A 72,089-nucleotide genomic window follows, 5' to 3' on the forward strand; every position below is an offset into this window, starting at 1 on the left:
ATCAACCCTGAGCCTCCATTTGAGTGATTCTTGAGCATTTTGGTGATTTGGTGAGTTTTTGGTGCATATTGTGGAAGAAGGAGTTCCTTGAGGAAGCATTGCTTGGCTTAGAGCTTGTGGATCCAATCCCTAATCATGTTGATCTAGCTCCAGAAAACATAAGGTTTGAATCTTGGTGGCTTTCTCATGTGGATCTAGTGGGGTGATCACTTGTTGTGTTTGGCTTTTGAAGAAGAAGTAGCTTTGAAAGAGAATGGCTTGAGCACCTAGCTTTTGGATCTATGTTCTTCTCTTGTTGGTGCACCCTCTAGAGGTATCAAGTTTTGAACTTGCTTATTATTGTGCTAGTTTTTGTTTTGGGTCCATTTTAGGGTTTCTGGTCCCAAAGCTTGAAGCATTATGAGTGGTTCAGCTCCACAGCCTAATATACGTCCCTTTAAGTGTTTCTAGTGGAAAGGATTCATAAAAATGAGTCCTTGGATGTTGGAATCAAACCATGCATGAGATATGAGAATTTTGGGTAGTAAAGAGTGAGAGTTTTTGTGTTTGGGACTTGATCAGCCATGCAAAGGCTTAAAGTCACGAGCTTTATTGAGTATGAGCCTTTATGGAATCCAGATCTAAGAGTATAGCTATGGTCTTAACTGATTAAGACCAAAAGAGTTGAAAAAGTAAATATGGGCGTACGCTGAGCGTAAATCTAGTACGCCCCGCATACTAGGTTGGTGTCCCCGATTAGGATCCGTGTACGATGGAGTACGCTGAGCGTACCAAGGGAGGTACACCCCGTGTAACCCCACTGTGGACTTTTTGGGCTAAGTCTTATATTGGGCCTTAAGTGTTGGGCATGGAGTTTGGGCTTGTTGTGCTAGAGATTTGGACCAGAAGAATATGTATATGTGCCTTGGGCCCTTGAGTTGGGCTTGCCTCTTGGACTTGAGAGTTGGGCCTCAGTAGAGTCCATTTATTATTGGGCCTTGGTGGGCCCAATGGGTTTTGGGGTTATTTATGGACTAGTTAGTGGACTACCTTTAGACCTAGAGAATGAGGGTTGGGACTTAGATCCTAATTTGAGATCATTGTAGATATGGCTCAGAGGTAGAGGCTGGTGCGCAACGGCGACATTCTAGGAGCCGTTCATCATTCGAGGTGAGTCTTCTCACTATACTTTACCTAGAGTGGTAATTAGAGTTATGTGACAAAGTATTTTGTATGCCATTTATAAGATGTGATACACTGCATTATTTCTTTGTGATTTATGCTATGTTTGTTACAGAGTTTACAGAATTAGGATCGGAAGGTCCACAGAGTTAGGACCAGAGGGTCCACAGAGTTATGGGACTGGAGGTTCCCACTGAGACACATTGACCAGAGGGTCAAACAGTGTTATAGCCTCGTGTGGCTAATATGTGTTGTATGTGGTATTTTGGGGAACTCACTAAGCTTCGTGCTTACCGTGTTATGTGTTATGTGTTTCAGGTTCTTATCAGGATTGTGGGAAGGCGGCGGCTCGATTGTACACACCAGAGAAAAGAGTCACGAATGGGGATCCTGGATTTTTATAATGTTTTGAAAACTTTGTTGACTATTAAATGGTGTTTAATTAAAATGACATGTGTTTTATGAAATTAAAAATGAAAAAATTTGTTTGAAAATTTATGGTGTTACACTATCTTCTTAAAATCTCTCTTAGTGAAATCATTTCCTCACAGTCATTTTCATGAAGGAGGGAATCTTATGACACCTAGATTTTATGGTGTATGTGTTCTTATCCATGTGAATTTGCCAAAACCAAAGTTTGCAACAAATCCAAATTCATGTAGACCGAACTCTCCTAATCTTGATTTCTTGCCTTATGGTAACACGAGTGCCCACCATGTCTTCCAAGTAGTTTAGCAACTTACCCTTACATATCAATGTACTTTCCATCGATCAAGGTGCTTTGTCTTTATGCATTCAAATGAGAACTCATAGAACTCAAATGCATAATTAACTCAATTAGAATGACACAGAAAGAAAACAATGTCAACACGATAGGTTATAAACCTCAAGTTGTGTGCTAGTGATGATTAATTAGGTTTATTCTTCATTTGTCATTGAAACTTTTCAAGACCATTATTAAGACTCCCACTGACTCCTTGACATATAAGGTTCTCTTGTCAAGAAACCTTTTCTTGATAAGCAAATATTCAAGAGTTAGTGTGGCTTTTATCAAGACAAAACACTTCACAAGATTAGTCCTAGTTGGTCTTTGTCTTATCCAAGACATCACAACTTACCAATTTCAAATGTGCGAGAATAAGAAAACCTTTTTTCCAAATTTCATATTTGATGAATGTTATAAACCTTCTTTAGACTTGTCACCCAATGTCACAATCTAAACTCTAAGACTTGATTTTGGAACGAAGTATGATTGACTTCTTGATTCAACCACTTCTTCAATTCTCAATTCCTCTTCTTAGACATACAATTGCACTAAGACTCACTTAGAGGATCAATTGAGATATGGTTCTTAATCATTAAGACTTATCATAAAACATAATAAAAGGTACTCTTCCTTCTTAGAATAGAGAACCTTTTATCTTTCTGCCTACTTGATTCTTCATATTCGTTCTGCTGTGTGATTGAAACTCTTTCAATCAACTCAGAATTATACTCAATCTTATAAGTATAACCATATTCACTAGACTTTAGTAATCATGTCGAATTGCTTTGTCACTCTTGTGGTAGACTTGATCAACGTACGACCTAGTGTACTCGATCTCCTAGTCCTTCAATTGACACTTTGCCAAAGAATTAGTCCAAATCTCCCAAATGTGAAAGTTTTTATTCATCATACAACACTCGTTGCGTGATTCCAAGTTTCTATCCACTTGAAACTTGGGCGATGAGAAACTCTCCCTATTTGGTAAATTCTCGACATTTCCATACATAACATGATTAAGAATCAAATCCATTATTGCTAATAATAGAAACATTCAAACATCAATTTTTCATACATGCCATTGCAAGGATAAATAAATAATATAAAATCAAAATTTATTTTATTGCGGAAAAATTTGTCCTTACAATGCAATTCAACTGAAAAACTATGTTGTTACATATTCCTAAGCAATCTATTCTAACTCCAAGTAGTAGCTCAAGAATCTAGTTTTCAAGCAATGTGATCGAAATCCATTTCTTCATAATTAGATTCAGCTTACTTCTTCCCTAAAGCTTCCTCTATTTTCTTTGATCCTGCAAAACATCAAAATGTAATCTTATCACATCATGTATTAAGAATCTAGAATAGGAACTTAAAAGAGTTAGTTAATGGATCTTACCTGAAGTAGAGCCATACTTCTTGACTCTCCCATCTCTTAGATCTCTCAGTTAGTTAGGGCAGTTTCGTCTCCAATGCCCCTTCTTTTGGCAATAAAAGCAAATGGACTCCTTTGGCACAGCACATCGGATAATCATAAACTTAATTCTTTCTAGAATTCCGATGTTGCCAGTGTCCATTACAGTTTAGGAGTTTGACTCACCAGACAAATTTGCTTGACTAGCACACCAAATCATTTCTAATTCAACAGTTATAAGCAAATAGGTGAGATCAATCAGAGTCATGTCACGATCCATCATATAGTACTCTCTAACGAACTCACTATATGATTCAGGAAGTGACTGAAGAATGCAATCAACAACCAACTCACTTGAAATCTTGACACCCAACATCCTTAACCTATCAATGTGACTTCATCTCTAAGACGTGTGCACACACAGATTTCCCATCTTTGTGTTTACTTGCCAAAAGGGCTTGAGTGAGCTTGAACTTTTCAAACCTTCGAACTTGTGGGTTAGGGAGAATAATTGGAGGAGGTGGAGGTAGTGAAGCATGATCTCTTGTTCCTTGATCATATCGTGGAATACATTTTCATGTGGAAAGCTTGTTCCACGGGATTTGGGAAGACCATAGTTGTCATACTTTGACACCTACAAAACGGGAGAAAATTCAAGTTAAGTTGATTAGAATCCTTGAAGTGACACCCAAAAGAAACATCGAGGCTAGGATCCAACACAATACTCTACAACCTAGAAGAGGGATGCCGTAATCTAGTTGCAGAATATTTGAAGGTAGGTAAATGACGATTTACCAATTTCCACCATGAAAAACGAAAAAGAAATTTAAGTTTCAAATGTATTAAAAACTCCTAGATCTTTTGAGATTCATTGAACTTTTCAATGGCATGTTTAAATCTCGATATGCCCTTCGATTTGTGACTGGGATGCCGAGGACCGCGAAACAGGGTGTGAATAACCATGCAAACTTACATGGTACCCCCATATGTTACAGTCACCTATTTGATGTGCCGGTTAACCACACACGGTCCACCGAACTATGAAAAACATTGAGTCACCCTTTGCTACCATTGCTTAGAACCATTTAGTGTGCCGGTTAACCACACACGCTCCACTAACGTTTTCGCAAGGGCACAAAGTGTAATTTCATGGAATTGCATCAATTCACTTTTTTCTAAAGTAACTAAGAATGGGAATTTTGTAAAAGCATTTAATTACTTTTGTACTTCATTATACTTTTTAATGGAAGGTTTGTGTCCTATCCTACCCGTTCGACTAAAGACCCTCCACTAGTCAAGAGTGCGGTGGGTAAGAGTGGATACCCATTCAATCGTCATTTTATAGGCAATTTCCTTAAACACCCCTTATAGACCAACTTCGTGAATGAGGCCTACTAACAGTAAGACTGACTTTTACTCATACATATATATATAATATTAGAATTTTAATGTTGTATATAGTATAGGGTGTATTTTACACTTTTGCAATACTAGGTGGTTCAATTTAGTAAATTATACTTTTAATTTAATTAAATGTAAACCATAAATTTATGGGTTTATTAAATCACTTTTAATTATACACTTTAATTAATTAATAAAACCATAAGGGTGTGATTTGAACCTTTTTCAAATTACTAGGGTTTTAGAATTTAACATTTCAAAATTAAACTATTAATTCAACTTTTAAATTCCAAAACTTGAGGGCAAGTTTTGAAACATTTCAAAACATTAGGGTTTAACTTATTTAAATTTCAAAACAAAACTTTTAAGTTCAAATTTAAACTATAAAACCTAAAGGGAGTAATTTGAAACTTTTCCAAACTTTATCAAGAATATTCTAGATCACAAAATTCAAATAAGGCAATTAACAATTAATTGGCGTTTATCTGATTTGACCTAGTCCAAATTCTTGCAAGATAATTCACCAAATAATCCAAATAATTAAATCTAATCATATAAGGAAATAATTATCTAACTAATATGAAGTTATCTTTTATTTTGGCAAAGATAATCACCCAATATCATAAAAATCTGATTTATATCAATAAAAAACGATTTGGTAACTATCTCACAGCCAAATAAGCACAAAATCCCAATTTTCCCTCTTTCTGACGAGTTGACTTGTCGAGTCAGGCATGGACTCGGCTAGTTTAGCCATGGACTCGGCGAGTCCAACCACAGAAAACCTAATTTTTTTTTATTTTTAAGCAAGGATAATCCATAATAGCATCAAATACATCAAACAAACAACCATGGCTCTGATACCACTGATGGGTTTTGAGCAAAACAGCATTCCTATGGTGTACATGCAAACCCTAAAAGCTTTGGATCTAGTTTGTCTAATAAACATGCAATTTATTATCCAAAGCCATAAACCCTAGATCTAATATGTAATAAACTGAATTAGGGTTTAAAGAAGTACCTTTGATTATTATATAGCAATAACAATCAATCCTTGGCTTTAGAAAGCTTAGTGCCTCAAGTGTTGCACCTTTAATGGAGTCACAAACACCATATGCAACTTGGATGAGGAGGGAGGAGAGGGAAGACACCCAAAAAACGGCTAGAAACTCTTAGGGTTTTGACCTTAGGAAACCCTAATCTGACTGCTTATGCCCTAAGCAGTCCATGAACCCTTTTAGAACATCCCTTAGACGATTTCTAATGGGTTTCCCATAGAATTCGTCCAACCTATTATTCCACGGTGATCCATAGTCCAAATGCAATTATCTTATAATTACAGTTCCAGTCCCCTAAGTTTAATTAATCTCTTTTAGCCACAAAATTAATTTCCTAATTAATTCTTGACCAATATTAATTAAACATTATGATTTCTCCTTTAATATATTATTCTTGTAATATATTAATAAATCATAATTAAACCTTTCTCTCCTTAATTCGTCCTACATATTGCTATCGTGAAGGCAACCCAAAAGGACCATGCTCAAAATCGGTAGTACATACCAAAATAGTTATGGACTTAGACACTAATCCAACAGTATTTGTCCCAAGCTTCTATGCTTGACCTTATCTGCAGCCTGGGTGACATTCCTGAAGGGTCTTTTGGAAATACTTGTGGTAAGGTTTCGGAAGGTATATTACTCCTTTGGTGAGTAGTTTGGGGTTTCACAGCGAGAGATGACCCGGAGGTCCGTGTTGGATGTGTTCATAGGACATGAAGGTTTCGATATTCGGTGGGTTAGGTGAAGGGTCCTTTTTCATAGCCGTTTAATCAGGAAGGTGAGGACTATACCAATTGAGATCGAATAATGACAACAGTATATTTTTAGGTACAACATGTGTTAATCTATATTCATACGAAGTGTTCATTAGGGTGATAGAGTATCTCGTGTTTCTTTTCAGTGTGTTTCGTTTTGTTTGAGGTTATTATTACTGCAGATGATTCATACCACAGTGTCTAGCACTAGTAGTGAGTGTGTTTTGAAAGCTAGCAACGATACTTGACATCACGATCCCTGACATGTCACTCTATGGTCGAGCGATATATGTACGTCGCATATAAATTGATATTGGTGAAATCGTCAAGTGGGTGGCTCCACCCTAATCCTACTACTAGGCATGGAACAGGAGTCGGGATGGAATTATTTGCTTTAAGTCTTTAGTATTTTGATTATAATTAACCCAGATGTAGGTACAATGTCATTACAGCTTACAGGTAATGATTCTAAGGTCATATATAAGTGTCTTTGATTTGATTTAAACGAGAGAGTATTTTAACTACTTTTTGATGGACGGAATTTTAGCAAGCATACCAAATTCATTTCAAACATATGGTACTTAAACGTTTTGTCGTTGGGAACATTACAAAAGTCATAATAGGGTTCCCTTGTTGCTTCTGCTGGTTTGTTCATCACACTCCTCCTGCTCCCCCGTCATTCTTCTCAGTTGGACATTCTCTCTTGAAGTGTCCCGTTTTGCCACATAGGAAGCACACTGGACTTACATTGGTATTGGTGGTGGAAGTGATGTGCTGAGTCGGGGTCCTGCAAGAACGGATGGTATGTCCTTTCCTGTTGCAGTTGTTATAGTGTAAAATCCGGCAAGCTCCTGTGTGATGGTAGCCACACTAGTTACACCTTGGGAGTGATCCCTTATATGGTCTGGCCGGTTTTTGGATGACAGACCTTGTGGCTAGTGCCGAGGCGTGTGTTGTGACTACTGTTGTAGCGGCAAGGGTGGCCATGGGTTGTTGTCTTTTAGCGAGTCCTTGAGATTGGTTGCGTTCCTTTTTGTTCCAAAACTTTCGCTTCTTGTTCGTAGGTTTGTGTCCTGAGGCGCCTTCATGGGAAGACACCCGTTGGTGCTCCCGATTGTTACAACAATTTGTATTTTCGGTACCATTTCCATCTCTGCTGGTGTTGTTAGCATTGAGTTGCGCTATGATGGCTGTCACGGTTGCCGTGACTGCAGCTTGAAAATTAGCAGAGTCTATATGCAGGGTTGGCGCCTTGCTAGTTGGTTGGTTGCCTCTTGGTGAAGACATAGCTCTGTTTCATGATGAAAAACGACTTCGCGAGTAGGGATAATTATATCAAGTGCATTCTTACGATTTATACTCACATATATAAATTTTGCACATTGTTGCACTATTCTTAGTGTTTTTTTTTGCTAACGTTCCTGAGACGGAGTTATTGTAGTGGGTAGAAGTAGGTTTCGTACAGGCATTAAGCTTTACTTACCTTAGGATCATGTTTCACCAAACACAATTAGTTGAGGAGTTTTGATGGGATCCGGTGCATTAGTGCTGGTATGATCGCACCCTATAGGTCTACGAAGAAGGTACCTTTCCACCAAAATGTTTAAAGGTGAGACGATAATGAGTTTTTAGAATGACTATACGTCACGAGTTTTCTAACTAAGTTTATCTTAGTTCAATTTGTAACGTATTTTGGTTATTTATAGTGTTCTAAAAACAGTTCATAACGAGAGTCTATATATGATAGACTTATATATTTTAGTAGTTCTATATCCAAGTGAAACCTTGTAATTTGATCCAAGCTAGGTCCTTCTTATGACCAATTAATGTATGCTTAGTTATATAATTAAGACTATATAGACCTTCAAGTCTGTTAGGTATGTCGTAAGCCCATCTCGTTAATGTGATTCTAGTAATTATGGTTTCAGAGAAAATTTTGACCTCAATGCAGGTCTACCTCACATCCATGCAAGGAAAAATTTTGATAGCAAATAGATCTCTTGATTAGTATAATCGTTTAAATCGCAGTGTTGTGCTTACACATAGAATAGCATCAACGCATAATCATGAACCTAATTTACAAGGTATTGTGAGCGGTATGAAATCTACTCACGATGATCCGTCCATTGCGATGCCTGAGGCAAAGTCGACGCGCCTTGCAGCTCTGCCAAGAGACGCTTGGCTGCAACCATTCTCTCTCCGAATGTCGTGTGCCTACCTTGCTACCCTTTTTCCTCAGCTCGAGCGGTGATAAGGTCTTAAAAAGAAATTTGGTCTCTGAAGTAGTAGTCTCTTTCTGAGTCTCGGGTGCGTGAGACGGTAGGGTCTGTAGTAGCGCGTAGTTTTCGAACTCGGTTTGCAGTTTCCCTGTTTTAATCCCTGATGTTTACGATCTGCCGGGTCTTTGTCGGGAGGGCTCTGTCAGTCGGTCCCCCATGGTTGAGGTCGTAGCACCCTCGTTGGTCTCCACATGGTGATTGTTGTTATTGCCATCGACTCCAACCCTCGATCACGGTTGCCCAACGAGGCATAGGTTCGATGTAGTCAAAACGATTCATGGAAACCCTGGCTATACATGGATGGTTCATTACCTTCGGTTCCACTTTTGATTCTTCTCATAACCATCCACCATTTCCCTGGTTGGGAAAGTAGGGTCGCCCGGTAAGTAGGATCTTGCTATGTTATACGTGCGAGAATAGGAGTGGAAGAGATAATTAATAGGCATCTAACTCTATAATTAATTACTTATAAGGGTGATCCTTATCAGTCATGTCTATAATCACATAGTGCATACCAGTTACACATAATCCGGGATAGAATAGACCTTAGAATAAATGACTCTACTCTAAATCCACAACCAAACAAGGAAAATGAAGTTGAGCAATAGTCATAGATTCTGAGTCTATAATATCTTCAATTATGTATAACCTTGGCGTATGCACTCAGTCATTATAGACCTACTAATAGGGCTCTTTAGTTTTCACATAAGTTGTTATAGTATCACAAAATACTCCTTTAGTATTTTAATGTTTGTCTTATGCTTTTCAATGTTTGTTTGTAGATAGAATTGGTAAGTTTTTAGATTTGTTGCAACGTCACAACCATTCCCGGGCATATGCTAATCACTTCTGGGTTAGGCATAGTTGTTTAGGCTATGTCATTCCCAGACCTGACTATACATCCCCAAACCTACTTGTGTCATTCAACAATCATTACTTTTGTTTTGTTTTAGAATGATGCTGACCTTAGTACGTATGCATGCATGTATAGTTTTAGAATGATGTTGACCTTAGTCCCAATGCATTTATAGTTTGTATATCCTATGTGGTTTGATATACTTAGTTCACCATAAACAATGCTTTGATACCAATCTGTCACACCTCCAAACCAAGGATGGCGGAAACGTCCGGGGGTGGAGGACTTCATGTATAGTATCACAACAACGAGTATAATAGTGCTCAAAGTAAATACAACCATGATAAATATAATTGAAAAAGTTACACCAAAGTATATGTTTACATGTTTCAAATCAATTACATTATGATGACAAAATGAACTATTCGGCGATTTAACGTCCCATCCTCAAAACGTTGTTGATTTCCTGTTTCACTGAATTCCTGAGAATATAAGTAGTTTTGAAAAAGTGTCAACAATTAAGTTGGTGATTCCATAAGAGTTTGGTTTGAGAATGAAACCGTTTTCTTTGTAAAAGCGTCAAAGTATGTTTCCAGAAAATCCAATATTTTCTTTGTTAAGTGTGAAATGAATGCTTCTATGTTGTGTGATAATGAACCCTAGAAGGACCCGTAGATTCCTTCTATAATCACCTAGTGTATATAAGTTATATAAAATGTAAGTTAGATAAACCGTTGAATATAATGGGTCTGTTCTAGGTCCACAACCAAACAAGGAACAGGAGATGAGGCGGACCCACAAATTTTATGTCGATTGTGACTAGATTCTTATATAACCCTAGCATATACACTTAGCGATTATAGTTGAAGTCTAACAATTCTAGCTTGATGTAATTTTAGTAGAAATATGTTCCAAAGAAAATCCAATATTTTCCTTATGAAGGTTAGGTAGTCCTAAATCCCAGGACCGAGAATAAACAAGTATTTTACCATACTTAAAGATATAAATGTGATTTTAAATCGGCATAAAATCCTTTTTGATAGAAAAGTGTACAAGTATCTTTCCATACTTAAAGATATGAAAGTGATTTTAAATCGGCATAAAATCCTTTTTGATATAAAAGTGTACAAGTATCTTTCCATACTTAAAGATATGAAAAAGATTTTAAATCGGCAAAAAATCCTTTTTGATATAAAAGTGTACAAGTATCTTCCCATACTTAAAGTAATTTATGTGAGTTAAATCGACATAACTCGTTAATTTGAAAGTAGAACCCGTAAATTTTATGATTTGTTAATACCACATGTGAGCTATTATAACCATGCTAAGACTCAGACGGCCTCGTAATACGACGTTCTTCAGGCGTCGCATGTTAAATGACACTTGTCACCTCAGACCCGCCGGTCTAGCTGTTGCAAGCAGCTTAGGTGCAGGCTTGTCAGACCCCAATATAAGTCTATACACAACTGTCACGCTCTCCCTACAAGAGACTCTTTACAGGACTTTTGACTTTGTTACCATGAGGGTAACATGAAGCAAATGACTCACAAATTTATTCATTAACAAATTTACGTGAACTAAACTGAAAACCTTTGGTAAATAAGTTTGAATTGTAAATGATACATAAACTATACCTATTATAGTTTATCCCAAATCGTTTGTAATGTAAAAGAACTCTTTTATGAAAATACATTGATGTTATGAGTCCATAAACTATTACTATTATGTAGTATATGAAAAACCCATTTGTTTTGTGAGTAAAACCTTTCACATGTAGTACAAATCCATAAACTATGCTTACTATAGCTTATTATATGTGTTCGAATGAATGAGGAATCTTTATCATGAATTCCTAAATTTCAGTCTATAATGATAAACTAACAACAAAACACATTCAATATTTAGAAATTATTGTTATACACTTTGCTCAACATAATACAAAGTGTTATGAAGGTTATAAGCTGTTAACTAGTTTTTAACCTTTCTGCACTGATTAGGAAAATCATAGAAAAATCATACAAAGTCGAAAACCGAATCCGTACATTCTGAGAGTTCATAAAATGTGTCTAGTTTATTCATATTTTTTATTATGATTTTTGGAAGTCTTTAACTTGTGTTAAAATGTTCATATTCACGAACTGGTCCAAATTCGTTTCTGAAATGTTATGCAGTTTTGTAAAAATCACCATAAATTGTAGAAAATTTGTATGGAGATGTGCAAGTAGTCATATTAAATCTAAGAACCTGAACTATTTGCAACTAATACATTTTTGAAAAATATAATGTTTAAGTTGCCCAAAACAGTCCGTGAATGGAGTCCAACTTTTCGGATGAAAGCTGTTAGAAAATTTTAGTTGTGTTCTTGGTGTTTTAACTTGTATTCCCCCCCCCCCCCCCTTAAAACTTAAGAAAACACGAAAAGATAGGGGTATGAACTCACCTTGAGTGATTTCAGTAGATGGATGATGAAGTAAAGGAGTGTTCAACTCAAGAACACTTAAATGATGCTTGAAGACTTCGAAGATCTAACAACAAATATGACGATATTTGTGTAAGGAACTCATGATTTGAGTGAAGAATTGTAATAATCATATGAAAGATGATGATACTTACCAAATGGAGAAGAAAAAGTCTTGGAAAAAGCCTTGGAAAAATCGGAACTGAAAGAGAGAAGTTGAGAGAAAAGTGTTTGCTCTTTGGGTGGAAATGAGAGAAATGAGTGAGAATGACAAGAGAGGATCGATGTTCCAGCTCTAAGAACATCAGAAATGGCTGGGAATGATGAGAGAGGACATTGACATGACTAGGGATGGTGGGGAGGGGTGTGGGTTGGTCTTGGAGTGGGTATGGGTGGTTGCTTGTGTCATAAAACAAAGAAAGGTCAACACTCCATCTCTTGTACTTCACCAACTCTTCTTGGATAAGATTTATCCCCAAAACATGATTAATTAATAAATATGGGGCTTTATATGTTAAAATATGTTGTTGGGTGAAAACCCCACGCTAAAATAATTAAAATCGGGCTTAGAACGCAAAACTAGTCGAAAACCGGGTGGAAAAAGGTTTCCTGCGAAACCTCTTGGTCATGGGCCGAGGTTTGGTCCTTATGCTGCTGGGCCCGAAGGCGAAATGGAGCGAAATAGCGTGAAGGCGAAGGAAGGAAGCGAAGGCTTTGGGTTCGGTCCGTCCGAGGTTTGGGCCCGAGAGGGAGGGTTCGGTCCGAAGGTAAGTTCGGTTCATGGCAGCTTCGGTCCTTCAGGAGTTCGGCTCGCAGCAGGTTCGGTCCCTATAGGGACCTTTGGTTCTAAGTACTTTCGGTCCAAGAGGGTTCGCCCCTTAAAGAGGGGTTTCGGTTCCTTAAGGTTATTTTACTCGTTTTTACTCCGTTTTAAGCGGTTTTTGACCCTGTTAAGGGTCAGGATGACCCAAAAGACTATAAAAAGTTAAAGGAACTTTTGAGAGAGATTTGGGAGAGATTTCATATAAAAAGAGATAGAGTGAAAGAGATTGGGAGAGGCTTCTTTTGTGACCTTTTTGAGTGCTTGGTTTCACAACGCAAGGTCCATAAGCCCCGTTAAGCCATGCTTAAGGATCTTACACACTCCCGATGAGTATGCAACATTGTTTTATCGATTTGGTTCATTACTTACCACAGTTTTAGGTTAAGGAAATCTAGATATACGAACTTTTCAATTGATGATTTCTCATTAGAATAGCGAGTTGTATAGTAATTACCTAACGTAAGCCCTAGTTCACAAGGGTTAAGTGCGTCGACCAGTTTGACTTTTTGACTTTAGGTGACTTTGATTTGACCGGAAATTGACAGTTGTCACATACTCTTAGCACATCCTAAATAAATCTTAGCCTAATCCATATATATGTAAGAGTTCATATTTAATTAGCCTCATTTGATCACTAAATTAATTCCAAATTAATTCTTGATCAATACTAATTAAACAATATGATTTGATACTAATATATTATAACCTATAATATATTAATACATCATAAATAAATTATTCTAAAAAAATATATCCATAAAAATTGTTCGGTGAAGTGCAACCTAAATGGACTGTGCCTGGTCGGGTCAAGTTCATACCAAATATAGTTACGGACTTAGACACCTTATCCAACAGGTGTTTGAGAATCAGATATTGAAAAGGCATCGCTGATGACTCAATGTGGAAGCAAGAATAAGGAAGGAGCATCATTGGGGTGTTGCTATTGACACCCGATTTATGGGTCAAAACCACTATTTTTAAAAGTCAAAATCATCATTAGTTAAAACCCAATTTGACATGACAGCTATATATTATTAAAAGCAATTTTAATTTACCTTTTCTTTTTCTTTTTTCTTTTTTTCCTTTTTCTCTTTTTACTATCTGAATAAAAAAAATTTATTTTACATACGTTATTTTACTTTTTCGTTTATATATATACTTATAAAGGAAGTCTATATCATACATACTTATAAAGCTAGCATTTTTCCTTTAATCTCATTCATTTGAAACCCCCATAAAAATTTGCCAACACCTCATGCATTTGAAACCCCCACACCCTTTCACCTTCAAAGTAATAAATCTCATTCATTTGAAACTTCCCAGACTATTCAACTTATAGGATTTAATTTGACTTTTGAAATTCCTTTCACACAAATGTAGTTAACCTATAAATACTTACTTCTATAGAAACAAATATCCTAAAAGAAAACAAAATACTTCTTTTGTCTAATTAGTGATCATTTGTTCTCTGTTTTGGTGTAAATGAAAGTCTTATATTGTCAATATAATATTGAAGTTCAATAATCTATAATAACCAAGGTATGCATTTTTATTGTTTTTAATCAAAACAATTGGTTTTTTTGTTGGTTTGTTCACATATTGTGTTTTTAATCGTGAATAAAAGTAGCTATTAGGTTTGAGAACTTTCTAATATCTATTTTAAAAATTGACACATGTAATATTTTATTGAGCATACAGGTACGAACAATTATTTTTTGAAAGGCAAGGCTCTACACCATCCATTTCTTATAAGTTTATATTATTAGGAGTAAAATTGAATTTGTGAATGGAGCAATCAAGGATGAGGATTTAACTTCAAGTTTTATGATTCTAACTCTGCTTGAAATGTGATATGCATAATTTATTGTACTTATTTATAAACACTATGAGATTTAATGAATATTTAAGTTGAAGATTACCTCACATTTTGAACAATATGCAAGTTTTTTTGTTGAAGTTCATATTGAGATGTAGAAATTCACTTTAATTAGCTTATGAGTTTATCGCTTTATGAGGAAAGTTGTAGTTTTTAATGAGATGATGAATTAATGTTTTTAAAGATGATGCTAGAAACTTTTCCCTTTACCATTGTTAATTGTTGTAGGTTTGTTGTACAAGTTGTATATCCTGGTTTTAATTCTATTGTTGTTATCCATTCACATGTTTCATATTCTTGAAAATGATCAATGTAGTGATTTTCTTAAATCAACATTAACAGAGTAAGGAGGCAAACACATTAATTACAATAAATGATAATTGGACTTTTATGAAGAAACACATAGCTTGAACAAGCTACCTCTACAACTTAAACCTACAAAAAATTCTTAATAATTAATAATAGAAATGATAATAAATGTTGAAACTATACAACAGACACCTAATAAGAAATATCAATGTCAAGATTGTTAAAATGTGTATTTTTTTATAATAAATGTCATATTAATGCAAAATATTCATTTGAAAGTTACACAAACTCTTGATATTTTAAGTAATTAACCAAACATACTCGGTTTTTTTAACTTAATTAAATCATTCGCTTTAACCTCCTTAATTTGATTTATTTAATATATTAAAATCAATTATTAGTCTAAGTTCAAACCAACTCTTCATTTTTCAACCTAATATATACATATAACTTATTGGTTAAAATAAAAATGGTTTTAAATCACAACCATAAATCAAAATATCATAAGACTATTTTTCTAATAGTTAAAAATTATATATATTTTTAAATATAAAACCTAAAGTGAAATGTATATTTAATTAAACGTCAATGTGAGACTAACACACTTAGTACATGTTTTTCTTTTAGATTGAAGGTATTGTGCTTTAATCACGATGAATTTTATTAACTTGGTCATAGTAACTTCTAACAACTAAACACTCATTATAAAAACCAAGATTTTAAACAATATAATTGCACACTGCGCAATGCGCGGGAATTTGTCCACTATACTTATAAAGGAAGCATTTTTCCTTTCACCACATTCATTTGAAACTCTCATGACTTTTCAACTTCTTTCTAATAATGATTATAAGTTGGTTAATAACGTTAAATAAATATCAAACTTAAAGTATAATCATATATAAACTAAATTTCAATATTAAAAGAATATATTTACTTCTACTTACAATGTTATATTTTTAACTTTTAACATATTATAGTTAGCCTATTAGTTTTAATATGATGTTGTATGTAACCCTTTATAATTTTAAAGCTATAACTTCTGAATAATTTGTATAAAATACTTAAATTGTTAATTTAAATATAACATTATAAGTCAACTTAAATAACCCAAAAAATATTTTGTAAATATTTAAAAATGATAAATTGTAGCGTCTTTCTAATAATGTTAAATAAATATCAAACATAAAGTGTAATCATAAATAAACTAAATTTTAATATTAAAATAATATCTTTACTGCTACTTATAAAGTTATGTCTTTAACTTTTAAAATATTATACTTAATTTATTAGATTTAATATGCTGTTGTATGTTAACCATTATCAGTTTAAAGCTACAACTTTTGAACAGTTTGGACAAAATACTTAAATTTTTAATTTAAATATAACGTTATAGTGTCAACTTAAATATAAATTTCAGTTTCACTTAAAAAAACCCAAAAAATATTTTCAGAATAGTTAAAAGTGATAAACTGTAGTGCTAAATGCAAAAACTAAATTGTAATATCATTTTAACTAAAATATTTCCTAACGATATTTTTATAATCTATATCATATTATACTATACTTATAAATGAGACATTTTTCCTATCACATCATGCATTTGAAACCCCCACACAAATTTCCAAGCACCTCATGCATTTGAAACCCCCACACATTTTCACCTTCAAAGTAATTAATCACATATCATGAAAGGTTTTATAACTTATATAATATGTTTAATTAGCAATTAATGGATGGTCTATTATAAAAATGTCATTCTCTTTGAGTAGACACACAAATACAAATCACATACAAAATTCACAAAGAAAACAAGTTTAAATGCGTTGTGTTGGTTTGAGGGCTTTGGACCATTTTTCGAACCATGTTATTATGTTAAAGTTTTAATTTGTAAGTTTGTTATATACTAATTCTTTTCTTATATTTTTCTTGGTTTAATTATTCTTTTAAAACAATCATTGTATGTTGTGGTTGAAACTTTAATGTAAATTAGATTAGATTCATATTATCGATCATATGTTATGGAAAGTGATATAGATAATATTTAATTATATATATATATATATATATATATATATATATATATATATATATATATGTTTGTATGTTTGTGTTACTTCAAAGTAATAATTAATAAAAAGTCATGGATATGCAATATTATACATAATATCCATGTAAGTCTCTTTAAAATGTAAATTGTCTATCTTATCACTTTATATTTTAGTATGTGTTTAACATTTTAATTATAAAAAAATGTCTTTTAAAAGTTTTCTGTCATTTATTAATAATAATAAGTGGTTTTAAAACTAATGAACCATAATTATAAATAATAAAATCAAATTATAAAAATCATGGATATGTCATATTATCCATGCAATTCTTTTTTGAAATGCAAATTGTCTATCTTATCAGTTTATTATTTAGTGTATGTTTCACTTTTTAATAGTAGTATTAAGAGTTTCTTAAAAGTATTCTTTAAATTATTAATAATAATAAGTGGTTTAAAACTAAAGAACAATAACTTTAAATGATAATAACATCAATTTATAAATTACATAACGTTAACAACAAATAAATTGTATTTTAAATGACCATCATTATTGAAATTAGAAAATAATCGTATAAGTAAAAAATTTAAATTAATCAATCATCAAAATTGTTAAAAATAATATTAAATAGATAATTATATTTAATTTTATTAATGAGGAATGTTGATTGATGTCAATAAATCATATTGTTCAAAATATTATGTCAATGTTAATGTCAATAACATAACCATTTTAAACATATATTTTTCAACGTTTTAACAATATATTTTTAACCTACGCTGCGCAACGCGCGAGAATTCGTCTAGTATACTTATAAAGGAAGCATTTTTCCTTTCACCACATCCATTTGAAACCCCTATGCATTTTTCTTTCACCATATTCATTTGAAACTCCCATGACTTTTTCAATTTCTTTCTAATAATGATTATAAGTTAAATAAATATCAATCCTAAAGTGTAATCATATATAAACTAAATTTTAATATTAAAAAAATATATATTTACTACTACTTATAAAGCTATGTTTCTTAACTTTTAACATATTATACTTAATTTACTAGTTTTAATATATTGTTGGATGTAAACCATTATCATTTTAAAGCTACAACTTTTGAACAATTTGTATAAAATACTTCAATTATTAATTCATATATAATATTAGAGGGTCAACTTAAATATAAATTTTAGTTTAACTAACAACCCAAAGAATATTTTATAAATAGTTTAAAGTGATAAATTGTCGTGCCTTTATAATAATAGTTATAAGTTCGTTAATAAGGTTAAATAAGTATCAAACCTAAAGTGTAATCATAAATAAACTAAATATCAATATTAAAATAATATTTTTACTTCTACTTATAAAGCTATGTCTTTAAGATTTAACATATTACACTTAATTTATTAGATTTAATATGTTGTAGTATGTAAACCATAATCATTTTAAACCTACAACTTTTGAATAGTTTGGACAAAATACTTAAATTGTTAATTTAAATATGACATTACAGGGTCAACTTCAATATAAATTTCAGTTCCACTTAAAAAAACCCAAAGAATATTTTGTGAATAGTTAAAAATAATAAATTATAGTGCTAAATGCAAAAACTAAATTATAATATCAATTTAACTAAAATATTTCCTAAAGATATTTTTATAATCCTTAAAAACTTTCAAATAAGTAGCTTAAAATAACTTACAATAACAATAGTTAAAATAAATCTATATAAATGATTATATTGTTACCTTTAAAATAAAAAAAAAATTAGTTTGATGTTTTAATTAATTACAATGATAGAAATTAAAACGTTAACCAAATAAATTTTAAAAAATAAATTAACAATAACAACAACTATAGATAACATTAAACCATATATTATATTTAATTTTATTCATGAGTAACCCGCGGGTAAAGGTCATTCAAAAGATTAAGATTATGTAATTTTAATAGATGTATATATTATCATATAATTCAAAATAATCAATATATTATATCAACTTACTATACGAATTATTATATCAAATTTAACAACATTATTGTTGTATTTAAAAAAACATTTATTTATAAAGATTTCAGCTATATAAATGCTTTTGCGCAACGCGCGGGCATTCGCCTAGGATATATATATATATATATATATATATATATATATATATATATATATATATATATATATATATATATAGAGAGAGAGAGAGAGAGAGAGAGAGAGAGGAGAGAGAGAGGGACGGAGAGAGAGAGAGTGAGTGAATGTGTGTGTGAGAGAGAGATTTTTTATTTTATATATTTTTTCAATTTTTTTAATGTAAACAAACGTAATATAGTATTTTGTGTAATATATTTTAATATAGTATTTTCCGTAACTATATAACCATGTTAGACAGAACTAATTGATTTTAAATAGTACATCAAAAATAACTTATTAAGTTTCTGAAATGATTTTTACAACACTAAACATATATGTCCTAATATGCATCTTTGTAATAAAACTAAAATAACACTATAGATCAAATAAAAATAATATAACTATATTTATATTTATTACACTTTAAATTACCCTACATTTTACTATAGTGAGATGTGTCGAAAAAAGCCCAATGTTTTACCCCGGTTTTTAATCTACTCTTAAATTAAATTTCATTTACGAAAAAAGACAAGTTTCTGGCAATTATATTTGGTTTAGCCGTATACCCCAATTTTTAATCCACTCCTAAATTAAATTTCATTAATGTCACACCCCAAAACCGATAACGGTGGAATACGTTTCAGGGTGGAGGACGTCATGTACAGTATCATCACAATTGCATAATAGTAAAAACAAGAAACATACAACCATTGCATTTACATAGTGAATTTAATTACAAGAGTGTTTTGTAATGTTCAACAAACACCAAAAGTAATACAAATATAAGAGATGGATCTTGTATGCTCCACCTTCTCCAAAATGTTGCACTTGTACCTGTCTATCTTTAACCTAAGGATACAAGTTATTTGAAAATGAGTATCAGCATAAAGCTGGTGAGTTCATAAGAGTTTAGTGTGACTTTTTGTATAAAATGCATTAGAACCAATAGTATGAAAAACTGCAATTTACATTCATAAGTAGTAGAAAACCCTAGAAAATCCTATATTTTCCAGAAAATACATTGTAAGTGAAAATATGTGAAAAAGTATGTATTCTTCATCTTTGAAAACCATTTATTGTAAAAGTATATTAGAGAATCTCCAATAAGTAATGTAATAAGATAAGTTAAGCCTGTAGTCAGTGATAGAGGTGCAAACTTCCTTTAGTGTTAGATACTTGTTTACTTTGGGATGTAACTTAGCCATTAGTTTAGCCGTTAAAGGAATTTCGTCCCGAAATTTAGAATTCATACAGATAAGTATTACAATACTACTAAGCGAAGAGATGGGGATATTTGAGTTTCATTTGATCTTCGCGCTCCCAAGTAAATTCCGGTCCCCGATTGGCGTTCCACCGAACTTTCACAATTGGGATGTGGCTTTGTTTCGTTCGTTTTACTTCCCGATCCATAATCTCTGCAGGCTCTTCCATGAAGTTGAGGCTTTCATTGACCAAGTATCTAAAACCTCCATGGCGCGGAGTCCAGATTCGGTCCATGAAGTAGTAGGCTCCGTCACCCTTGACCTCCAAACTTTTATCCATTCCGCGTAGGGATTCTCTCGTCACATTCTCAAGCTTTAAGGCTTCTAGCTGAGCCTCCTTGATCTGTGTGGATAAATGCGAATGGATAGTCATCATCAACGACTTGGTCCTTTGACCAGAATACTCCTTCCTACTCAGGGCGTCTGCTACTACGTTGGCTTTCCCCGGGTGATATCTAATTTCGCAGTCGTAATCGTTAAGTAGCTCGACCCATCGGCGCTGCCTCATGTTGAGTTCTTTTTGGTTCAGTATGTGTTCGAGGCTTTTGTGATCAGTGTACACCATGCTCTTCGTCCCATACAAGTAGTGTCTCCAGATTTTTAGTGCGAAGATGACCTCTCCTAGCTCGAGGTCGTGAGTAGTGTAGTTCACCTCATGTGTCTTTAGCTGTCTCGAGGCATAGGCGATAACCTTACCTCGTTGCATCAAGACACAACCGAGCCCCTGATTGGATGCATCGCAGTATACAACAAAATCTTCTGTCCCTTCGGGAAGGGATAATACCGGTGCGATGCATAGGGCTCGCTTCAGGGTCTGGAATGCCTTCTCATGTTTCTCTTTCCAGTCGAATGATACACCCTTCTATGTCAACATAGTGAGAGGCTTCGCAATCCGAGAGAAGTTTTAGATGAATCTGCGGTAGTAGCCAGCGAGGCCTAGAAATTGACGAATCTCCGTAGGCGTCTTCGGTGCTGATCAGTTCTCAATAGCTTTAATTTTGGAGGGATCCACATGGATTCCTTCTTCACTAACCACGTGTCCTAAGAATTCAACTCTTCGGATCCAAAACTCGCACTTAGAGAACTTCGCATATAACTTCTCTGATCGCAGTGTTTCCAGGACTCGTCCCAGATGATCCTTGTGTTCTTCCTCGCTTCGAGAGTAGACGAGTATATCGTCAATGAAGACGATGACGAACTGATCCAGATATGGACGACACACCCTATTCATCAAGTCCATGAATACTGCGGGGGCGTTAGTCAGTCCAAAGGGCATCACTACGAACTCAAAATGCCCGTAGCGGGTTCGGAAGGTTGTCTTCGGAACATCTTCCTCCCATAACTGGTGATACCCGGATCTAAGATCAATCTTGGAGAAGTAACTTGCTCCTTGTAGTTGGTCGAAAAGGTCGTCGATACGAGGGAGAGGGTAGCGATTTTTGACCGTGAGTTTATTGAGTTCCCTATAATTGATGCACATCCGAAACGATCCATCCTTCTTCTTTATGAACAAGACCGGAGCTCCCCGAGGTGAGAAGCTCGGTCTTATAAAACCCTTGTTGAGCAGTTCGTTGAGTTGACCGGATAGTTCTTGCATTTCGGCAGGCGCTAGGCGATAGGGAGACTTTGCTACGGGGTAGCTCCTAGGACTAGGTCGATTCTGAACTCGACCTGACGTTTGGGAGGTAGGCCTGGAAGATCCTCCGGGAAAACATCAAGGAATTCGCATATTATGGGAATGTCTTTTGGATCTTTCAATTTCTGGCTTGTGTCGACGACGTGAGCAAGGAAGGCGCGGCATTCCTTACGCAAGTATTTCTGAGCTTGGATACTGCAGATGATACGAAGGCTCGTACCGGGTTTATCTCCATAGATCATCAGGGTTTCGTGATTCGAAAGGTTCAGGCGAATGGCTTTATCGTAGCATAGGATATCAGCGCGATGAAGACTCAACCAGTCCATACCAACAATAACATCGAAACTCTTGATTGAGACTGGTATAAGGTCGATTGGAAATGAGTTATCGTCTAACGTGAGGGTACAACCTATGTAGATTTCGATAAAGTTTTCAGTCTTCCCGTTAGCCATCTCTACGATGAACGTTTCTTTTAGTGGTTGAGGAGTTTGTTTGAGTAAGTGTTTAAAGTTATGATTTACGAAGCTTCTTTCTGCGCCACTATCGAATAAGACACAGGCATAAGAATTGTTGAGAAGAAACATACCCGTGACTACCGTGGGATCCGCTACCGCTTCATTGTGACCGATAGCGAGTAACCTTCCAGTTCCCCCAGCATTTGTAGCCTTCGGATAGTTCTTCTTAAAATGACCCGCTTCACCGCAGCCATAACACGTCGGGGTCACTCCCGAACCGGGAACTTGCGAGATAGGTTTAGAAGGGGCCCTGCAAAATCGAACAGTGTGGCCCTTTCGACCGCAGTTGGAACACTGCAATTCACGGCAGGGTCGTTGTGGTGAAAAGGGCACTTGGGACACTTGGGCAGATTCCCACTGTAAGCTTTTGGTGGTGCAAGAGTGGCTGGAGTAGTGGCAGCATTGACCGCCACAATTTGCTAGTCCTTAGAGGAGGTTTGAGTTTTCTTGCCTTTCTTCCTATCCCAACGCTTCCTCTTCCTGTCAGATGAATCGGGCGGTGCAGTGGTTGTTGTGGTTACTGTTGCTGGAGTGGAGGAGATTTCGTGGTTGATCAGACTCTGGGCCAATTCCTTGGCGCTGTCGAAGGTGGTAGCGCGTGAGGCTAGAACATTTCCCCGATACGGGGGTACTAAACCCCAGATGTACCGTTCAATCTTCTTGCTTTCGGACGGGATCATATTGGTACACATAGCCGCCAAGTAGCAGAACCTGGCCGTGTAAGCTATTATGTCGGTCCCCACCATCTTGAGGTTCCAGAGTTCCTCCTCAAGTTTCTGAATTTCGCCCCTAGGGTAGTATTCCTTCCTCATAAAATCCTTTAAAGTGTCCCAACCCATGGCATTGGCTGAAACCAAGGAGAGTGCACTGACATGGCCGTTCCACCATGTCAGGGGCCCTGTTGGTGAGGGTGGCAGTAGCGAACTCGATTTTGCTCTCTGCGGGGCAAAAGCACATTTCGAACACAGCTTCGGTTCTTTGGAACCATTGGGATAACGCTAGAATTCCTCCGGTGCCATCGAAGAAGGTAGGTTTACAGTTCATGAAATCCTTATAAGTGCATCCCTGCACTCTTTGATGGACTTCACCGAACCTGGAGGTAGGTTGTTAACTTCTGGCTCGGAGTCGGAGCTATCCGAAAAGCCTTTAGCTCGGTGGTCGTCCAGAGGGATCTGGTGATCATCGTCCGACTCCTCTTCAAGCCATCCTCCATTGCCCTGGTTCAGGTAGTACGGATCGCCGGGTAGGTAGAAGCCAGCCATGCTATCTACGCGAGAAAGGGGAAAAGAAGATTAATAGACGTACTAACCTAAATTACTTATAAGATGATCGTCACAAGTTAGACCAATACTTGCATAATGCATACTAATTACATGTGACCGGGGCAGGATAGTCCGTCGAATAAGTGACCCTAACTCTAAATCCACAACCAAACAAGGAATAGGAAGTAAAGCAAAGATCACAAATTCTAAGTCTATAACGCCCTAATCACAAGTAACCGGAAAGTATCCATTTAGCAACTATTGCTCCACCAGTAACGACCCTTTTAGTTTTCTCACATATGTATGTTTTAGAGATACAGAATACTCCTATAGTATTCTTATGCTAACGTTATTGTGGTAGTGTTGGTAAGTTTTAGACTTGTTGCAACACCACAACCAAGCTTAGGCACATGCTAGTCACTCCCAGGAAAACGTAGTTGATCAGGCTACATCTCCCCAAATGTGACTATATGTCTCTAAGCCCAATTGTGTTATCCAACAATCTTAATACTTTTGTTCTGTTCTAGTGTGATACTGACTTCTGTGTTTTATAGTGATGTGTGTATATATATACTTAGTTAAATCTTTTAGATACTTAACGGTATATATTCTTGGTCAAAGTGTTTTAGTCCCGAAGTGTTTATAGTTCGTATATCTTTTATAGGTTGATATACTTGATTCACTATAAACAATGCTCTGATACCAATCTGTCACACCCCAAAACCGATAACGGCGGAATACATTTCGGGGTGGAGGACGTCATGTATAGTATCATCACAATTGCATAATAGTAAAAACAAGAAACATACAACCATTGCATTTACATAGCGGATTTAATTACAAGCGTGTTTTGTAATGTTCAACAAACACCAAAAGTAATACAAAAATAAGAGATGGATCTTGTATGCTCCACCTTCTCCAAAATGTTGCACTTGTACCTGTTTATCTTTGACCTAAGGATACAAGTTATTTGACAATGAGTATCAGCATAAAGCTGGTGAGTTGATAAGAGTTTAGTGTGACTTTTTGTATAAAATGCATTAGAACCAATAGTATGAAAAACTACAATTTACATTCATAAGTAGTAGAAAACCCTAGAAAATCCTATATTTTCCAGAAAATACATTGTAAGTGAAAATCTGTGAAAAAGTATGTATTCTTCATCTTTGAAAACCATTTATTGTAAAAGTATATTAGAGAATCTCCAATAAGTAATGTAATAAGATAGGTTAAGCCTGTAGTCAGTGATAGAGGTGCAAACTTCCTTTAGTGTTAGATACTTGTTTACTTCGGGATGTAACTTAGCCATTAGTTTAGTATTTTAGTGTGGTTATAGTGGATTCCTTGTATATTACCGATAGTGAGAATAATAGAATACCCCATGACCTTCCCAGTCATGCACAGTGTAGTGAAGTAGTGACATCCCTGGGCCTGTACGTTAGGGACTGAAGTTAACAGTCAGGATGTAATAGCGTCTGCCCCGTATAGATCTATACATGTAGCGTCGTCTTCCTGTTGGAAAACTCTGGGCGTAGTGGGTAGCGAATAGAGTATCTCATAGTGAGTTAGAGTGTTATCTCCTGATTAGTGCTTTCTCTTGTGTTATAGTGTAGTAGTGTTTTGTATAGTTCATAGTGTGTTCTCTTATTATTGTATAGTCTCGTAATAGTGTGTATTATAGTGTATAGAGTAGTGGCTATAGCGAGTAGTAGTGGCATTAACTATACCTATTATAGTTAACTTAGTGTGTATGGTTCTTGACAATTTAGTGATTTAAGCATCTAATGAAATGAGAATACTCGTATCCAAAACTAATATACATGATATATAACTAAGAAATCAACGACAGTCGGACGGACAACAACTACCCTAAGCCCACAATCAAACAAGAACAGGAAATAAGGCGAGCTATCGGTCCTAAGTCCTTCAAGTCTTACTTATATAAATATATTAGTGTGGTTACATTTTATAAGAAAATTTATTTAATAAAAATCTTGTCCAAAGAGAACATTTATAAAATTGTTTATTTATCCAAAATAGTTTTGAAAACGTAAAATCCTTTTATAAGGCATAGTGGTAAATCACATGTGATTTGAACTACGGATAGTGAATCACATGTGATTAATCTCCATAAACATGTATATTTGACTTGTATCCCCCCCCCCTAAAACATATAAAAACATTTGAAAGGTTCATTAAAGGGGTATGAACTCACCTAAAATCGCGTAGATCGGGTGAAAGTGTCGGTTGAGCGTTTTGTACCAAATAAAGACTTGTGCACCTTTTAAGACCCTAATGTCATATGAAATATGTATTTTACAAGAAATTAATCACTTTATGCTTTTCATTAAAGTATTTAGGAATTCTAGCATTGATTCGGGGTCTTAGGGCTTAGAAGGGGTTCCCGGGAGTGGTACAAGGCCAAGAGGGGTTTACGGGGGAGTCCAAGAGTTTACTCCCTTGGAGTTCGCGGCCCAAAGGCCACTCCTTGGGAGTTTACGGCCGTAAGCCCCTAGGCTTGGCCGTAAAGTCATGTCCTCCTCTAAAAATGCATGTTAAGTCCTTCTTTCAATTCCCCAATTTTCTAGTAAATGCCTAGGACCAATTTGGAGGGTTAAAACCTTCATTTGGTTGTATTTTGGGTAGTTTACAGTCCTAGCTTAGGCTTGGGCCGTAAACTCCATTTTGTTCCTCAAAATGAATTGTTAAATGGTCCTAAGCACTCCCTTAAATCTTAGCTAAATTCTAGAATGCCTTAGGTGAGTTTTTGGGACATTTTGACATGGGAATTGGGTGTTTATGGCCTAAGCATAGGCTTGGGCCGTAAACTCCCTTTTAGTCTCTAAAATCCTAAGTTTTCATGTCCAAACTCATCTAGGTATACCCCTTAATTATTGTACAAGCTTATAGGAAGTAAAAACGGGACATTGGCCAAGTTTTGGGGTCTTTATGGCCTAAGGGGCTTCCTAGGCCGTAAACTCCCTATATTCCACTAAATCTTATGATTTTTGGCCTCTAAATGCAATGGAATACGTTTAGGACAAGATATGGAAGAAACCCTTATGTTAGGAGGCCGGAATTCGCGGTTTTCGGGGTCGGGATCGAGTCTAGAGAGAGAAAGTAGTGAGAGAGAGTGAAAGGGTGGTAAAGAGTGTTTAAGTGGTGTTCACTCCCATTTTATATGCCTCAGGTATTGCACCCGGTACACAGCTACCCGATGCTAAAGTTTAACGGGGTTAAAACTTTTTACTCGGGTGAAGTGGTTGAAAAGTAATATAACTCTATTTAGTTAAACGGGGTTAACACTTACAAGTTATAATTACTTATGATAATATCAAGAAATATAAATAAATAGATATTTATTTATTGACGACTCCAAACATTACGGAAAATAATATATAACGACGAATTCCGTTAGTGAAGACGGGATTATGTAACGGCAATAAGTTTGGGTTGTCACAATTAACGTAAAAAGACATGTTACCGGCTATTATATTCGGTTTAGCCCTATCATCCAATAAACCTTTAGTTATCCGGTTATTCAAGCTGAGTCGTCTTTATTACCCTCCAACAACCCTCCCTGTCCCCTCCGTAAAAACACTTTCTCGCAAACCCTAAATCAGAAGAAACAGTTGGTAAGAAAATCAAAACAACTCCATGTTGTACCCCATTATCTTGTAATGTGAGTTGTTTCCCTTAAAATATTTCGATTAATGTTTGTTTTAGATACCATTGACGTGGAAATGGATGAGTTTTTCAAAAAGAGACAACAAAGTAGATGCAAATATGAGTTTTGTGAGACTTTAAGTTGAATACGTTTTGGACAGTTGTCAAGTCAACTATTGTGGGAGACTTCAAGTTGAATATGGAGAAGATCATAGAAATCAATCCTGTTACATATGATCATCTGATGGCGAGAGCCTAAAATGAATATTGGATGATTATGCCGGATACTAGTTTCCTCATTGCTAACAAGATGGTGTAATCGTCTACTTTTTAGACAAATAACGTTCGTCGACATGTTTTTCGTTTTCACATGGTCCACAAGACATCTCACATCATAGATCTATGGTTATCACCTACGTACATAATTACCATTACGTGAAAGTTGATTTACAAGAATCACATCCAATGCTTAGAGTTTTGCCACTTTGGCGTTACAACAGATAAGAACGTTCTATTTAATGGAAAATATTATATAATACTCGACTTAATGGGTATATTCTACTGAATTGCACGACATAATAATTATAATATTATATTGATATCCCTTATAATTAATAAAGTTTATTTATACATTATTCATAATACATAGTTTATTGTTAATATTAATGTATTTCTACTAAAATTAAAATATGAGAGTGTTTGACAAAACGGTGATAAATGAAAATAATTTTTTTTATTTATAATAGTTGTGTTTGGTAAAAGAATGTGGTAATTGTGTCTTTTTAATATGTTTTTTGTTTAACATTAATAATAATACTAAAAAAAAAAGAAAAAAAAGAATAGCTCAGTCAATATAATGAATATCATAATTTTACTAATTGTCTATTTATAGATTAATCAACTAGGTGCGGCCGAGATGACCACATATCGCCTAAGGTATAATCGAAAATTAATATGAGCTTAATCAATACTTTATATATATATATATATATATATATATATATATATATATATATATATATATATATATATATATATATATCATTATTACTAAGTATGAAAGCCCTATTTATGTGGTGTTATCTAAACTAAATTCACACCCTTCTATATACATCCACGTAACCCACCCTCAGAACGACGCAACCTAACACTACGTCGACTCAATCTTTGACGCCAATAAAATTGAATCGTCACGCCTCCCGGAAGATGTCGCCTCTAGATGTTTTGCGTCTGTATTCCGCTTCAATTTGACCGCCAAGAAATTAACTTCAATGTATGATACTTCGAATACGCTCTGATTTCTGCCCAAAGGTATGCCTTTTGTAAATTTTGGCATCTAATTTTTGTTACTCACTTCCGAACTTCAACTTTACTCACAAATTTAGCCATAATACAAGAAATTCAATAGATTTTCATATTACAATCTAGAGTTTCAATTATTGAACCGGTAAGCATTTCCTCATCGAATTTTGTTTTCATTTTGATTTCCCCGGTTCGATTTATATTTTCTCAACCTATCTATATGTAATTTCTCACTTTCTTAAAAATGCATGGTGATGATTTTTTCATTGTTTCTTTAAATTTCATTTTTTGGCAAGCATCGAGACAACTACTTTGTTTGTATAGATATTGTTGTTTTCCTGAAGTGTTAATTTTAATAAATATATATTTAATTTTGTTTACGTTTGTGTTGTGTCTTGTGAATGATGGAAACGGATTACAACGTCAATTTTGGAAGAAATGGAAGCCCAATCTAAGGTAATATTTTTTTTCTTTGTTTTTATTCCTTGATGGATTGTGGAAGTGCTTGAAACCAGAAAGCGCTCATTCTTGCATATTTTTTTGCTTGATATGCTTAATGGGTGAAATACTGTGCACACTTTCATGTGTCACCAACTAAAAAGATACATAAATTGAAGCCATAAGTCCCTTTATGTAGTAATTTCTCCCTATTATTCTGTAGCTTTTGTTTATTTTTTTCTTATTTAGATAAAACTTAAACAACAGGCAACCTAAATGTTTTATGGACACTGTTAGTGCTCTTTGTATTTTTTTTTGAAGCGACAAATATACTAAACTACTCCTAAATTATTCCACCTATGTCCATTGTAGGACTTGAACCCTCGATATCAAGGAGGAATGGCAACACCGAACACCGTTGGGTTATAAGCCCTTTTTGACACTATTAGTGCTACAATTAGGAAATTAGATACATTTATGTTAAACTAGATAGATTGACTTTCTAGAATATAAACTGTTGAATGAGACTTGATTATTGATTTTATGATGAATTTTTATGAAATGGTAATATTTTTTAGGTTTTTTTTTTCAGTTTTTGGTTCTTTGGGATACCGCTGACCTCATCAAGGTAAGTCTTTTCATTGACAAACTTCCTTTTTCTAATTAAACTTTGTTTTATTTATCTTTTTCACAGGCATTTGGGTTTTTGGGAACCTGTAGAAACAATCCAAATCACATTGTAGTTTACCTAATGGTTTTTAGTTTGTTCAAATTTTTGCTTACATATTGCAAGAGGTTGAGGAAGAAAGTGGTCACTCGTCAAATAAGAGAAAAATGTAGTGCTTTTTTCCATTTGATTTGAAAACAGTGATCGGAGCTTATTGCTTACCCTTGCATTGTATGTAGCACCTAGTTCTTGGTACGTATTCTTTGTAATTAACTCTTTAAATAATTGCATTTTTGGCCTTGGACTCGACGAGTTGAAGGACCAACTCGCCGAGTAGAAGCGGGATAAGACGCGGGATTTAAGCTATGGACTCAGTGAGTCGGTCCCCAGACTCGGCGAGTAGACCCTGTCTGGACAAAAACCCTAATCCGAGGGTTTACACCCTATTTAAACACTTTAACTCGACCTCCTTCGTCCCATTTACTCTCAGAGGACCCCCATAGCAAACCCTAGCCGTTGTTGAAGCAATCTTGAGCATTTGAAGTGATTTTGGTGTTCTTGTGATCCAAGGAAGGAAGGAGGAGCTTGAAGGAACAAGAAAGGACTAAAGGGGATCCAAATTTGTGCACCATTTGCAGCTTATTCAAGATAAAAAGTCTTTACCTTGATCTTCCAAATGCTAGATCCCATTTTGTGTAATTTTAGGGCTTTTTGAGCCATTTTAGATAGCTAACCATGAATGCAAGCATGGTTGGGGATGAGGGTGCGGATCTAGGACCCTTGAGGGGTCACAAAACAGAAAGAGAGTGCTTTTCCAGCCAAGAAAGGCTCCATGCAACTCAAGGGCTTGTTTTAGGACCTTTTGAGCTTAAAGTCCCATGCAAACACGTAAAGGTTGTAACTTTATATGCTAGAATGGTACTAGGAGCATAGATCTATTCTTTGATCAAGAGTTGTACATCAGAAATCGAAGATCTAGTAAGAATATGTGACAGACTCGGCGAGCCCATCCTTGGACTCGGCGAGTCCAAGCTTGAGTCCCAAATCAGTTGAGGGTCAAGAGGGCCTAGATGAGTGTTAGACAGGTTTTAGGGAGTCCCGGGGAGTGACCCAACGTTCTGGACTTAGCAAATGACCTGGAATTCATGGGACTCGGCGAGTGCATGAACAGACTCACCAAGTTAAAGGAAATGTTCTTAAGGATGAAGATGAACTCGATGAGTTGTTCATACAACTCGGCGAGTTAAGGATAGGACCTGTTCATCAGTTGAAGATGAACTCGACGAGATGTTCATACAACTCGGCGAGTCGGATGAAGATGCAGTTGATGTTCATTAGAAGGAAAACTCGTCGAGTCATAGCCTAACTCGACAAGTAGAGACGGGTAAAAGGACAAAAGGAACGATAGGGACTCGGCGAGTTGGCGGCCCAACTTGGCAAGTCGGGTTAACTGGAAGTTGACTTTGACTTGGTTTAGGGTAAAATGGTCATTTTACCCTAAGAGAAGCTAGCAGTGTTTGATTGAATGTTTTGTGGGAATTATAGCCGGAGGATTTCCGGAGCAGCAGCAGCAGCAGACAGACAGTTCCCGCGCAGATCAGCAGCTACTTCGAGGTGAGTTACCTTCTAGTAGCGGTGGGTCTACGGCCATAATGTCGGCCCACCAGTAGGAGTTGTATGTTAGATGATTGTGTTTGTGATATCATCTAGGTTTGCTACTACCTGATATGTTATATGTTAGCATGATATGTTATATGCGAGAATAGTAGAGTTCGGTTGTTAGGACCGAAGCGTAGTCAGACACCCCAGATATGCTTAACAGTATGTGATGATATGTTTATATGTTGGCATGATTTGTTATATGTGTTAATGGTAGTAGGAGGGGTACAGTCCCCGAGTTCGGTTGTTAGGACCGAAAGGTAGTTCAGACAACCCAGATATATCTGATAATCTGTTATGCTATAATATTTATAGGTTTTAGCCATAAGAACATCCTATGTGCTCATGCAAACCCTAATGCTTGGATCTAGGTTTCTATATTATACATGCAATTCATCCAAGACTTTAAACCCTAGATCTAGCATATAATTAATCATATTAACATAAAATAGGGTTTAGATCTTACCTTGATTTTTATGTAGCAATAACAATCTCAAATCCTCCTTGTAATGACTTTAGAAAGCTTAGAGTCACAAATGTCACTCCTCTAATGGCTCACAAACACCAAGAGCAAAAGGATGAGGAATGAGAAGAGAGGATGCACCCAAAAACGTGTGGAAACCCTAAGGAATAAGTTGGGCACGTTTTTGGTGCTCTAGGGATCCTTAAATAGTGAGGCTATTAGGGTTATCTAACAAGGAAACCCTAATTTGACTGCTTAGGCCCTAAGCAACCCATGGACTCCCTCCTTAGAGGCTTAGGACGATTTCTAATGGGTTTCCCCATAGAATTCGTCCACCCCTCTAATATGGAGTCCATTAGCCCAATATTCAACTATCATACAATGGACAGTTCTAGTCCCTTAAGTTTAATTAATGTCTTTTAGCCACAAAATTAATTCTTAGTTAATTATTGACTAATATTAATTAAACAATATGATTTCTCCTTTAATATATTATTCTCATAATATATTAATAAATCATAATTAATCCTCTCTCTCCATAATTCATCCTATCAAGTTGCTTTGGTGAAGGCAACCCAAAAGGACCATGCACCATCGGGTCAAGTACATACCAAAATAGTTATGGACTTAGAAACTAATCCAACAGTCTCCCACTTGGATAAGTCTAACAGCTATTATGCGTATGACTTTAGATCCTGATCTGCAATCGTAGCTTTCTAAAGCCACTGTCAACTCTGATCTTATCAGATATGCGTGTCCTTTAGATAAGGGATCATATATTCCTCCATTCTAGATATCGTATAGACTGAGACATGGATTTAACTCGTTCTCTCTGTCCATGTGTTGTTTCCCGATTTCCGATTTATGACGACTGACAATAGACTACAATTGAACACATCAATTTAGTCCCAGCTTGGCCCAGCGCTTAGGTGCCATCACTAAATCATCGAGGAGCCCAAAGATATCGCTTTTAACCTACTTTGGATAAAAGGAACGGATAAACTTTGATTCAATGCTCGCTTGCACTCACTCACCCAATCACACACAATAATAAGTTTTATGACACGAAGTTACTAGTGCGTTTACATATTATTAATGTGCAACCGATTTGCAAGATACAACTTACACACCTTGGTTTCAAGAATATAAGATGTTATCGTCTCACTAATCACTCGTGATAAAAATCCATGAAGTGATCCAAGTGGGCGTGGGTTTAATCCAATGCTCAAATCATATTCGTAAGCACTCATGAACGTTGCAGCAAACATTTGCTTGTGTCTAATACTCTTTAGACCATCCACACATATGAACGACTTTGGCCCGTTCGAATAATTTGACTGTTCTGAACCAATTAAATTATTCAGGAAGTCAAAACATGCAAAGTGAAACACAATAATAATACTAATCTCATATGGCCCCAAACCTTTGAGTATAAATAAAACACCTTTTATTTATCACCATATCGATTACTCATTATTTGATGTTTCGGATAATCAACTTCTTACGTGAATTATTACTACACTTGTCCCATGCTCTTAGCATGCACACAATGTTTACCTACGGTCCTTACTTTGTGAAATAGATCAAATGAACACATTTTCAATCATACTCATTTCATAACTCCCAATCCTTATCACAAGTGTAAGAATATTAAATTCTTGCCACTTATAGAATATGTTAGATTCTAACATTTTATGCAATGATCCTTTTGTAATGTCACTGCACTAAGGTCACAATGACTATTGCCAATGAAATTACAAAGTCTTCTATCGGAGCTTGTTACAATACAATTCCATAGTTGTGATGTCTCTCACTCAAAGTACATTCCTTTGAACATCCTTTTGCATAAAAGTTTCTAATCTAGACATAGATTCTCAATATCCAACTCCCAATATGGAAACCTTTCCATACTTACCATATGACAACTCATTCTAAATAGTATCTTATTTATTTATAATAATGTCGATATGCTCCATCCAATATCATACTTCCAACTACTCACAAGCGACCAATCCTTAGCAAGCTTTGGATCGTCCTTTGATAATTGTTTAATTATCTTAGTCAAAATCCGATTCTTGTCCTTTTTCCCTCTTAATGCGCCAGACATTTGGAAAATTTTAGAATGGTCAAATATTATAGCATTTGCACTCGATCCTATACCCAAAGTGTATGGGACACGATGCATAATGTCTTACATGAAGATTTAATTCTTTATCAATCTTCTGCCATAATATTTAATGCGTCACGTTCTCACAATTCGAACTATGAAAAGGGATGCCATAATCATAATCGAAATTTTGAGAACGCACTATGTATCCTTGACTAAATTTATTAACATTCCATAACCTAAGCCTTTAGATTTGAAATGAAGCATAATATTCTCTCCCTTAATTATAGCAAAACAACTTTTCAACTCTTACGACATTGCAAATTATAACTCTTGTTTTCTATAATTAATATTGCTAACTTGCAATACTTGCCTTAATAATCATACAAGCACAACATTTATGCTCCCACTATCATGATGATTATTATCATATAAGCATAACACTTATGCTCCCACTAGCTTTGACATGTATTTAGAAAACAGCTTAGCTTTCAAAAAAACAATACCTATTGAATTTCTTAAGTTCATATTTCTAATACCTAATGCTTTGATAATCCTTTATCTAAGCTTCTCAAACTTATACGCCCTTGCCTTAGATAGCTCATATGTGTGTCTAAACAATTTAGACCAATTGCCAAATCTCACAATTCAAATCAAGGAAAGGGATACCGTAACCATAATCGAATTCGAGAATACAATTTTCACAATTACTATCTTCTTAAAATCTCTCATAGTGAAAGCATTTCCTCACAGTCATTTTCATGAAGGAGGGAATCTTATGACACTTAGATTTTAATGGTGTGTGTGTTCCTAACCATGTGAATTTGTCAAAACCAAAGTTTGCGACAAATCCAAACTCATATGGACCGAACTTTCTTAATCTTGATTTCTTGCCTTATGGTAACACGAGTGCCAACCATATCTTCCAAGCAGTTTAGCAGCTCACCCTTTCCTATCAATGTACTTTTCATTGATCAAGGTGCTTGCCTTTTATGCATTCAAATGAGAACTCATAGAACTCATATGCATAATTAACTCAATTGGAACGGCACATAAACAAAATAACGTCAACACGATAGGTTATAAACCTCAAGTCGTGTGCTAGTGATGATCGATAAGGTTTATTCTTGATTTGTTCTTGAAACCTTTCAAGACCATTAAGACTCCCACTGACTCCTTGACATATAACATTCTCTTGTCAAAAAACATTTCTCGACAAACAAATATTCAAGAGTTAGTGTAGTTTTTATCAAGACAAAACACTTCATAAAATTGGTCCTAGTTGGTCTTTGTCTTATCCAAGACATCACAACTTTCCACATTTGATGAATGTTATCAACCTTCTTAATACTTGTCACTCAATGTCACAATCTTAACTCTAAGACTTGTTTTTGGAACGAAGTATGATTGACTTCTTGATTTTAACCATTTCTTCAATTCTTGATTCCTCTTCTCAGACATACAATTGTACTAAGACTCACTTAGAGGATCAATTGAGATATGGTTCTTAATCATTAAGACCTATCATAAAACATAATAAAAGGTACTCTCCCTTCTTCTTAAGACTAGAGAAACTTTTATCTTTCTGCCTACTTGATTCTTCTTATTCATTCTGTTAGTGATTGAAACTCTTTCAATCAATTCAGAATTACACTTAATCTTTTAAGTATAATCATATTTACTAAACTTTTAGTAAACTTATGACGAATATCTTTGTTACTCTTATGGTGGACTTGATCAACACACAACTTTGTGTACTCGATCTTTTAGTCCTTCACTTGACACTTTGTCAACTAATTAGTCTAATTTCCAAATATGAAATTTCTCATTCATCGTGCAACCAAGTTGCATGATTCCAAGTTTCTGTCCAATTGAAACTTGGGCAATGAGAAACTCTCCCTATTTGGTAAATTCTTGACATTTCCACAAATAACATAATTAAGAATCAAATCCATTATTGCTAATAATAGAAACATTCAAACATCAATTTTTCATACACACCATTGCAAGGATAAATAAATAATATAAAATCAAATTTTATTTTATTGCGGAAAAATTTGTCCTTACAATGCAATTCATTGAAAAACTATGTTAATACATATTTATTAGCAATCTTACTCTAACTCCAAGTAGTAGCTCAAAATCCTAATCTTCAAGCAATGCGATCGAAATCCATTTCTTCATGATTAGATTCAGCTCACTTCTTCCCTTAAGCTTCCTTTCTTTTCTTCGATCCTACAAAACATCAAATGTAATCTTATCACATTATGTATTAAGAATCTAGAATAGAAACTTAAAAGAGTTAGTTAATGGATTTTACCTAAAGTAGAGCCATATGGTTTGACTCTCCCATCTCTTAGATCTCTTAGGTAAATAGGGCAGCTTCGTCTCCAATGCCCATTTTCTTGGCAATAAAAGCAAATTGACTCTTTTGGAACAACACAGGGAACTATTTCAGACTTTGCCTTTCTCTTATGATCAAACTATTCGATCATGGCATGCCTTTCGTTGCCATTGCCTATATCCATAGAGGTCTGGAAGGCAGATTCACCAATCAACTTTGCTTTTCTAGTGCGCCAAACCATTGCTGATTCAGCAGCAATAAGCATGTAAGTGAGATCTATAAGGGTCACGTCGTGGTTCATCATATAGTACTCTCTTACGAACTCACTATATGAGTTAGGAAGCGACTGAAGAACCCAGTCAATAGCCAGCTCCTCACAGACAACAGATCCCAACATTCTTAACCTATCAATATGTGACTTCATCTCTAGGACGTTTGCACACACCGATTTTCCTTCTTCATGTTTACTTGCCAAAAGAGCTTGAGTGAGCTTGAACTTTTCAAGCCTTCGAACTTGTGGGTTAGGGAGAATAATTGGAGGAGGTGGAGGAAGTGAAGCATGATCTCTTGTTCCTCGATCGAATCGTGGAATATCATCTTCATGTGGAAAGCTTGTTCCACAGGATTTGGGAAGACCATAGTTGTCGTACTTTGACATCTACAAAACGGGAGAATATCAACTCCAGTTAGTTGATTGATTGAGTTCTTAATAAATCACCCAAATGAGATATTAAGGCTAGGACCCAACACAATATTCCACAACTTGGGAAAGGGATGCCGCAACCCAAATTGCAGAACATTTGAAGGTAAGTGAATGATGATTCACTAATTTTCCACCATGAAAAACGAAAAACAAATTAAGTTTTAAATGTTTTGAAAACTCCTAGATCCTTTGAGATTCATTGAACTTTTCAATGGCATGTTTAAATCTCGATATGCACCTCGATTTGTGACTGGGATGCCGACGATCACGAAACAAGGTGTGAATAACCATACAAACTTACATGGTGCCCCCACATGTTATAGTCACCTATTCGATGTGTTGGTTAACCACACACGCTCCACCGAACTATGACAAACATTGAGTCACCCTTTGCTAGGGGTGAGCATTTGGACCGGCCCGGACCGGACCGGCTCTTGGACCGGACTGGTTATGGAGAATTTTTTGGACCATGGACCGGACTGGATGAGTCGTGTCCGTGTCCGAGTCCAGGTCCGGGTTTTTCGGTTTTTGGACCCGTTTGGACCGGTACAAGTTTAATTGCATATAGTATAATAAATAATGTACATTGATGTATAATGTTATAACTTTCAAAATTAATACGATTCCTTTTCATGCCTAACTAATCTACATTGATGTATAATATTATAACTTGCAATTTGCAAAAATTAATTTTCCAAATAAAAGAAACTAACATATAAATCAAGTTTACCAACAAAAGTTAAACAATTTTAAGACAAACATACAAAAGTATTACTGTAACAACAAAAATCATAGTTTAAACTTTAAAATCAATCAAACTAATAAACGTCATAAATTCATAATCTAATATTCCATTGGTCTCTTCCCCATATCATTGTCATCCATATGTAACATATTTAAATCTTGTGCAATCTCTACATAGTACAAATGAAAATGTTGTTAGTATTTAATAAAAAGTAATAATTGTATAAAAAAAGCATAAAGATTGTAATTTTTTTACCCAAAGCTATATCATCATCGTTCAAGATGTCATCAACGTTGTCAACTATCGGATTTGTAGACTTTATCACCCAATATTGGGTGCATAACAAAGATTCAACTATCAGTGTCGATAAACTAGTCTTATACTCACTTACAACTCTACCACATGCGCTAAACGGGACTCAGAATGATAGTATAAAATAATACTAAAAAGCTGAAATATTTCAGCTTTGATAGCTCTAGTTTGAAGGATTGTAACTCAATGAATATAATACCAAAATAAACAAAATTATAGTCTAAATTAATCTACAAACTATAAACTAAATGTTAGAAAAAATCATAGGTCAATCCGACTTAAAACGAATGAGTTATGGGTGTTCAAAAAACATCATAGATTACAAAATCTTGCTGAAAAGCTGAATTTTTTCAGCTTTGATAGCTCTACTTTGAATGATTATAACTCAGTGAATACAATACCAAAATAAACAAAATTATAGTCTAAACACATCTACAAACTGTAAACTAAATGTTGGAAAAAAAATCTCCGTTCAATCCGACTTAAAACGAATGAGTTATGGGTGTTTAAAAAACGTCACAGATTACAAAATGTTGCTGAAAAGCTGAATTTTTTCAGCTTGGATAACTCTACTTTGAAGGATTGTAACGCGGTGAATATAATACCAAAATAAACAAAATTATAGTCTAAATTCATCTACAAACTGTAAACTAAATGTTGGAAAAAACCGCAGGTCAATCCGACTTAAAACGAATAAGTTATAGGTGTTTAAAAAACGTCACAAAAATCTTAGTCATGTCCAACCGGTTCTAAACCCGGTAAAAACCGGATCGAACCGGGAAAAAAACCGGATCGGACCGGAGAGAAATCTTAGAACCGAGAACCGGCCCGGGGTCCAAAAAACCAGTCCGGTCTGGTTCATCGGTCCGGTCCGGTCCACCGGTCCAAATGCTCACCCCTAGAAAAAAACTGCAGATCAATCCGACTTAAAATGAATGAGTTATAGGTGTTTAAAAAACGTCACAAAAATCTTAATCATGTCCAACCGGTTCGAAACCCGGTAAAAACCGGACCGAAACAGGAAAAAAACCGGACCGGACCGGAGAGAAATGTTAGAACCGAGAACCGGCCCGGGGTCCAAAAAACCGGTCTGGTCCGGTTCACTGGCCCGGTCCGGTCCACCGGTCCAAATGCTCACCCCTACCCTTTGCTACCATTGCTTAGAACCATTTAGTGTGCTAGTTAACCACACACGCTCCACTAACGTCTTCGCAAGGGCACAAAGTGTAATTTCATGAAATTGCATCAATTCACTTTTTCCTAAAGTAACTAAGAATGGGAATTTTGTAAATGCATTTAGTTACTTTTGTACTTCATTATAATTTTTAATGGAAGGTTTGTGTCCTATCCTACCCGTTCGGCTAACGACCCTCCACTAGTCAAGAGTGCGTTGGGTAAGAGTGGATACCCATTCAATCGCCATTTTATAGACAATTTCCTTAAACACCCCTTATAGACCAAGTTCGTGAATGAGGCCTACTAACAGTAAGACTGACTTTTACTCATACATATATATAATATTAGACTTTTAATGTTGTATATAGTATAGGGTGTATTTTACACTTTTCAAATACTAGGTGGTTAAATTTAGTAAATTATACTTTTAATTTAATTAAGTGTAAACTATAACTTTATGGGTTTATTAAATCACTTTTAATTATACACTTTAATTAATTAGTAAAACCATAAGGGTGTGATTTGAACCTTTTTCAAATTACTAGGGTTTTAGAATTTAACATTTCAAAATTAAACTATTAATTCAACTTTTAAATTCCAAAACTTGAGGGCAAGTTTTGAAACATTTCAAAACATTAGGGTTTAACTTATATAAATTTCAAAACAAAACTCTTAAGTTTAAATTTAAACTATAAAACCTAAAGGGAGTAATTTGAAACTTTTCCAAACTTTATCAAGAATATTCTAGATCAGAAAATTCAAATAAGGCAATTAAAAATTAATTGGAGGTTATTTAATTAGATCTAGTTCAAATTCTTGCAAGATAATAATCAAATAATTCAAATAATTTAACATTTATCAAATAAGGCAACAATTATCTAATTAGATGACCAAAATCTTTTATTTTGACAAAGATAATCATAAGGAATCAATAAAATTCGACTTTTATTAATTTTAAACAATTATGGCAATTATCCTAAGTCAAAATAGCTAAAAATCCCGAAAATTCGTCTGTCTGATAGCTAAACTCGCTGAGTCCCCTTATGGACTCGCCGAGTTCACCCTACTCGACGAGTCCACATTGGAACTCGACGAGTTTGTCAGGCAGATGGCCAAAAACTCAATTTTGCAACATGAATGAATGTACTAGGCATCAATACAATAGAAACCAATCAAGGCTCTGATACCTTTGATGGGTTTTAGCCATAAGAACATCCTATGTGCTCATGAAAACCCTAATGCTTGGATCTAGGTTTCTCTATTGTACATGCAATTCAACCAAGACTTTAAACCCTAGATCTAGCATACAATAATCATATTAACATAAAATAGGGTTTAGATCTTACCTTGATTTTTATGTAGCAATAACAATCTCAAATCCTCCTTGTAATGACTTTAGAAAGCTTAGAGTCACAAATGTCACTCCTCTAATGGCTCACAAACACCAAGAGCAAAAGGATGAGGAATAAGAAGAGAGGAGGCACCCAAAAACGTGTGGAAACCCTAAGGAATAAGTTGGCCACTTTTTTGGTGCTCTAGGGATCCTTAAATAGTGAGGCTATTAGGGTTATCTAACAAGGAAACCCTAATTTGACTGCTTAGGCCCTAAGCAACCCATGGACTCCCTCCTTAGAGGCTTAGGACGATTTCTAATGGGTTTCCCCATAGAATTCATCCACCCCTCTAATATGGAGTCCATTAGCCCAATATTCAACTATCATACAATGGATAGTTCTAGTCCCTTAAGTTTAATTAATGTCTTTTAGCCACAAAATTAATTCTTAGTTAATTATTGACTAATATTAATTAAACAATATGATTTCTCCTTTAATATATTATTCTCATAATATATTAATAAATCATAATTAATCCTCTATCTCCATAATTCATCCTATCAAGTTGCTTTGGTGAAGGCAACCCAAAAGGACCATGCACCATCGGGTCAAGTACATACCAAAATAGTTATGGACTTAGACACTAATCCAACAGATATGTGATAGTAGTAGTAGTAGTAGGGGTGGAATAGTCCCCGAGGTTCGGTTGTTAGGACCGAAGGGTAGTCAGCACCCCAGAACAGCTTGACATGGGTCGGTCAGCACCCCAGAATGGCTTGACACGGGTAGGACGGCACCCCCAGAATGGCCGCATGGGTAGGTCGGCACCCTAGAATGGTCGTACCGAGTAGGTCGGGCACCCCAGAATTGCCTGACAGTATGTATGTATGTGATTGTATGGTATGTGGTACGATGGGGAACTCACTAAGCTTCGTGCTTACAATTTACAGTTTTGGTTTCAGGTACCTCTTCATCAAAGGGGAAAGAGCTGGCGCGGTAGCGACACATCATACACACACCTTGTTTTTCCGCACTATGAGATTATTCTGTGATTTGTACTCTGACATTATGGTTGATTTCATGTTTTGGTTTTCAGACACGAAATATGTTTTATGAAATGATATGATCTAACGATGTTTATTTACAAATGTTTTGCAAAGTATTTAATTAAAAATGAAATTTTTAGATGTGAAAATTGGGTTGTTACATTATATCCCTCCTTATGTTTGTCAAGATATGATGTACCACACACCATAGTTAAAGACGTTATACAACTTTTCATCTTTTTGGAATGTATGATATGTTAATGCACTTGAACTTATCAGATTAATATGTTTTTTGTCTTGCCATCCACAAAAAACCATAATTTCACACCAAAAGATTTCCCGAATTTATTTGTGTCCGTTGAGGTTTGATTGATCTTCCTGGATCTTCTATAGAGGTGTACATAGTTTATCAACTTTTTGACTTTCAATTCTCGGTATGTATAATGGTTACCTACTTTCTCAATTGCCTTTTCTCATGTCATTAGAAAATAGATATATATTTTGTGAAGTTTAATAATTGTGAAGTGCAGATATATAATATGTTTTTTTGATGTTTTTTTTTCTTGTGTGTACATGAATTAAGATTTTTAGTTTCGTTACATTGTTTTTTTTTTTGCCATGGTAAAATATGTTTGGTTAACTTCATACCTCACGTCATCAAGGTCAACACTAAAGAGGTAAATTTACCATTTTGACCTTTGAGTTTGTGAGACTTTGAATAATCTTTAATAACTGGCGTTAAAAAATTCATTTCTGAAATAATATTGCAAATTTGTAAATGACATTTTGTTGTTATTGGTATGATTACAATGATCTTTGGGTTCTTCAAGTTGGGTAATTTGGATCGTGGCAATTTACTTATCTAGATAGGACATATGTCAAGGTAAGCTAATTAATTTCACTTTTTATTTTATTTCAAAAAAAATAATCATTAATTTATGTTGTTGATAGAATATATTTTATATTTTCTCTATGATTGTATCTACCAAAAAAACACATGACTTGATACAACATTAGAAAAATACACAACTAAATCCAAGAACTAACAACACAATTTCATTTATTTGTTTGCTACATCATCATACATCTAATTATATATGTTACAACGTTGCACCTTCAACCTATGTGTTATTAATATCGATGTAATTATCATTTCTTACCCGTAATAGAACTGTACTTTTATTTTCTTCCCAAATTACCCTCTACACAAATTACAACAAGGATACATACAGAAGCACACATGATTGAAGCTGTAGATGCATGTAAGAAGTATGCTTTTTTATTTTTTAGACAATATCACATTGAAGTTGTACACACATGTATAAACAATGAAGAATCAAAACAGCAAAATGATGACCAACCATCTCTTGAATGTATAAATTTGTTGGGTTATAACCCAATATTGCAAAAAATATGAAATTTAACTTTCACTTAATTGTTGATTATAAGAATATCTTCTATTGTCTTTTTCTTATTTATTCTTTTATATTGATAATTCATGTATATAAAGAGGAAAATCTTTACCTTTTGGTTGTTAGCACATTATATTTTAGATGACCATAAAAATACCTGTATTACTTTCCGTTGGTCGTGCTTAGCACAGACCTCAAACTTTTCTAGTGTGTGTGTGTGTGTGTGTGTATATATATATATATATATATCATTATCATACATAATTATAAAGCTAGCATTTTTCATTGAACCTCATGCATTTGAAACCCTCATAAAAATTTGCAAACACCTCATGCATTTGAAACCTTCTATTTTAATGAATACCACTCAAAAGTCTCTTAATAATGATAAACAATTTAAAGGTTTTATAACTTATATAATATATTTAATAAACAATTAAAGGATACCCTACTATAAAAAGGTCAATCTTTTTGAGTAGACACACAAATACAAATCACATACAAAATTCAGAAAAGAAACAAGTGTAAAGTTTTTTGTGTTGGTTTGAGGGCTTTGAACAATTTTTCGAGCCATGTTATTATGTTGAAGTTTTTAATTTGTAAGTTTGTTAAATACTAATTCTTTTTTGTATTTTTATTGATTTAAGTATCCTTTTAAGAATATCATTGTATGTTGTGGTTGAAATTTTAATGTAAATTAGATTAGATTCATGTTATGGATCATATGTTATGGAAGATGATATATATAATATTTAATTAATTATTGTATACATGTTTGTATGTTCATGTTGCTTCAAAACAATAATTAATTAAAAATCATTGATATGTCATATTATCCATGTAAGCCTTTTTAAAAATGCAAATTATCTATCTTATCACTTTATATTTTAGTATATGTCTAACATTTTAATTAGAACAATAAGTGTTTTTTAAAATTTTCTTTCACTTATAAATAATAACAAGTGGTTTTAAAATTAATAAGCAATAATTATAAATAAAAAAATCAAATTACATGGATATGTCATATTATCCATGCAAGTCTCTTTTGAAATGCAAACTGTCTATCTTATCACTTTATTATTTAGTGTATGTTTCACATTTTAATAATAATATTAAGTGTTTCATAAAAGTATTCTTTAACTTATTATTAATAATAAGTGGTTTAAAACTAATGAATAACAATTTTAAATGATAATAACATCAAATTATAAACTACATTTAGTTATAAATAAATTGTATTTTAACTGAACATCATTATTGAAATTAGAAAATAATCGTATAAGTCAAAAACATAACCATTTTAAACATATATTTTTCAATATTTTAAATATATATTTTTAATCTACGCTGTTCTTACACCACATTAATTTGAAACTCCAAACATTTCATATTTCCATACAATATAGTTAATTTATTAACTTAAATATGCTTTTAATTGTAAACATTATCATAAATAGAAGACTTTGTGACTTATTAATATGATATACTTAATTTGTTAACTTCAATATATAGTTAAATAAATAACCTACATTAATATATCAAATAAGCTTAAAAATTTAGTATAAAATTTAAAACCTAAAGTAAAATATCAAATAATGTTTAAAAAAAAGTTTTATATATATATATATATATATATATATATATATATATATATATATATATATATATATATATATTAACATAGTTAAAAGGAAAACATTAAATATAATATATATAAAAGAACCTATATTGATGAATCGAAATAACTAAAAATTGTCCGAAAACTATACTTTATAATAACTAAAATTCAATTAAGTTGTTTTTTAAATTAATTTATAATAATAGTAGTAAGTTAAAATAGTTGACAAATATAACTAATGTTATACACACGTAAAATATGAATAGAGACCGTTAAATAATTTGATTTTAATAAGCATTGTTTTATATATTGTTCAAATTAGTTATAATTTTATATAAACTAAATGTAATAATTATTATTTTATAGTTAACATAAATGATATAAATATTTTCAATAACATAAGATTACCAAAAGTTTTAATTTTATTGGATATTTTCCTTTTACCACATTCATTTGAAACTCTCATATATTTTTTCTTTCATCACATTCATTTGAAACTCCCATGACTTTTCAATTTCTTTTTAATAATGATTATAAGTTGGTTAATAAGATTAAATAAATAATAAACCTAAAGTGTAATCATATATAAACTTTAAAATAATATATTTATTTTTACTTATAAAGTTATGTCTTTAACTTTTAACATATTATACTTAATTTATTAGTTTTAAAATGTTGCTGTAGGTAAACCATTATCATTTTAAAGCTATAATTTTTGAACAGTTTGAATAAAATACGTAAATTGTTAATTTAAATACAACATTACTGGGTAAACTTAAATATAAGTTTTAGTTCTTCTTAAACAACCCAAAGAATATTTATAAATAGTTAAAAGTGATAAATTATAATGTCTTTTTATTAATGGTTATAAGCTGGTTAATAATGTTAAATAAATATCAAACCTAAAGTGTAATCATAAATAAACTAAATTGTAATATTATAATAATATCTTTATTTCTACTAATAAGGTTATGTCTTCAACTTTTAACATATTATACTTTATTTATTAGATTTAATATGTTGTTGTATGTAAACCATTACCATTTTAAAGCTACATCATTTCAACAGTTTTGATAAAATACTTAATTTGTTAATTTAAATATAACATTACATGATCAACTTAAATATAAATTTCAGTTCAACTTAAAAAATCCAAAGCATATTTTGTGAATAGTTAAAAGTGATAAAGTGTAGTGCTAAATACAAAAACTAAATTATAATATCAATTTAACTAAAATATTTTCTAAAAATATTTTTATAATCATTAAAAGTTTTCAAATAAGTAGCTTAAAATAACTTAAAATAACAGTGGTTAAAAATAACTCTATATAAATGATTATATTGTTACATTTAATGTCAAAAAACAATGTTTGATGTTTTAAATAATTATAATGATATAAATTAAAACATTAAACAAATAAATTTTAAAAATTAATTAAAAATAGCAACAACTTTAAGAAAATATATATTTGTAAAGACTTCAACTATCTAGGTTTTTGTGCGCAACGCGCGGACATTCGCCTAGTATACTTATAAAGCTTGCATTTTTCTTGAACCACGTTCATTTGAAACTCCCATGCATTTTTTCCTTTCACCACATTCATTTGAAATTCCCACGACTTTTAAATTTCTTTCTAATAATGATTATAAGTTGGTTAATAAGGTTAAATAAATATCAAACCTAAAGTGTAATCATATATAAACTAAATTTCAATATTAAAAAATATCTTTACTTCTACATATAAAGTTATGTTGTTAACTTTTAACAAATTATACTTAATTTATTAGGTCTAATATGTTGTATGTAAACCATTATCATTTTAAAGCTATAACTTTTGATCAATTTGTATAAAATACTTAAATTGTTAATTTAAATAAAACATTACATGAGCAACTTAAATATAAAATTTAGTTCAACTTAAACAACGCAAAGAATATTTTGTAAATAGTTAAAAGTGATAAATTGTAGTATATTTCTAATAAAGATTATAAATTGGTTAATAAGGTTAAATAAGTATCAAATCTAAAGTGTAATAAAAAATAAACTAAATTTTAATATTAAAATAATATTTTTACTTATACTTATAAAGTTATGTCTTCGACTTTTAACATATTATACTTAATTTATTAGATTTAATATGTTGTTGTATGTAAACCTTTATCAGTTTAAAGCTACAACATTTGAACTGTATGGAAACAAAATACTTAAATTTGTAATTTAAATATAACATTACAGGGTCAACTTCAATATAAACTTTCGTTCCATTTAAAAAAACCTAAAGAATATTTTGTGAATAGTGAAAAGTGATAAATTGTAGTGCTAAATGCAAAAACTAAATTGTAATATCAATTCACTAAAATATTTCCTAAAGATATTTTTATAATCGTTAAAAGAACTGAAATAAATAGCTTAAAATAACATACAATAACAATAGTTAAAAATAGCTCTATATAAATGATTATAGTGGTACCTTTAAAATAAAATAAAAAAAAAAATTGTTTGATGTTTTAAATGATTACACTGATGATGTATATATTATCATATAATTCAAAATAATCAATATACTATATCAACTACGTATACGAATTATTATATCAAATTAACAACGTCATTATTGTTATATTTAAAAAAACATATATTTGTAAAGAATTCAGCTATATAGATGCTTCTGCACAACATGTGGGTATTCGTCTAGTATATATATATATATATATATATATATATATATATATATATATATATATTCATACGAAACTAATCAAAAAATAAAAAATAACAATTATGATAATTTATAACCATTATATTTTTTAACTTAATTATAAAAAAATATAATTTGGATATTATAGTATAAATAGAAAATATATAAAATAATGATTACAAACTGAAATTATAAAATTATAAACATTATATAAAAATTAATTAATAATAGATAAAAAAGAAAATGTTGATGTAAAGTGCAGAATCCTGTAACCTTTAGGCTAGAGGAAATGATAACACTCCTAATATTTTGCCATCTCGTATTTTTGAATGACACCTCATTTTTTTTTATCTTAACACCTAATTCTTAACATGTGATAGGGAGTGGTAACACTCCTAATATTTTTTTTTCAAAATTAAAAAATAACAATGAAACCTTGGAATTTCAAAGGGGGGCCTCATTTCCCAAATACCATAAAGAAAATAAATTTTCATAAATATTCATATCAAAATCTTTCCGTTGGAGATCCATGGGCAAGTTGGTAATTTTAACTTGTAAAACCTATTCACAATATATATAACTAGGTTATAACCGTGGACACTACGGGTAAGAAATTTAAAAATAATTTCAATTAAATTATAACTTAATTATTGAGAAATGTTTTGTCTGTAATTTCATGTAAAATAATTAGTTACTTTGGCAAAAATTAATAATTTACACATTTATATAATTAATCTTTAATTTAAAAACGTAATTTTATAACATATGAGTCTAATTAATATTTAATATTTATTTAGGATGTTATTTAGAAAAAAACATTAAAATATTTCATATGTATAATGATAAGTAAAATTAAGTTAAATCTACTAATAACATTGTTAGAAAATAATATATAAAATGGTTTTTTAAAATTTAAATTAATTTTAAAATAAAGTGAAATGTATATACATATGCATGGTATAGTATCCAATATCCTCATAGACTTTCCCCAAACATCATTACATTACACATACCAACAACCCTAAACGATTTCATTTCTCTGCCACAACACACAGACATTGTTTGTTCTGTATTTTTCAATCTAGACTCAAGCTCGGTCTCCATCGATTGAAGATCAGAAGCAAATAATTAACGTTTTGTATTTGAAACAAATTAGATCCATGGGCAAGTTGGTAATTTTAACTTGTAAAACCTATTCACAATATACATAATTTGCACACACAATATGCACACAGCTAGCAAAATTTGGGCTTCTTTTTCCTTCTGTTTCGTGTTTGGGGCAACTAAGCTCATAACAAGGCCTGCTTCTACTCAAACCATCGGAGAAAAAAGAGGAGAAACAACAAGCAATCGAAAAAGAGAAATTAAGAGAGAAATCAGAGGAAGAAGGAGGGTTTTTTGCTTTTTCCGATGCATTCCATGAAGAATGTCAAGATGTTAGTTAAGTGTGTGTTAGTTACAGATTCTATTAGAGAGTTAATCCGTTGACTTTATTGTTGACTCTCTTTCTATGTATATATATTGATCAGGGTCTGTAACCATTAGTTCATAATAATGAGAACCCACTTGACATTTCTCTCTCTTTTACTTTCTCAATCATTTCATGGTATCAGAGCCCCGATCTCTGTTTCTCCTTTCTTTCTTCCCTAAATTGATTGAAAACACAATCAATTTCTTTCTTTAGTTAGGTCAAACAAAATCCCCAGTTTCAAGGTTTGAATGTTGTGATTTTTTCTTTTGAAATAGCAACAAATATTACACAATTTCATGTTTAAAACATCACGAATTTTGTTTCTACTCAATTGGATGGAGAGAATTATCTAGTGTGGCGACATCAATTCAAAACTATACTTCAAACCATGGATCTGGAGACATACATTGATTCGGATATTTCTCCACCTGCATCTACTTCACTAAATTTCATCACATGGAAAAAGATGGATGGATATGTTCAAGCATGTATTTAACGCCACTCTTCATGTCTCTGTTGCTCCCATGGCGATTGGAATCAAAACCGCAGCAGAAATTTGGAAATTACTTGAAACTTCATATTTACAGTAGGCTTTTGCAAAGAAATCTCAATTGAGAAGTGAGTTACAGAGTATATCTCAAGGTGAACTTTCTATCAGCTCATATTGTGATAAAATAAAGATTCTTCATGAGCAATTCAAATCAGTAGGTGATTTAGTATCTGAATCAGATCTCGTTCTTCATTGTCTCCATGGTCTTAATTTTGCATTTGATAATTTTGTTATGATGATTGAAAACAATGATACCCCACCTTGTTTTGCCACATTACGATCAAAAAGAGCAGATTAGATACATACAGATTAACACAGTGACACCCTAATTAGAAGTGTTTGAAGCAAAACCAGAAACAAATAAATGTAGAAATGAATAAATAAATAGCTAGTCATTTACCTGATTCTTGTTGGAGATAACCATGAAGAAATGACAGGATGGAGAGATAATTCTATGTTCAAAAGCGTGAAATTCTTTATTAATCACACCAACAGCATTTACAGTTGATAGATAGACATTTATATCTGTGAAACCATCACAACAGTTCATACATGACAGTTATATCCTATATTAACCAACATAACAGTTAAATAACTAACCTATAACTAATTAACTGTCACTTATAATATACTAGTCTAGCTTATAACTTTAACAATTCTTACTTGGTGTGATATAGATGAAAAGGGACCAATTAAGCAGTGGCAGCAGGAGATCCAGAAAGAGAGAGCAGGACATTTCCAGTTGAAATCCTACCCCTCATGGATTTTCCGAATTCCAAACATATGCAATTCCCTAATCTAACAACTTCATCTTACACAAACACCGAATCCAAAAAATTTAAAATTTAAACAACACTTATATTACAAATGTCATACAAATATAAAATCTATATAGTATTAAGCATAAGTACAATATCAGTACTAAAAAGCAAAATATCTTTGATGATATATATTCAAGAATTATTTGCATTCTAGAGGATCTATGTGGTTTCTCTTCCTCTCTTCAGGTTGGTAAATCTTACCACAACTGCAACATATATTTTGTCCACAGTTTCATCAGCGAACATGAAAAGCTTGTGTCTCCAGTGCTTCTTGAACAACAAAACTCCAATAACACCCCAAAACCCTGTTGCAAACCCACTCATTATGTCCACATAAAACCATATCTTCATCGGCGCATTAGCTGCTTCATATTTCTCCTTGCTTCTTGTTGATGATGGGTCTTTGTGATTTGAGCAATTCTTCAGCAATGGAGCTCCACAAAGATCTTTGTTCCCATTGTATATTGATGGATCAGTAAGGGTCTGCAACTGACGACCTGTTGGAATTCGTCCTGTCAAGTTGTTGTGTGACAAATTCAAATGACTCAAAAAAGTCAAAGCTGCCATGCTTGAAGGGATCATCCCGGTCAACTTGTTTCCAGATAAATCGAGAGATTCTAACCTCGTCATGTTCCCAATGTTTTCTGGAATCATCCCACTGAGATGATTATTTGACAAATTCAGACCAATCAGCATAGAAAGTGCTGTGAGCTTGAGTGGAATTTCTCCTACAATTTTATTGCTCGAAAGGTCCATGTTGAAAACTATATCCCAAGTTTTTGTATATTCAAGATCAACACCTTTCAGGACCTGAATCACATTCTTATCTGAACTGAGGGTGGCATTACCCAAATTAACTGGGCTACTCTCAACCATGGCCTTCAACTCTCCTAGACAATGAGGTATGCTTCCCGTTAGAAAGTTGTATGCAACATCCAAAATTTGAAGATTTGAAGCTTTGCACAAGGATCGAGGTATACTTCCGGTGAAGTTATTCTTGTGTAACCTAAAAACTACCAAAGATCCAAGTTTTTCTCCAATCGATGCAGGTATATTTCCAGACAATTCGTTATCACCCACATCTAAAACTCTTAAAGCTCCTAAATTCCCCGATTCCCAAGGAAGTTCACCAATAAGGTTATTGTCATTCAGTTGTAACCAAACTAATGAAGAATTAAGAGTTATAGAGTTTGGGATGACGCCAGACAACCGATTTGAGCTAAATATCATGGTAAGCAACCGTTGTAGATTCTCGAGACACTTTGGAATTTTCCCAGTTAACCTATTTCTGGATATATCAAGATATCTCAAATCTGTCCTTCTGCACAATGACCTTGGAATCGACTCATTGAATAGGTTATTTCCCAGAAATAATGCATTGTTAAGTCCATAATCAAACGCATCAACATTTCCCCCATTGGGAAGGTTTGTCAAAGGTCCAGTGAGTTTGTTGTGAGAGAGATCTAAGAAAGGAATGATGGGCATCTTCCGCAACCATGTCGGCAGAGGTCCCGAAATTGAAGTATTAGACAACACTAACTCCTCAAGTTTCCTTTGATTATGAAGCCATTGTGGAAATTCATTTCCGATATTGCAAGAATTGAGTCGAAGAGTTACCAATTGGAATGGAGGTATCCACTCATGTGAAATATTAAAGGTCAACTTCATATTAGAAGAAGTATCCAAGTGCTTCAACATCGAAAGGTTAGCAAAATAGGCTTCAAAAATTACTCCTTCCAAGGAATTGTTTGAGATATCTAGATACTGGAGTTTGTCAAGTTGCCTAAAGGAAACTGGAATAGTCCCATTTAGCAAGTTTGAATGCACAGAAATTGCTTGTAATGAAACTAGTCTTCCTATATTTGTTGGTATGTGACCCGTTAACGAATTGGATTCTAGATAAAGTTTGGTCAAAGCTGCTAATTTTCCAAAGGATTCCGGAATTGAACCACTCAATTGATTAAAAGAAAGGTCTAGTTTCGTAAGATTCCCAAAGAATGTTGGAATGGGACCCGTCAAATGGTTATGAGATAGATCTAATACTTCTAAAGTTCTTAATCTTGCTAGAGATTTGGGGATTGGACCTTTGAGAGAATTGAATCCAAGATCCAGGTGTTTGATGTTGGACACTATTCTACTCGAATTAAGAAAAGAACCAAAAAGTCCACAATTCGACAAACTTAACTCTTTTAACGAAGGAATCATGTAAAGCATCATGTCCCAGTTATGAGCTCCACTAAGATTTAATGAATTCAAATCAAGAAGCTCGAGGGACGAAAGGCCAAAAGTCCATGCCATATCACTTGCCATCAACTCTTCGTTTGAACTGAGATCAAGAATCTTTAAATTAGAAAGGCTTCCAATGTGATGAGGAACAATACCTTGAATAAAAGTATTAGAGAGATTAAGGTAAGTCAGTTGGTTTAAAGATCCAATGAACTCGGGAATCTGGTTTCCAATAAAATAATTCCCACTCAAGTCCAGGTGTCTTAGATGCCTTAATTCTACAAGAGAAGAATTTACCTCATATCCAACCAAGTAGTTGCCATCAGAATCAAAGGAGTAGGATGAACCGGAGTCATATTTCTCAAAAGATACAATTGCAATGTCTCCTCTGAGATGCAGCCTTTCAACATGTCCAGTGACACCATTACAATGAATTCTTTCCCACAAGCAACAGTCATTTCCCACCCATGATGACAACATTTTAGACTCATCTCCAACGCTCTCTTTGAACTTGAGAAGAGCAAGTCGCTCTTGCTCAAAGCAAACGACACTGATGTTTCCAACACCTACACAGGTATATGCATTTGCAACCAAAAAAATAGTTACAAAAATGAGATAAAGCCCCAAACACCTCCATTTCCCCATTGTCAACCCAAACTCGGTTTGATTCAGAGAAAGAATTTGAAGTGGAAAGACGGGTAGTAGCTGGTTTATAAAGCAGAAATGAAGAGCTACTTAATTCTTGTCATTAATGACTTGGAAGACTTGTGTATGAATGGACAATTTGTATCCACAACTACAAAGTCAAACTTGCTCTTTTGTCCAGAGCTAAGTTTCTTTTTCTCTTGATCAAAATAAGTGGTTTACAAATTACTTCTTTTTCTCTTGATCAAAATAAGTGGTTTACAAATTACAATAGATACGACTTGGTCAAACGTGTTCTTTTGTCCATGTTAAATTAAATCCATTAACGGTTGTGGTTGACCGTTACATTTTTGAAATTAAATGAAGGATGGATGACAGGTGTTAAAGCTGTAAACAACAAAAATACAAAATCATCATTATCATTTTATCATCCATACATATGTATGTATACAAATGTTTAATCTGATATATCTTTAATCTAATTAACTACATAAATTTAGTAAAGCATATCTAACTTTGAACATTATTTAGTATAATCATATTATTACCCAAACCCAACCCTAAAGGTAGTGTGTGATTAAGAGTTAAGAAGAGGAAGGAAACTAAAGGTGTAAATCTAAACTAATAAACTAATTCATATGTCACAACAACATAACAATCAGGTTTACATTCGTGCAAAGATCCTATTTAACCCAAACAATCTGCCCTTATTCCAAATGATAGCACTAGATTTTTCATGCTTCCTTTGTCCTCCTCCTTTGATTGTAGCTTGAGAAGAGAGATAAGATAAAGACTGCACCCAAGAAACAAGTGTTGGTTTCCGTGTCACATCGTCTGAATCAGCAACTTGAGCAAATAAGTCATTCAGCACCATATTTTGTCCATCTTCAGGAAGCTCCACAACCAGTTGTGCTAAAAGCTTCATCAAACTTGGCAACACCTGAACAACATAACAATAACAGATGCCATTAAACCCTTGAATTTTATAAGTTTTGGTTAAAAAGATAAGGGTTAATCTCATCAAAAGGCCTTATATTTTGTGTTTTTTTTCGGATTAAACCTCAACTTTATTATTTTCCTTGAAAAGACCTTACATTTTTTCATTTTTTTCAATCTGGCCCTTTTAGTCATTTTTTTCCAGGTTAATCTCATAAAGACATTATATTTTATGTTTTTTCGAGACTAAACCTCAACTTTATTTTTTTCGTGAAAGAAACCTCGTATTTTTTTCAGTTTTTCCGAAAAAAACCCTCAAGTTTGCTTTTTTTTTTTTCCGGCAAAAAACCCTCAACTTTCAAACTGTCTCAGAAAAAACCCTCAACTTTACTAGTTTCGGACGTAAAAACCCTCACATTTTACAAGATTTATCCGAAAAAATGACAAATAGATCGAAAAAAAATGAAAAAATGTAAGTTCTTTTTCACGAAAAAAATAAAGTTGAGGTTTAATTCGGAAAAAAGACAAAATATAAGGTCTTTTTTGAGATTAACCCTTTTTTTTCCAAAAAAAAACTTGTAAATGTGAGGGTTTTTTTTAAAAAAACTAAAAAGAATTGAGGGTTTTTCAGAAACAGTTAGAGAGTTGAGGGTTTTTTCGGAAAAAAACACAAAGTTGAGGGTCTTTTCGGAAAAAATGATAAAGTACAAGCTTTTTTTCAGGAAAAAAATAAGGATGAGGTTTAATTTGTAAAAAACTCAAAATAGAAGGTCTTTTATGAGATTAACCCAAAAGATAATCAAATTAATACCTGTATATCAACCAGTGAGAGAAGTCTGAGAAGTAAATCTAGAAGCTTCTTACATGGCTCTAACTCATCGTGTAAATCATTCCATGAATTTGGCTCTTTCGGGAATTCACTACAAAGGCTACTTGCTTTTTCCACTAGACAATGAACAGAGTAAAATATACAAGGACTTCCAGCAGGAAGATACCTAACCAATGCTGCAACTCCAGATGCCATTCCTTCAAATGGTGTTACACCAGGATACCCCTAAAAATTAATCAAATTAAATTAAATAAATAATCAAGAATCAGTGAGTTTAGAACTTTAAAAAGTTGGATTTGGATACCTCTAAAGATCTCTGCATGTAATAGTAAACAAGTTGTTCCTTCAACGAAACACGTTCATCATCATAATCTTTCCCAGAAGAAATGAAAGCTACAAATGTTGAATGTGAGGCTCGAGTCACTTTTCCATTTGGATGTCCCATGTATCTATTTTTTGTTTTTAAAAAAAGTTAAGTAAATCGTATCTAAAAGTATCACTAAATTCTTCATAGGGGCATAATCTGTAAATTTTATATCAGGCACGGAGCATTTTTTTTAACAAATGGACCATTTGCTGTTAAAAAAATTCAGCACAGGGACCTTTTCTGTAAATTATAGGGGCAGTTTTGTAATTTATTTTCTATAAAGGGACCAAACCTGCCAACATATGAAAATATTGTGGCAAAAATGTCAAACCCAAAGCGTATACTATTTAAACACATCGACCATTTGTGTAAAACATACTGCACAGGGACCTTAATAGTAAATTACAGGGACATCTTTTGTAATTTATTTTCTACACAGAGACTAAACCTGCCAACATACGAAATTCAAATTTGAGTGAGTGAAAGTGATATTTTACAAAGTAGAGGGGCAGAAAGTGCCATTCTACAAAGTAAGGGCAAAAAATGCCAAGATACAAAAGTCCAGGGACCAAATCTACCCACATAAGAAAGTTTCATGACCAAAGTCTAAAACCTAAAACTATACTAATCCTACCCAAGTTTTCTTTTTATTATATATAATAATAATAATAATAATAATTTAAATATCCAGGATACAAAAATAGAATGGGAGCCACAGTTTTTCTGAAAACTGAAGATGGAATGTATTCAGCACAAGTTGGAATCACACGCAAATAGAATAAGATTCTAGAAGTTTGCATTTCATCTTTACACCAAGTAAACTCCATTTTGTTGGAAGAAACTGCAACCCAAATAAATATAAAATAAGGGGAAAAAATGTAAATATGTTGTTATTATGGGTAAAGAAATGTAAATATAAAGTTATAAACTACCATGAACTTTTGTCAAGTCACCATATGAAGGAATGGACTCAACAAATGAAACACAAGCAGCTTCATTTTCTTGAACACTTCCTGCAACACCTCTAATTGTATCCATGTATTCAGACAAACGCATTCTCCGAAAATACTCCAAACAAGAAAATGAAATTAATATTTTCACTGATATATCAAGTTGAATTTCTTTAGGAATATTCGGGACTAATTTCTGTTTAGTAACAGCTAAAGAGAAGAACACCACCATAAGAAAAGCTGACTCAGTTATCTTCTCCAAATCTTGGAGTAACTCTTCATCTTTTCCCTTGAGAAATAACGCCACCTGGCGATGTGACATGTAAACATCTTGACAGAAGTCCCATATAAGATTCTCAACTTTATTCTTACTACCTTCATTAGCTTGAGCATATTGTTTACAAAAAACACTAGTTATCACTCCTGCCTCTTTGAAAATGACACTTTGTAGGTGTTCTTTAACTTCATGATTTCCTTTGTTACTAGAATTCATGTAAATGTTTGTGTAAAACCGTTTTAGAGGAAGGATTTCAGTTAATATTGCTGAAGTGAGACATAAAAGAAGAGAATGTTTCTCCCTAGAGAAAACATCACCACTTCTAGCTAAAGCTAATGATATGCATTGTAAAAGAACACTATCGTTTCCATTTATGGAAACGTATTCAGTTGCAATGATTTCAAGTCGTTTTTCAGCAGAGCTTCTTAATTCCATGAGACCTGAAGATATTGACCTGTTGGAAGCTCTTAATGCTCCTGCTGCACCCATGACAATAGAAAATGAAGCATATTGTGATTTGTGGGATTCTAGAATCTCTCTTGAAAAGATGATGATTTTCTCGTGTGATTGGATACAATTGTAGAGAACCCATTCAACAAGATGTAAGATCATTAGACCATGTTGTACATTACTTGAAGGGCCTCCTTCTTTATTCCAAATTTGAAACAGATTATCAAGAATTCGAACAAAGTGAATACTTCCACAAGAAGATAGAGCATACCCTATTCCAGAAAGTACACTTGGAACAAGATCATCAAATAAAGAAACCAACTTGTATTCTTCCTCCATGATTTTACAGAAGCAATCAAGGCACTGTGTTCTTGTGTTTTCGGGTATTGAGGGGATGAAAGAAAAAGCACCAAGAAGAAGAAGGAATTCAGTGAAGAATAAAGAGCTTTTATTGGTGACAGATTGAGATGAAAATAGTTGAAAGAGGACATTGATGGAAGAATTAATAAACACAGGAGAGGGTTTAGACGATTTTCTAACCCATATGTATAAAAGCCTGAGAAAGAGAGGGTATGATTCAGAAGGTAGAGATAGGTCTGGTGATGATAGAATAGCGAGTATAAGCTTAACTTGTGGATCTGCGACATAAAGGGCAATTCCGGAATTTAGGAGAGTCTGTAACGATTGGTAGTGTTGCTGAGTGAATGATTTTTGTTGGAGGGATTCCCTAAGATCAGCCCATGCTTGGATGATGGCTCGAGCTGATTGGGGTGTAGAATTTGTAGAGTTGGTATTGCTGATAGCGCCACTGTTGGCTTTAAGCCATTCTTCAAGAAAGAATGTTTGAGCTTGTTTTGCCATTGCAGAAAGTTCACCTACACTTCATATTTTGGGAATTTATAAGTTTGTTAACTCAATTCAGTGAGGGGTTTCTCGCCATCCCTACAACAGATTCATATTACGTCAGTGTTGATTCAAATTTCAACATGTATAAACATCGTACATGGAACATATAAACCCTAGAACCATGAAATTAAGCAGCTAAGTGTATGGAGAGGGGCCAGAAACAGATTAATTGTTGAATTACTCAAAAATGAAGATTACCATGTTGAGTAACAATTGAGTAATCAGCAGCAGAGAGGTTAATAAACCAATCCCATTCAGCGCAAAGCTTCAAAAGTGTAGCAGCACCATTAAAGCGGAAGAAATAGAAGAATATCTTTTAGGAGAAAAGACACTGAATTGACTAACGGATAGGGCTAAAAAGTCACGTTTTTAAGGCGCAGAACAGTCGAGATGAAGAAAATATGGGCTTCTTGGATGGTAGATAGACAACAGTAGTCGGATGACCCGAGCCGAATAGTTGAAGGATCCGAATATGAACTAGACGATGGTGGGTGAGTCGGGGGAGATTGGTGGTGGCTTTGTTGTTGTTGAGGAAGACGAATTCGTGGTTATTGTATTGGGCGGTGGAGGGATGGTGGTTGGACAGGGGAAAATTAATTTCTTGAAAAGTTGAACTGGTGGTTATGGAAGTCGGAGGAACGGCTGTTGCGAAGGAATATACCGATAAGTGAGAACTTTTAAGAGAGTGTTTAGAGTTGCTTTTTTAAATTTATTTAGGAAATGGCGAAATAACGCTCCTGTTATTGCCTATTGCGTGTTTGGCTTATTTCAAAGGTGCTGATTTAGACAATCAATCTACAATACAGTCTATATCATTAGGTTTACTTTTTAGATCAATAATTATTATTATTCATCTTATTTTTTCAATCATCATTATATTATAATATTACTATATCATTAGGTTTACTTTTTAGGTCAATAATTATTATTATTGACCTTATTTTTTCAATCATCATTATATTATAATATTATTTGACAAACTTTTATTATTAGTTTATTATTATATAATCAATAAATAATTATTATTTAACGATTATATTTTCATTACTAACTTTATTAATATTAATAGTTTTATATTTATTTTTTATTAAGATAAAAAATAAGTATAATATAGTTTTTATAATATAATAACATAAATTGATCTTAACCAAAGTTCATATCATAATTTTGTTTTTAGTCATTAACAAATATATTACGGTAACAATTTTCTTTTTAAGTTAGTGTGTCAAATAATAAACATTTTTAATAAATGCATTTATTAAATATAAACTATTCTTTTGTTATATTTTATTTTATATATTAATAATAATAGATAATAGATAGAATACTAATATATATCATTTTATATATATATATATATATATATATATATATATATAAAATGATAGTTAATTTAAAAAAATATAAAATAATAATAATAATAATAGAAAACAATATAACCAATGAAGGGTCATACATGTCGAATTTGTATATATATGAGATAGATTATTTATATTAAAAATAACAGAAAATAAATATATTCAAAAATAAAATTAATAAAAGATAATATGTTATATATGTTTGTAAAGTTAAAGGGAGGAAAATAGAAAATAAAATATAAATAAAGGAGCATCATACTCGGCGAGTCTAAGGCAATCTTCAAAAATGTTTGCCATATAAACTAATTATGCTAGCATATTTAAAAAAATGCTTGCCATATGAGAAAATGCTTGCCATATAAATTAATTCACATGTCCAGTAATTTCCAATCTCAAAATTTAAATCTATGGTTAAATTATTCATTATTATAACAGCTATATCAACTTTTAAATTTTAAAATATCACTATGGTTAGAAATTATTCAACTTAACAACTTCACGAAATAATTTTTCAAATAATTTAGCCAAATAAACTTTAAATTTTTTTAGGGAAAAGTAAATTAATGGTAGCAATTAAACAAAAAATTGTATGAATTATAAGGAAACATTGATTATAAATTTATTTATAATCATAATGGTGTTCTTTCTTAAAAAAAAAAAAAAAAAAAAAAAGCTTGATGCGACGCTGCTATGGTGCCACGTAAAACAACCAAACCTCAAAATGAAAAAAAATCCTAGTTTTAAAAGCTGTTAAAAAAAATTAGATAAAAAACTTAAATTTGATTGGATACAAATCCTTAAAATAAGAAAAAGTTGTCAAAAAAATTTAGATAAAAGTCAAACTAGGTTAGATTGGTGTGTGGGATAGGTTGGTGTGTATAAAGAAATCCCCTATTTCAAATGATAATTAAAAAAAAAAAAAAAAAAAAAAAAAAAAAAAAGAACTTGATAGCCGATAAATATGTAGTATTCAACTTTTTTTATAATATATAAAAAGTTCTCAATTTTTCTTCTCAAAAAGTTTTCAATTTGTAAGGATAAAATCAAAATATTTGGATCCTACTTTGGACACATGGCTCTACAAAACACCAACATATATATTAAGTTTGTTTTTTAGGTGAATGATGGTAATTATCATCATATAATTATTATTGACTTTACTTTTTAAATCATCATCACAATATAATTATTATTTGACCAACTTTTATTATTAGTTCATTATTACATAATCTATAAATCATTATTATTTAATAATTACAATTTTTACTAACTTAATTAATATTAATAATTTTATATTTATTTTATATTAAGATAAAAAAACAAAAATAATATAGTTTTTATAATATAATAACATATATAATATTATAAAAAAATAAATTATAAATAAATTTTCGTCAACCTAATATTATTGATATTATAAATAAAATTATAAGAAATAACATCCGAACAAATCTTCACCATTTTTTTTAATTTTAAATATTACATATCAAAAATCCGAGACAAAAATAAATATCAACTAATCATCTATAGTCATAAAAGATCTTTCCATAGGTCTAAGTCGCTTATAAAATTCTAGACGCGACTTATACATTGTTTGTCATTCGGCTGCGGACGGGTCTTTGTAGCGGATCCATAATGCTGAAATAGGAGGCATCAGATACTCTCCTTCTAACTGTACCATCACATAGTGATTGATGTATACAAGTGCAAATGTAAGGACACGATGATTTTGAAACTCACTAGGACCTCTCTATATAGGGGAAAAGGTTACAGAGCCCACTGTGGTCAAAAATTGGACAATCACACCAAACCTGTTGGCTATCAGGATACCTGTCTCAGGCATATGCATATAGTGTTCTAGTGGAGCTCTCTTATCTGTCATGAAGAAAGACAATGAGTCAAGTACTCCATTGCATCCAATGAAAACTCCATAATAATCTTCATATGACGTCAATAACTCGTCATACAATTGTTGGTGAATGAAAAGCCATTCATTTTCATCATACCCGAGACAAAACAGCTACTGATCGAAAAACCACAATTTCCATCACCCCTTACATTTTGTATACGCATGATGTATGGATGAAATATTGATGGAATTTCTTTCAACAATGAATTATGTTCCTTCGTTGCTTTCTCTTTCAAGTCAAATCGGTACGACCATTGGCATGTTGGTTCCTCATTCAAGTCAAACTGGTACGAACATTGGTCTATTGGTTCCTCGTTCATGCCCATGAAGAATGAACTTTGCCTAGCTGGTTCATTGTTCAAGTAAAAGAATGATGAATTATGCCTATTCGGTTCATCATTCAAGTCGAAGAATGTTGAACTATGTCTAGTCGGTTCATCGTTCAAGTCGAAGAATGATGAACTATGCCTAAGTGGTTCCTGATTCAAGTCTGAACAACTGTATCGTGGAGGAGCTTGACTTTGATGGTGACCACGCTTCACTGTTGGGCGTTCACGATTATTTTTTTTAACCAAAGGTTCATTGATCATAATTTTTGAAGGATCGATTATCTCTTCCATCTTTCTTATATAACTGTATTTGACATGATTTGGTTGATTGTTGAATTTTTCCTTCCACCTTTGCATATGATCATCAACATTAAGATTTCCATAATCCACAAATACACAAGGCTTAAAATCAAGTGTTCTCCAAACAATATCAATTGAATCCAACGGAATAAGTGAACCTATAGTAAAAAAGTCAAAATGTTATAAAGTGATTAGACATATAAAACTTGTCAATTTAATACAATACATTTGACATACCTGCATCGACATACATCGCAAGTTCGTGAGCGCATGGTAAACCAAAACATGTTCGTAGTTGACAACCACAATTCTCAAGAGTTGGTACAAATCCTTTTAGCCGATGAAGCTCTTCTAAGATTTTATCCAAAGCATGCTCTGAAACATGATGTCGTAGTGAATTGAATATCTCATCCTTAAATTTTGGTTTACGAATGATTATGCTCCTTGTGAAACTCTCTTTGATAGCTGTGTCTTGTGAATGTACAACTGTTTCAATAACATATATGAATTTATCCAAATCACGTTTTCGAGATGCTAGGTGTTTTTTTTTATCTTAGCATGCTGACTCTCAACTCTATTTGTTGTTGAATTTCCAAAATTGGTACTTTTGTCGGTCCACAATGATACAAATTTGTCGGGATACTTCTCCAACCAAGTATTGTAAAGATACCCAAAAACAACTAAAATATGAAGAAAAATCAAATTAGTATGATTGAATGAATAATAATTATTAAAGAAATTAAGAGTTTAGGATATATATTAATGATACCTGGATCTCTGGACAATAAAGATTGAAGGTCTGCATACGCTTGCATATATGCACTCGGTGTCGGAGATTCGACTAATTTCTTCCACATTGGATGAAGAACCCCAAGTCTTATCTGATTTGATACGTTTTCTACAATGCTTTGTTATATCGTTGAATATATGCCACCTACGAAGTAAATGATTACTTTGTGGAAAAACATCTTCGCATGCCTTCATCAACACCAAATCTCTATCGGTGACGATGACACGAGGACAAAATGTGCATGACATTTTGTATCAGGCTACTACCTTTTCGTTGAGATATTGTAAACTTATGGTGACAATTGTATATAGTTTTCAATGAAGACATGTTATTTTCATTTTGTTGCTTTATTGTTGACAAAATATCTAGTGATTTAACATTCAGCTCTGTCAAATCATGGACCAAACGAATCTCTTTATCCGACAATCGCATTGCAAATGAATAACCATCCATATACATTGATGGTTCGTGATTGTGATCATCACATACGACCTGTAATTTCCAACCATCTTGTGCCTTCAAATACTTTGCTATCAATTCGAATGGACAATTAATTTTTTTGTTTTCGCATTTTTACTTCTGGATATACCACTACGATCACAACAAAGAAATATTTCAGATTTGAATCCAAAAGTCGCTGCCTTCGATCGTTTAGTGACTGTAACATAACCTTGAGAACGTGCAATATTTTGTACCCAATTCTTCAAATCTTCAAGAGATCTAAAAACCTAAAAATTAAGAGAAAAATTTAATGTTAAAAAATCGATAAATTTATCAAATAAATATACACATATAAATATAAGATTAGAAATTATACTTCATCGGTAGAAAAATCCGAAATAGTAGTCATTTTTTCCTGCAAAATAGAAATAAAACAAAAAAAAAACTTAATAAAAATCCTATTAAAAAAATTAATTAAAAACTGATTAAAAAAATAATTAAAAAATGATATCGTAAATACATGCCATATAAACTAATTATGCTACGATATTTGAGAAAATGATTGTCATATAAACTAATTTGCATGTAAAGTGGTCCATGGGTTTTTTAACCATAAAATCCATATTAACAAATTGATTTGTATGGTATGTAATTAAAAACTAGTATAGGCGCCCATGCTTTGCATGGGTTGGATGTGAATTTAAATAGCAAAAACATACAATGCAATTTTAATAAAAAAAATGAAATAGAAGAAAGTAAAATGTCATTTTAGATAAGATCATAACACAGTGAAATTACAGGCATATCCCTGAACTTCGATGATATCCCTCCTGTCCCCGTGCATTCCAATTTGCAAGTACCTAAAACCAAAAAAAAATATTGCTTGAATAAGAAACTTACTGGAGGGTAAAAAAGGAAAGCTAACCACTAATAAGTATAATTGCTCTGTTTGGTGTCTTTGTAATGTCAAACATTCTAGCATGAGACCCTTTCTTTCTCTTCACCAGAATATATATCATTCGTACATGTCATCACAAAAATTTACAAATAAATGCAAAATAAAAAAAAAATTGTGCATAAGAGATGATAAAATGTATTGCAGGCCCAATAATTTGTCTCAGGTGATTATCATCAACACCTTCCCGGATAGGATCTCTTAAGCTAGCCAGTAAATGAGTTTTGAAAAAAAGAAACGTATTAAAACTATTATACTTTAAAAAATCTAAACTATAACAGAAGTATCATGTTGTTTCTTGCATATAACCCTATAATTATTTTTCTGAAAAATAAGATGAAATAAATTGGAAGTCAATAGTACAATTCACTTGAATTTTAAATTTTAACCAAAAAAAGATAGCAACATATTGGTCACATTCAGTTAACAACAAAAAATAATTACTCTACCAATAGTCAATTCAGATCCAGTTAACAAAGAACAAATACACGCCTTGCAAACCAATGTGGATATATATATATATATATATATATATATATATATATATATATATATATATATATATATATATATATATATATATATCTTCGAAAACTAAGATTAAAAAGGTTCCAAACCCAGAAACTAAATCTTTAATAAATCCCAAAAATCGAACCAATGAAGCTTTAAGAATTAACGTTTTAATGTTTTTGGTATAAGAATATTTTCTTGTGGAAATGATTTTATTAATGGTTTTAAATATTAAAGTCACTTTTTTCTACATAAAACACCAAGCATTGCCAATACTTCAAGTTCATAGTTCTTTTTAACACAAACTTCCTACACAACAGATAAATATATAATGCACTAAGGAACTGCCATAAAGAATATTTTGTCCCGAAAAGGATCCAAGTAAATTCACATCATGTAAATTAAGATTAAAAATAGCACAAAAATAACCACAATGTTCATGTAAAAAGATAGTCGGTTTCTTTCTTCACAATCATAATATCAATAACTACTCATCATAAACCAGAAAAATTATAATTTCATAATGCATAAAACTAATATAACTTCTATTTTTGAAAACATATACCTCTGAGAAATAGAATGAGAAACTGGACTTCAAGACCTTATCGAACTCCAACAGGTCACAAATCCTTTCTACAATAGTGGAGCCCCAACAGGAAACAATCATCCTATAACAAACCACAAAAAACAGATGAATAGATGATGATTGATGACAGTAGGTTTAGAGATGAATTTGAATCAGAATAAGAGAAATAAAAGAACAAAAAAACTCAAAAGCTTCTCACTTTTGATGCCCTTGGAGGTGTGCTTCAAAAAAAAAAAAGAAAAAAAAGAAAAAAACAACTCAGAATACAATAACAGGTTATTGGAAATTGAGGTCCAACTTACAAGTCATAAAAATCGAAAATCACAATACTAAGAAGGACTGAAGGTGATCAATTGAGTCGAAAATCGATTGAAAACAGCCTTAGAGGGCTCCTCAGTCTATACGGCATGCGTTTTTCAAGATTTTCGATCGGATTTACTAATTTAGCAATTTCCTACTCGAGGTGCTTCGATAAAATGGCGCATACCCTTTTGCTCTTCTTAACTCCTGATTATGAACGTCGATTAAATGGCACTTACTTGTTTATGCCCTCTTCTCTATCAGGCCATCAAACATGAAAGCGTAATCGGATAGTAGAAATCAAAGTAGAAATCGAGATCGAAACTTACATCAGAGTATCTAACGAAGGTGGAGGGTTTGAAGATAAAGGTGTCCGATTGTAGATCGGTCATTAAATCGATTTCTAGAGAGAAGTGTCGATCGATTAGAGAAGGAGGGGCGAAGGAACGGTAAGTAAGTAGGTGGGGATTAAACTAATCATGGTAAACAAACTTAAACTAATCATGGTAAACAAACTTATAAACAGTACCGGGTAAGATACTGTTCATAACGATGTTGTATTTTAATTATATATATAAAACTTTTTTATTTTCAAACTAGAATTTAGTTTTAAAAATTGAGTGAATATGGAATCATCAAATTCAAAATTGGATGTCCATTAATTATCCATTTCAAAATTTAAATCTATGGTTAATTTATTCATTATTTTAATATTAATACTATATTTAATGTTTCGTTTAGAAATTCCTTTTATAGATACTTTTTGAAAGTAAATAAAATAATGCAGAAAGTATAAAAGGTTTAAATTTAAGGTGTCTAAAATGAAATATCTTCAAATTTTGGGGGCTGTTTATATAAAATAATAAGATATAAAGGCTTACTTTGATACGAACCCTAGCAAAAATGTTTTAGCCTCCAAAAGTGAGAGCCAGAGATGTCCGATGCGATTTCCGGCAAAGAAGCTATTTCCGGGGACGACAAAATTTCTGGCGACGACGGTCGGTTTCATGGTGCAACATTCATAGCCACTGGTTTGATGCTCCGACGTCGGACTTTCTCACAGTGCTATTTCTCTCGTTCTTTCTTTCCGACGATCTATTGTTTTTTCTTCGGCGTAAATGATGATTGTCTCGCTTTTCTCAATTTGGTCTAGGTGGTTCACGATGGTAAATGGTGGTTCCGGTGGTCTTTTCTCACGATCTCTCTTTCTCTCGTTTTGTCTCCGACGTTATTTGGTTACCACCGGTTAGTTGTTGCCGGCGGCAGTTCTTTGGTTGAAGCTGATTCCGATAGTGAACAGTTTTTTTTTTGTTTTTTGTTTTTTAATATTGTAAATATACTGTTTAAATGATTCATTTTCTGTTTATAAAAAATGTCGTGATTTATTGGAAGTTTAAATGGATTAATGATGTTTAGTGTTCAATATAACTATATTTTGTAGTTTGTTCATATTATGATAATTTAGTGTTTTTAGAAATAAAACACAGTCTTCAAACATAAATATTGAGAATATACAATAAAAAGGTGAATAAATCTGAATTGAATGCTTTCTATATAATACTTGCCCATTGAATACAAATCCTTGAAATAAGAAAAAACTGTAAAGAAAAATCAGATAAAAGTCAAAATATGTTAGATTGGTGTCTGGGATAGATCGGTGTGTATAAAGAAATAGTCTTTTGGTAATTTTGGTCTTTAAAAACTTGAAAAGACGATTATGTTATTTTTTTTGTACTAATTATTTTAATACTATTTTAATTAAAAAATAAAGAAAAAAGAAAAAATTTATCCCATCCCACCCACCTCTCTCTCTCTCACACACACACACACACTCTCTCTCTCTCTCTCTCACACACATACACACACACACACACACACACATATATATATATATATATATATATATATATATATATACACACACACACAGAGAGAGAGAGAGAGACCCACACACAACCTTTTCTATTCAGATCTTCTTCCCCACCATCCATCTTCAACCCATCTAGCTGTATTCAAGGTTATAGAACTCGTTACTTGGTATCAGTTCGACCGACTACTAAGTAGCGAGTACTCGGGGAGTACTCAGATTTGGTAATTCGTGTAGAAATATTTTTAGGGAAATTATATATGTAAAAATCATAACTTGATTGAAATATATAACAAAATTAGATACGTGTGAATACATAAAAACTAAAAAACACACAATGATCTCACTTCGTGAATAATTGATGAAAATTTAAGATATATATATATAGTAATAATCATATGTGTGTGTGTTAAATAATAAATCATTAAGTATATTATATATATTAATCATTGAGTAGAGAGTACTCAGCCGAGTAATCGGCTAACTCGACAAGTTTTACAACACTGGTTGTATCTTCCACAAATCAGAGACACAACATCGCAAATACTTCACTTCGTGAATAATTTTCAATATGTTCACCTCACACTTCTTTCCCTCGTGTTTCTTCACCTCGAGTTTCTTCTCTAAGATCAACTAAGATCAAATTGGTGATTCCAGCTCCAATTTAGAGCCCAAGTCGTAGCCCTAGCCCTTGCCCAAGTCCGATAGGGTCAACGAAGAAGAAATCGACTGTTAATAGATGGTTGTCGATGTCCAAAGCAGCATCCGATCGTAGGGTATTGGGGTCATCTTGGATGGGTCCTGGTTCTCGTAAAAGGCTAGTGTTAAAACTATAAAAGTGTAAAGTTTTTTGAGAGAGTCGTGTTCTTATTACCACTAACCTTGGCATTTCGAGCACCCCTAATCATATTGTCACCACCACCACGTCTCGCCGTGTAACATTCCAAAATTTTCAACCAATTTAAACTTTTTTTAAAACAACCCATCATCCCTAATAGATAAAGAACTTTTTGGCATATGACATACTCTCTTTCAATTTGACAAATGTCAATTTGCGGTAATTTTGAATTAATTTTTTTTCACATTTCATTTTATGAGTTTTCCTATTTTATTAAATTTCATATAATATTTTAATGTAATAATTGCAATAAATATAGTAATAAATGGATATCAATTTCATTAATGAGTTTACCTTATAATTTAAAAAAATTTAAATTTAAGTTTAATGGTTTCTTTTGTTTATTTATTTAAATTATTTGTTTAAATTTAAAAGATAAAAAACATTTCAATTTTAATAATTCATTATTTTTTTTAATTTCTTATTAATTCGAAGTTCTTACTTATTTAGACCTTCATATTTAACTTTTTTTTTTTAATAAACTCATGTAATACATGGGTCTCAAAACTAGTTTACTAATAAAAGTGTATACAAAAACATTGTTTCCAAAAGGTTATTTAAAAATCAGTGTCTCCCAAGATCAATGACATAAAATCAGGATATATACGGTCACGCCTTCGCCTTGCCACGATTCTCTGAAATACCTGAAACCATAAACCAAAACTGTAAGCACAAAGCTTAGTAGGTTCCCCTAAGGTACCAATACACAAACATATAACATATCCAACATAACAACATGCAATGAGTCTACAGCTAAAAGACTGGATTACCCCTGAGCGCACAGTATGAGTTTGTCTTGCCTATCAGGCCTACAACTCATATCTGGCTTGCTCTCGAGCCCACATCATAAGTATTGCTTGCCTTCGGGGACCAAGCTTATGTATGGCTTACTCCCTCATTCATCGGACTGAAATACAAATGTTTAGCCCTCAGTATTATTCTAGCATACCACCCGGTCCTTAGCTTGTATCTGGAATGCCAATGAGCCTTCAATATGAGTCTGGCTTGCCCTACCCGACCCTCAGCTCATATCTGGAATGCTCTAGGGTTTGTTGGCTACAACACAAAGCAGTACAACCTCAACCCAACACAATACCCATACATATACCGATAATCGTACTGAAAAAATCACAGGTAGTCCTACAAATATACCAGACCAGCATATCGACAACTAGCATAATCATGCATATCATATCTAATCCATAATCAACATATTAGAGGATAATAGGAAATCAAACCGATGGATCGGCCTTGGTGCCTTTGACCCGCAAATATAGTGAGGAAAACTCACCTCAACCTGTTGATACTCAAATGAATGGTCGCATGTAACATCCCAACTCCCAGGTACAAATTTAAATTTTTTTATATTCATGTTGATAGGGCAACTCGACGAGTTGGAGGCCCCAAATCGTTGAGTAGGGACTGAGATGGCTGCGTGAACTTTAGAACAAACTCGGCGAGTTGGAGGACTCAACTCGACGAGTTGGAGCTGAATGTGAAAACCCTAATTTTTAGGGTTTTCCCCTTATTTAAAGGACCTTAATTCCTCTACCCAACCTCCCTCATTAACTAACCACCCAGAGACAACCCTAATCGAGCTACCTTTCCATTTTGAGAGTGGGTAAGGCTAAGAGTGTGTGTTTTGGTGCATTCCTTGGAGAAAATCGAAGATTCAAGAGCTTGAAACGAGAAGGAGTCTATAGATCCGACATTCATTCAGTTGTAGCAAACTTTTGAAGGTAAAAGGTCACTACCTTGATCACTTGTTTGTTAGATCTCTCCATTAGAGAATTTATGGCCATTTCTAGCCTCTTCTTGAGTCATTCTTGGTTTTGAGCATGCTTTGAAGCTGAGACTTCAGATCTGGACACTACTAGGCCCCTTAGGCCTAAAGACTCAAGATTTATCAAGCTTTGGCCAACTTCCATGTCTTAAACCCCCTTTTGAGCCTTGTTTCGGCAAGATTAGCCCTAGATGCCATGCATCGACATAAAGCTTGCAACTTTACGTGGTATCTCAGCCCTAAAAGACTAGATCTATAGTTTGGAGCCTTGGGTTCGCTTAAAAGCGTCTGAATGAGAAAAAGGGATGAAGGAAATCAACAAGTTGGTTAGCGAACTCGACGAGTTGGCTAGGGTTTTACTTGATATTCTGGACACTGTGCAAGCTCGACGAGTTGGCGAGACAACTCGGCGAGTTGACTCAAACTTTCCCGGTTTTTGGAGAAACAAAAGGAACTCGACGAGTAATCTAGGAGGGATACCTAGATGTTCATTTTGAGAAGTCTGCTAAGAGAGTAGTTAGATATCCGTGAGGGATAGAGTACTTGTGAATTAGGATCCTGGGAGTAGGAGTTGGGACAACTACAAATCGGTCGTATGTTGGAAGTAGATATGAATCAAGACTGTCGTGGGTTGGCTTGTAGAGCTCTAAGATGTTGGACAAAGTGGTGATACAACACTCATGAGCGCTCATAAGTTCTGAGTATTGGATTCAACCCACGCTCATTTGAATCACTTCATGGATTTTATCATGAGTGATCATGAGACGGTAATATCGTATATTCTTCAAACCTAGAGATATGAGTTGTTACTATGAGTTGGTTATACATTGATTGCATGAAAACGCATTGGTTACTCGATGTTATAAAACATGCATTTGTGTATAATTCAACAAGTAGTAGAACAAGCCATATGAGTCGAAGTTTATCCATTCCTTTTACCTTCAGGTTAAAAGCGATATATGTGGGCCCCTCGATGATTTAATGATGATACATGTGAGTCCTTGGCCAAGCCATGACTGATTTGATATGTTCAATCAGTCAGCCATCATGAATTGGAAATCGGGAAACAACAAATGGACAGAGAGAATGATTTATAATCCATGTCTCAGTCTATATGATATCTAGAATGGAGGAATATATGATCCCTTATCTAATGGACAAGTCATTGACAAAGGTCAGAGTTCATCGACAAGGTCAGAGTTCGACAGCGACTTTTGAGAGCTACGATTGCCAGTTGGTTCTTGATTCATACTCAATAATAGTTTTAGACTTATCCAAGTGGGAAACTGTTGGATTAGTGTCTAAGTCCATAACTATAATTGGTATATACTTGACCCGACTTGGCATGGTCCATTTTGGTTGCATGGCATCGGTACATTTGGATAGACCGTTTATGAGAAGAAGACATTTGTGACATATTAATATATTATAAGTTCTAATATATTAATATGAGATCATGTTATTTAATTAGTATTGATCAAGAATTAATTTGGACTTAATTTAGTGATCAAAAAGAGACTAATTAAATATATGGGGATTGATTGTGTAAACCATTCATTCTTATATATGTGGGCTTATGATCCATGATTCTTTATGTTGGGTTTAACCTATATGGTGACCCATGGATACTCCATGAAGGTTAAAACCCATGGAGCATAAGGAATGGGTAAAGTCATGGGTTACATGGTGTAACCCTAATGTGCACACTATATAAGGACCCCTTTAGTTCAAGAAATTGGCACTAGTGCATAAAATGGAGGGCAAGGCGATTTCCATGTCTCATGTCTTCTTCTCATGGTTATTTCAAGTGTTGATGATGTTGTGTGAACCATTTGAGGTGTCACACTTGGGGAACTAGGCTCTCAAGCTTCAAGGAGTCAAGTCACATCAAGAAGTATGTATTCTAACTTGTTATATTACCCAAGTATTAAAAGATTGTATGC

General features: G+C 33.3%; 3 protein-coding genes and 1 long non-coding RNA gene across 11 annotated transcripts; 1 reads left to right on the forward strand and 3 right to left on the reverse strand.

The window, feature by feature from the left end:
• The first annotated feature begins 48,696 nt into the window (after positions 1-48,696).
• LOC122195743 (uncharacterized) lies at positions 48,697-52,438 on the forward strand. The gene is made up of 2 exons (XR_006186430.2): positions 48,697-49,805; positions 50,391-52,438. It is a non-coding gene; the product is annotated as an uncharacterized LOC122195743 (long non-coding RNA).
• On the reverse strand, positions 50,540-53,207 carry LOC111885485 (receptor-like protein EIX1). The gene is made up of 2 exons (XM_023881742.3): positions 53,058-53,207; positions 50,540-52,860 (listed from the first exon to the last, which is right to left on the reverse strand). Exons 1-2 carry the CDS (start codon positions 53,183-53,185, stop codon positions 50,694-50,696), a joined length of 2,295 nt encoding a protein of 764 aa, XP_023737510.1. The 5' UTR covers positions 53,186-53,207; the 3' UTR covers positions 50,540-50,693.
• A 796-nt stretch (positions 53,208-54,003) lies between these two features.
• Positions 54,004-58,856, reverse strand: LOC111885484 (uncharacterized). Its single transcript, XM_023881741.3, has 6 exons — positions 58,319-58,856; positions 56,470-58,156; positions 56,234-56,378; positions 55,475-55,619; positions 55,153-55,395; positions 54,004-54,345 (listed from the first exon to the last, which is right to left on the reverse strand). Exons 2-6 carry the CDS (start codon positions 58,073-58,075, stop codon positions 54,070-54,072), a joined length of 2,415 nt encoding a protein of 804 aa, XP_023737509.1. The 5' UTR covers positions 58,076-58,156; positions 58,319-58,856; the 3' UTR covers positions 54,004-54,069.
• Positions 58,857-60,914: 2,058 nt separating this feature from the next.
• Positions 60,915-66,066, reverse strand: LOC111885482 (uncharacterized). Of its 8 annotated transcripts, none has more exons than XM_042896997.1 (9): positions 65,928-66,066; positions 65,278-65,380; positions 64,173-64,245; positions 64,046-64,107; positions 63,624-63,662; positions 62,786-63,534; positions 62,254-62,696; positions 61,485-62,174; positions 60,915-61,353 (listed from the first exon to the last, which is right to left on the reverse strand). In XM_042896997.1, exons 7-9 carry the CDS (start codon positions 62,267-62,269, stop codon positions 61,229-61,231), a joined length of 831 nt encoding a protein of 276 aa, XP_042752931.1. In that variant the 5' UTR covers positions 62,270-62,696; positions 62,786-63,534; positions 63,624-63,662; positions 64,046-64,107; positions 64,173-64,245; positions 65,278-65,380; positions 65,928-66,066; the 3' UTR covers positions 60,915-61,228. The 8 variants fall into 8 exon arrangements, with proteins under 8 accessions (XP_042752931.1, XP_042752928.1, XP_042752929.1 ...); XM_042896994.1 differs by lacking the exon at positions 64,173-64,245 and adding an exon at positions 65,601-65,805; XM_042896995.1 differs by having other exon boundaries at positions 65,601-66,066.
• Between the last annotated feature and the right edge of the window lie 6,023 nt (positions 66,067-72,089).

This window comes from Lactuca sativa, chromosome 8 (genome assembly GCF_002870075.4).
Source record: "Lactuca sativa cultivar Salinas chromosome 8, Lsat_Salinas_v11, whole genome shotgun sequence".
Lineage (NCBI taxonomy): Eukaryota > Viridiplantae > Streptophyta > Magnoliopsida > Asterales > Asteraceae > Lactuca > Lactuca sativa.

What these genes read in the sequence shown, in the direction of transcription:
- LOC111885482 (XM_023881732.2), bottom strand. An exon ending in CAGTAGCTGTTTTGTCTCGG is followed by an intron (nt 61,354 to 61,484) that starts GTATGATGAAAA and finishes TCTTCATGACAG; the next exon opens with ATAAGAGAGCTCCACTAGAA.
- LOC111885485 (XM_023881742.3), bottom strand. Translation starts at nt 53,185, where the DNA reads ATGGTGTCACTGGACATGTTGAAAGGCTGCATCTCAGAGGAGACATTG. An exon ending in ACTACTTGGTTGGATATGAG is followed by an intron (nt 52,861 to 53,057) that starts GTAAATTCTTCT and finishes TCTTGATCTCAG; the next exon opens with TTCAAACGAAGAGTTGATGG.
- LOC111885484 (XM_023881741.3), bottom strand. Translation starts at nt 58,075, where the DNA reads ATGGCAAAACAAGCTCAAACATTCTTTCTTGAAGAATGGCTTAAAGCC. An exon ending in GTGGCTCCCATTCTATTTTT is followed by an intron (nt 55,620 to 56,233) that starts GTATCCTGGATA and finishes AACAAAAAATAG; the next exon opens with ATACATGGGACATCCAAATG. An exon ending in TCTCACTGGTTGATATACAG is followed by an intron (nt 54,346 to 55,152) that starts GTATTAATTTGA and finishes TATGTTGTTCAG; the next exon opens with GTGTTGCCAAGTTTGATGAA.